The 67,419-nt window shown below is 44.7% G+C and overlaps 2 protein-coding genes across 2 annotated transcripts; one reads left to right on the plus strand and one right to left on the minus strand.

The window, feature by feature from the left end:
* Positions 1 to 12,682: 12,682 nt before the first annotated feature.
* On the plus strand, positions 12,683 to 34,560 carry LOC308676281 (carbonic anhydrase 4-like; the record flags this gene model as incomplete). Its single annotated transcript, XM_081342094.1, has 8 exons — positions 12,683 to 12,874; positions 18,896 to 18,925; positions 19,235 to 19,399; positions 21,673 to 21,821; positions 27,131 to 27,220; positions 29,948 to 30,026; positions 31,572 to 31,735; positions 34,345 to 34,560. Exons 1-8 carry the CDS (start codon positions 12,799 to 12,801, stop codon positions 34,558 to 34,560), a joined length of 969 nt encoding a protein of 322 aa, XP_081198220.1. The 5' UTR covers positions 12,683 to 12,798.
* A 9,698-nt stretch (positions 34,561 to 44,258) lies between these two features.
* Positions 44,259 to 59,878, minus strand: LOC308676282 (carbonic anhydrase 4-like; the record flags this gene model as incomplete). The annotated part of the gene is made up of 8 exons (XM_081342095.1): positions 44,259 to 44,434; positions 44,545 to 44,617; positions 47,518 to 47,607; positions 50,218 to 50,363; positions 53,632 to 53,796; positions 56,009 to 56,038; positions 58,234 to 58,323; positions 59,755 to 59,878. The coding sequence occupies 8 exons, from the start codon at positions 59,876 to 59,878 to the stop codon at positions 44,259 to 44,261; spliced, it is 894 nt and encodes a 297-aa protein (XP_081198221.1).
* Positions 59,879 to 67,419: the final 7,541 nt, after the last annotated feature.

The following is a 67,419-nucleotide window of genomic DNA, read 5'->3' on the forward strand; positions in this document are numbered from 1 at the left end:
ATGGAGTGGGGGCAGTCATAAGCCACATGGATGACCAGGGACAACAGAGGCCAATCGCATACTATTCCAGAACCCTAACCAAAGCTGAACGGAATTATGCACAAATTGACAGAGAAGCATTAGCCATAGTGGCTGGTGTTAAAAAATTCCATGATTACCTTTATGGTAGGGAATTCACGATATACACAGACCATAAACCCCTGCTAGGCTTGTTCACCACAGACAAACAGACACCCCAAATCATGTCCCCTAGGATGCTAAGATGGTCTATTTTCTTGTCAGCATACACATTCTCCATTAAACATAGGCCTGGGAAGGAGATGGGTCATGCTGATGCCCTCAGTAGATTACCTCTAGCAGATACTGGGCCTGACCCAGCAACTGTGGGGCAAATCCTGTCCTTACATGAAATCACTGAATGCCCATTGACAGCTAATGACATTGCAGCAGCCACTAAGAAAGACCACATCCTTAGCAGAATTGCAGCGTGGGTACAAGGTGGTTGGCCTAATAAAAATCCTGACCCCAATTTCACGCCTTACTTCAGGAGGAAGGACGAATTGTCATCACACCAGGGATGCATACTGTGGGGAAATAGGGTTGTTATTCCAGAAGGTCATAGGAACGCAGTTATTGAGGAACTGCATGAAGGGCACCCTGGGATTGTTCGTATGAAAGCTCTGGCCAGGAGTCATTTGTGGTGGCCTGGGTTAGACACGGCAATTGAAGAAAGAATAGCTGGGTGTTATCAGTGTCAGCGGTCTAGGCCTGAACAATCACACAAACCGGTACACAAGTGGGAGGTGGCTAGAAATCCATGGTCCCGCATTCATATTGATTTCGCAGGTCCCTTCCAGGGTCTTACATTCCTGGTAGTTGTGGATAGTTACTCCTGGTGGTTGGAGGTCGTGCCTGTCAAGTCCATGACTTCCGCCAAAACAATACAGGTTTTGAGGGGACTCTTTGCCACCCATGGGTTACCTGACGTAATTGTCTCTGACAATGGGCCCCAATTCACGTCTACTGAATTTCAGGATTTCCTCAAGGCCAATTGGATTAGGCATGCGACGTCGGCACCCTTCCACCCCTCCTCCAACGGATTGGCTGAACGAAACGTCAGAACAACAAAAGACGCATTGAAAAGAATCATCCATGGCAATTGGCACCAGAGACTGGCTCAGTTCCTGTTGGCCCAACATACAACACCCTGCACGGCTACAGGAAAAAGTCCAGCTAAAATGAGGTGGGGCAGACGTTTAACCACCAAATTAGATAGACTACACCCTGACAGACTACCAGCGGAACCGGAACTGGACAGTCCGACCAGGTCTCTCAATATCGGAGACTTAGTATGGGCCAGGAACTATGGACAGGGGGATAAATGGTCACAAGGGGTAGTTATTGACAAAACTGGGCCGTTATCGTACATTATAGAGGGGGAAGGGGATCGGCTGATTAGGAGACACATCGATCAGTTAAGGAAAAGGTCTCCTGAAATCGTGCAGGCCAATAAGAATAGGAATGTTACAACTCACAACAATATGAACAGACTTGACCAGTCAAGAGCAGCACCAGGCGGGGAGGGGGTTGGAATACAAACCAGTGATGGAGAATCATCCCCTCAGAGTAGCGCTACATCAATGCCCGGGCCACTCATAGTATCCCAACAACCCACAAGTGCTGCCTCAATAGATACACCAGTACAAACTGCTGGGCCCGAAGGGGAAACAAATAACAAAGCCGTTAGCACATCTGCTGAAAACACATCTGGCAGATACCCAGCCAGGGTTCATAAGCCTCCTAGTTACTTGAAGGACTATGTCAAATAATAACATTTATCTGGGGGGGAAGGGGTGTTGTGTCAGTAGTTAAAGGGGAGTGGTTTTCCTTAGGCGGGAAAACCTGGCACTGGGATTGGATGTTGCATTCTCGGCGGGAGATTCCTGGCCGGGGATTGGTTATTGTTTAAGTTGTCTTGGCATATAAATATGGGGTTTAACGGCCACCGAGTCAGTTGACCATTGTGAATTCAATAAACGTTCTTTGTGTAAACCTCGCTGTCAACGCTCGTTATTTCGAACATAACATTGAGGCTCCTCTTTAGTCTTCAAAGGCAGTCCCAAGTACAGCATATTACAGCATTCCACCCAAGTGGTGATGAAGGCACAAGTCAGCATTGCAAAATCATCTTCTCCTAAGTAAGGCTGCAATTGTCCAGCATTATTCATGAGTCCAGGAAAATTCCCACTACCACCTCATCAAGAAATACAGCTGGAGATTTTGAGAATTCACAATGAACCAGCAATAATTCTCCCTCAGCCTGTTCTGCCCCACCTAGATCCTCGTAGCCACAAAACACAAAACAGTAGCATTGTACACTCGGGTGTCATCAGCCTATTGATGAGATCTGAAGCCAAAACCTTCAGATGACCTCTCATAGGAGCTTCACATAGATGTTACAGAGGACCAAACTTTACACTGCATTACACTCAGCCGACCTCTTATTTCCACCCAGCTCCAAACACTGATTGGACTTGTCTACTGAGGGAGAAGCAGAACCATTCAACTCAGTGCTCCTATCTTCCAACTCCTGTAGGCAGTCTAGAAGGACATCATGGTTGATGATTGTGAAGACTGCTGAAGTAGATCTAGGAGAGTTGCGACTCTCTATCCCGGGGTAGGCAACCTTGGCTCTTTTATGACTCGTGGACTTCAACTCCCAGAATTCCTGAGCCAACCATCATGGCTGGCTCAGGAATTCTGGGAGTTGAAGTCCACGAGTCATAAAAGAGCCAAGATTGCCTACCCCTGCTCTATCCAGTCCATGATACAAGTCATCAATTAATGTTGTCTCAGTATTGTGCCCGGGTCTGAATCCCAACTAGAAAAGATCCAGGTAATTCCCTTCTTCTAAGGGACTCTGTAGATGAACTCTGACCAGGCTGATACATATCAAACATAGGTGGACTCAGGGGGGACCTTCTGAAGGGGAAGTCCACCCTGGCCCTCTTGTTGGTTATTGACATCAACTCATCATGCAGTAAGGTATTGATTACCTCCTAGATCCAATTGGTCACCATTCTGGACCACCTAAAAAGTCAGGGAGGGGCCAACGATCAAGGTCATGAGTAACCAACCATGAGGGCACCCTACCTACTCCGTAAGCCAGAAACCTATCCCAGATAACAAAGCCTGATGTTGCTGAGTCATCAGAAAGGACTGCACCCATGCAGAATCAATTATTTATTTATTTAGTTATTTATTTAAAAGATTTATATAGCCTTCCATCTTATACGACATAATCCTGGGTGTCTGGCAACCAATAGAAACATAAAAAACAAACGCAGAAATCCCTCAGTGCCCTCAACTGCCCCACATCCATACAATACCTTTGTAGGCTCTGGTCTGACACTACCCCAGTTTTGGAGAAATTTTGGAAAAAAGAAAGGGGAAGGAAAGGGGAAGGGAAGGGGAAGAGGAAGGGAAGGGGAAAGGAAGGGGAAGGGAAGGGAAGGGAAGGGAAGGGAAAGGAAACGAAAGGAAACGAAAGGAAACGAAAGGAAACGAAAGGAAAGGAAAGGAAAGGAAAGGAGGGGAGGGGAGGGGAGGGGAAAGGAAAGGAAAGGAAAGGACCCAAGTTATAAACTCATCATAAAAGGTAAAGGTAAAGGTTCCCTCGCACATGCGTGCTAGTCGTTTCCGACTCTAGGGGCCGGTGCTCATCTCCATTTCAAAGCCGAAGAGCCAGCGCTTGTCCGAGGACATCTCCGTGGTCATGTGGCTGGCATGACTAGATGCCAAAGGCGCACGGAGCGCTGTTACCTTCCCACCGTAGTGGTCCCTATTTTTCTACTTGCATTTTTACGTGCTTTCGAACTGCTAGGTTGGCAGAAGGTGGGATAAGTAACAGGCGCTCACTCTGTTACGCAGCACTTGGGATTCGACCCGCCAAACTGCCGACCTTCTGATCGACAAGCTCAGCGTCCTAACCCACTGAGCCACCGTGTCCCTTATAAACTCATCATAATGCACATCATTTCTTTGCTTTATTAGCCTTAGCATAGAAAGTAGGACACTTCTTAATTGACAGGTGTTTCCTGGACAGCTCCTAGATCCCTTGTCTGCATTTGGCAGCCAATAGTTCAGGAAGTTGGTCTGGACACCCTTCTTATCATGTCCTTCATGCAAATCGGAGGTTACAAGTCTTTGTTTCCTCATCAGGTGAAACTGGGGACTGGCAAGTTGAAGGATGACGAAAGAAATGCCCTCCTCAAGTTGCATTCCATTAAGTAATATGTTCGGCTGATTCTTCTCTCCCTCTCTCCGCCTCAGGCTCTTCGGCTGACTCAACACCGTAAAACCAAAAACAAAATTACGATAAGGGGGGAAAACCTTGGTTCCCAATTTCCTGATAGGACTTCTTCCTGAATTTTGAAAGATGGCTCCTTCCTACCTACTTTGTGGGCACTCCGTTTCCACCTCTTACACCACGTCCCTGAATCACCTCGACTTGGATCAGTTTCTTAGACCTGAACCCCTAGACCAGGGGTAGGCAACCTTGGCTCTTTTATGACTTGTGGACTTCAACTCCCAGAATTCCTGAGCCAGCATGGCTCGGCATGGAAACCTCTCCCTTCCCCTCAGCATGGCTGGCTCAGGAATTCTGGGAGTTGAAGTCCACGAGTCATAAAAGAGCCAAGGTTGCCTACCCCTGTACTTCCTAATTCCACATTAAAGATAGTCCTGGACTTAGAGCCATTCATTTTGGGACTGTTCAAAGTTACCATGGCCCTGGAAAAAGTGACTTATGACCGTTTTTCACACTTACAACCATTGTAGCCTCCTCAGGATCATGTGATCAAAATTTAGGTGCTTGGCAACTGGCATGTACCTACGACAGTTGCAGTGTCTTGGGGGGTCACATAATCACCATTTGGAACCTTCCCAGCTGGTTTCCGACAAGCAAAGTCAATGGGGGGGGAGCCAGATTTGCTTTACAGCTCCATGATTCACTTAACAACTGCAATGATTAGCTTAACAACCATGGCCAAAAAGATTGTAAAATAGAGGGAAACTCACCATGCCCTACCTAGCAATGAAAATTTGGGGCTCCATTGTGCTTGTAAGTGGAGGATTATCTGTACTGCCCTGACTAAAATTTGGCCATTTCATTCTACCAATGCATTTTCCTCCTCTGAGAAGTACAGGTAGTCCCTGATTTACAACCATTTGTTTCATGACCGTTCGAAGTTATAACAGCACTGAAAAAAGTGATTTACAACCAGTCCTTGCACAACCGGCATGTACTTATGATGGTTGTGGCGTCCTGGGGTCTTGAGACGGTCAATTGCAACCTTCTTAATGAGCTTCAGAGAAGGAAAGTCAATGGGGGAAGACACATTGTCTTAACGACTGCATGATTCACTTAACAACTGTGGCAAAAAAAAAAGATTGTAAAATTGCAAGTCATTTAACAAACTGGCTTGCTTAGAAACAGAAATTCTGGTTCCGATTGTGGTTGTAAGTTTATTTATTTTTATTTATTTATTATGGGACTTATATGCCGCCCTATCTCCCAGAGGACTCAGGGCGGCTAACAACAATAAAAAACCAGCAGTACAAAAGTTAAGAAAAAATTAAATAACAGCCCCAAATATTAATTACACAGTTAAAATTAAAACTTTTAAAAACCCATCATCAATCCAGGTCAGCCTGATGGAAAAAGAACGTCTTGAGGTCGCGGTGAAAGGACCGGAGGTCCGGGGCCATCCGAAGCTCAAGGGGGAGTTGATTCCAAAGGGCTGGCGCTCCCACAGAGAAGGCCCTCCCCCTGGGGGTCGCCAGCCGACATTGTCTGGCCGACGGCACCCTGAGGAGGCCCTCTCTGTGGGAGCGCACTGGGCGATGGGAAGTCGTCCCCGGCAGCAGACGGTCCTGCAGATATCCCGGGCCTAAGCCATGTAGGGCTTTAAAGGTAAGTACCAGCACCTTAAATCTCGCCCGGAAGACAACTGGTAGCCAATGCAGCTCACACAGGAGGGGTGTAATATGGGAGTATCGGGATGCTCCCATCACTACCCGCGCGGCCGCATTCTGCACCAGCTGGAGCCTCCGGGTGGTCTTCAAGGGCAGCCCCATGTAGAGAGCATTGCAGTAATCTATCCGAGAGGTAACGAGTGCATGAGTGACCGTACGTAGGGCATCTCGGTCCAGATAGTTGAGAACCACCTATACTTCTTTTGCTGGATCTTGTCTCCAGGTCAACGTGAGAATGCAGCCAAACAGCAGATAGCCAACTTGACCTGATCATAAAAACATAAGCCAAGTGAGATCCTGTTAATACAAGGGAAAAATCAAAGATATAACTACATATTGGGCAAGACCTGGCTCAAAAACAGCAACTGTGTGAGGGGCCTTGGAGTCCTAGTGGACAATCACTTGACTATGAGCCAACAGTGTGCAGCAGCAGCAACCCAAAAAGCTAATATAATCCTGGGTTGTATAAATAGAGGCATAGAATCAAGATTACACAAGATATTAGTACCGCTTTATAAAACCATAGTGCAGGGGTAGGCAACCTTGGGTCTTTTATGAGCTCTACTGGTTCAGGAATTCTGGGAGTTGAAGTCCACGAGTCATAAAAGACCCAAGGTTGCCTACCCCTGCCCTAGTGACACTACACTTGGAATACTGCAACCGATTTTGATCACCATATTACAAAAAAAAAGATGTTGAGAGTTTGGAAAAAAAATCAGAAAAGAGCAACTAAGATGATCAAAGGCTGGAGACTAAAACATATGAAGAACGGCTGCAGGACTTGGGCTTGGCTAGTAGTCTAAAGAAAAGAAGAAATAGGGGAGACATGATAGCAGTATTCCAGTATTTGAAGGGCTGCCACAAAAAAGAGGGGGCCAGGTTGTTCATCAAAGCACCAGAGGGCAGGACAAGAAACAATGGTTGGAAATTGATCAAAGAGAGAAGCAACCTGGAATTTATTTATTTATTTATTTATTCATTCAGGGTGGTGAACAGGGCAATACATGTTAAAAACAATACATGTTAAAAACAAGAATACAAAAGTTAAAAAAGATTAAACAAGATGCCCCAAAACTATATAACAATAAGTTAAGTTAAAATACATAAAAAACAATAAAACCCAAACCCATCACCCATCAGGCCAGGCCGGCTTGTTCGAACAGGTAAGTCTTTAGATCGCGCCGGAAGGAGCGAAGGTCGGGCGCCATCCGGAGCTCAACCGGAAGATGGTTCCATAAATCCGGCGCACCCACAGAGAACGCCCTCCCCCTGGGGGGGCCACCAGTCGACATTCTTTGACCGGTGGCACCCTGAGGAGGCCCTCTCTGTGGGAGCGCACTGGGCGGAGGGAAGTTGATGCCGGCCGCAGGTGCTCCTTAAGGAGAAACTTCCTGACAGTGAGGACAATTAACCCGTGGAATAGCTTGCCTCCAAAAATCGTGGGCGCTCCATCACTGGAGATTTTTTAAAAAGAGGCCATACGGTCACTTGTCTGAGATGGTATAGCTTCTCCTGCTTGAGCAGGGGGCTGGACTAGAGGACCTCCAAGGTCCCTTCCAGCTCTATTCTATTCTGTCTCAGCCTAGAACCATAAGGTGAAGGAAAAACACCAAACCATTTCTGTGTTGCAAGAAAACGTGGATATTCCCATTGTGAGGAGACAAGCTACACTTCTGGGATCTTTGCCTGTCCTGAAGCAATGGAGGAAGAGTCACCATTTGATCATGGACATCGGGGAAGGGGAGGAAAAAGCGTACGATGTAGGTCAAAGCTTGTCTGTCTACCTGCCCTGTCACAACCGGTTCTCCTGAAATTGACTGTGTTTATAGTGAGGACAAAGCCATGTCCAGAAACATAACAGAGTGAACCTGCTCAGTAATGATGTATGCCGATTGGTGTACATTCAAAGTGACAATAAAGTTATCATCATCAACCACCCAAAGTGACTTAGTTCAAAGGCATATTTCTATTTACCGGAAAGGGAAGAGCCGGCAGAGGCAGGATTCCTTCCTCAGAAGGAGTCTATTGGGAAATTATAAAGAGAAAAGTCCGTAGAATTACATTCTCCAACATGGAGCTCTAGGGCCCTTGGTGCTCTCTGAGTTTGGTTGTTTTCTTGCGGATGTTTCATTACCAAACTAGGTAAGATCATCAGTCCTGCCTGTAATATTGACGATGTTACTTCGTTGGGTCATGAAATGTCTGCAAGAAAACAACCAAGCTCAGAGAGCATCAAGGACCCCTCAGTTCAACCCCGAGCTACAAATGTTCTATTCTACTGAAACTGTTTATCTATTATGACCCCTGCTTTGGGTGGGGAATGGCAAACCATGATCATAAAGTGGGGAAGGTTAAAATTAAAATTGTAAGTCTGTAGGACGGGAAATCCTGACCGTATCATTAGACAAGGGAACTTAGGAAAAAGCGACTGGAGGATAATCATATTAACTATATTTAATTTGAATTAAGCTTAAAGATAAGTACACGTAGTCCTTGACTTACAGCCGTTCATTTAGCGACTGTTCAAAATTACAGCAACATTGAAAAAAGTAACTTACCGCTGGCCCTCACACTTGTAACCATTGCAGTGTCTTGTAGTCCAAAATTCGGACACTTAGCAACTGACATATTGTTATGACAATTATAGCGCCCTGGGGTCATGTGATCTCCGCTTGCAGCCGTCCCAGTCTATGGGTGCAGGGGAAGTTGGATTCACTTAACAACCGTATGCTTCACTTAACATCTGGATGATTCACTTAACAGCTATGGCAAAAGGGTTTTAAAATCAGATGTAACTTACTTAACAACCACCTTGCTTAACAACGGTAATTCCGAATCCCAGTTGTGGGCTGTAATTACAGTTGACTGGTTGTAATACGAAATATACGTACAGTGGTTGCTCAGACAGAAACTCCCACCTCTTTTCCTTGATTTCCTGACAGCTCAAACCTCATTCTTGAAGTCTCCAAAAGCTGAAAATAATCCAGTCTGTGAACCCAAATGGATCAGGGAATAATTCCCGGGATTTTTATTCCATCCGGGGAGAAAGTGAGGTGGATTGTAGGGTTATTAGTTATTGTATGCATCTTTATTCCTTTATTTTCCTTACAAGCCAGAATTGCAGATAACATCGAACAAAGCCGTGAAAAGATTTTGTTTTGTTTTTTTACTGATCCAAATACTTTAGGAAACCCCCAAACATCACTGTGCACGATCTAATATTTTTTTGTTTTAAATCATTCTGGGGAACTGGCAACCCAGCATGACTTGACACTATTTTGGGGTTGTTTCTGAAAAGGAAGTAAGGATTTTTAAATATATAACACAGGAAGAATGGTAAATGGACTCCTAGAACCACTGAACAATAGCTGATGAAGAGTTAGCTGGAAAGCCAATGTTGGTTATTTTTGAGACTTCTATGCTCTTAAGAGTAGCCTTCCCCTCAGCAGGACACAGAAAAGTGTGACCACACACTCTAGGTGGTTTTGCACCACATTTCTCTTCGCCAGTTCAGAGGGAAATGCCCAGGCAGCCTTCTAACAAAATAAAGAAAGTTAGAGATCGTAGTTGCTAGTGGAAGTAACCACGTTAGATTAAAACAGGGGAGCGGACAGATTTTGAATTAAAGGAAAATAGTCCACCCCTTTCTACAGTGTTGGTAGCAAGCCCCTATATATCTCTGAAAGGAAAACAGCCTAGAGGTTACATCCAGACCTGGATCCCAAGAAGACCAGGAAAGGGAAGATGAACAGATTATTTCCTTGCTTAGAAAGGCAGCTTCAGCTAAGATGATTTCCTAAGAATTGTGTAACTCTTACTTGCTCACTCATCCCTCCCTTGCATACGCATACTAGCTAGGAGTCTGTAGCCTTTTTGACCTGGTTCTCTTTCCTTTCCTTCGCTGTAATTCACCCTCCTTTGCTGGTAATTCCACCCGCCCCAGTAACAAGCTGGGTGGTGACCTTATTGCATGCCCACACACACGCACACACACACACACACACACACACACACACATACATACAGAAACAGAGGCACACATATAAAAAGAAGCTAGGATGCTTCTACCATCATCTCTGTCTACCTTGTCCATCAGGACAGAAAGAGACATCCACCAGACAGGTGAGCCTTCCAATGGCGGGGTTTCAAATGAGAAAAGATGGGCTAGGAACCTGGATGAGTTGAGCGACTGAGGCTGTGAGAATTATTGCTTTATTTTGTGATAGATCATGGATGACCCCGTTTCCAGTGGGGAAGATTTTGGATTTCTGGCTATTTTTTTTTAGTAGTGCTCAAGGCATTTTGCACACAGGAATGCTCCAACACTGGAGGTTTTTAAGAAGAGTTTGGACAACTATTTGTCTGGAATGGCATAGGGTTTCCTGCCTGAACATGGGGTTGGACTAGAAGACCTCCAAGGTCCCTTCTGACTCTGTTATTCTATGTTTTACTAGGGATCAGTCCAAGGACCCATAGCCTCTATCTTAGAATGAAATAGAGATATAAGAGCCAGTTTGGTGTAGTGGTTAAGGTGCTGACCTACAAACTAGGAGACTGGGAATTCTAGTCCTGCCTTAGACATGAAAACCAACTAGGTGACTTTGAGCCAGTCACTCTCTCTCTCTCTCTCAGTCCAACCCACCTCACAGGGTTGTTGTTATGGGGAAAATAGGAGGAGGAAGGAATATTAGAAATGTTTGCTGCCTTGACTTTATTTATTTATGTCCCACGTCTATTCTTCTTACAAATAACACAAGTAGTAAATAAATAGGATAAAAGTTAAAGAAATAAACATATCAAACCCTCCTTGATGTGTAGAAATAAAGCATGAAAGTAAGTATATAATAAATAAACAAATAAATTGTATCAAATTCTCTTTGGTGTACAGAAATAACAAAGTAACAGAACAGAATAACAGAGTTGGAAGGGACCTTGGAGGTCATCTAGTCCAACCCCCTGCACGAGCAGGAGATGCTATATCATTTCAGATAAATGGCCATCCAATCTCTTTTTAAAAACCTCCAGGGATGGAGCATCCACCACTTCTGAAGGCAAGCCGTTCCACTGATTAATGGTTCTCACCCTTAGGAAATTTCTCCTTAATTCTAGGTTGTTTCTCTCCTTGAGTAGTTTCCATCCATTGGTTCTTGTCTTGCCTTCTGGCGCTTTGGAAAATAGTTTGCCTCATCTTTGTGGCAGCCCCTCAAATACTGGAACACTGCTATCAAATAAGGCATGAAAGCAATCTCATTTTTCCTGTGGCTTATTCTGAACATAAAAATGTTGAGAGCACAAGGATGCCAAACAGAGAAGCTTTGTTTAGCAAATTGGATCCTTGTGAATTTGTCTCATATGTTTGTCATCACATCTTGTGGTAAGGAGGTCGGTAAGTTAATTAGGCCTCAGCACTGTTATCATTCATCCTATCGTAACATTTAGCCTTGCCTTTTTTTATATAAGTGCTCACTCCTAAAGGTTTTCTGATGTTTACAGAAATTTTTCCTCTGTTGCAACAGCTTCTTATCAATGGTCTCATCATCACAGGTTCTTTGTTGTTACATAAGTGTTTGCTTTGTGCTGTGGAAGTCGGTTGTAGCTTCTGGTGCCCATGCAAATGTGTACGAGAAATCATGCGTCTAATCATAGATTATTCTTTCAAAATTTGTCAACCAAACTGCTACGCCCAAAATACCCTGCGTTTACCTGGCCATTCTGGTGTCAGAACTGAACGTTGGGCTATGACAACTGATTATGTGTACATCTTATATTGTTTGTTTTATATTGTTTGTGTACATCCTTTTTGTTTATAGCTGCATCAGCAGCCCATGAAGCCTCTTTCATATTTTAAAGGAAAACCAACAATTGCAACAAAAAAATCCAGCGGCAATCAGTTGCTGTTAATCCTGTTTTCAAAAGATTCTAGCACTCAGCATTGCTAGGGGGAGTAATTTGAAATCATTTTATTTTTAAAGGTTTAAAACAACTGCGGGAAAGAACTCAGCAGATTGTTCAGCCACTAAGTGTACCAAGTATATGTTCACAAACCTGATATAATGTCTAATATATACGATGATTGTTATTATTAATCATACTCTAAGACTGAGACTTGATTTTTCTTTTGCACAAAGTTTCAGATCATGCTTACGTTCTCATAAATGATTTCTAATATATAAAATTCTGCTCCATTGCCACAACCGTGACAGCTCCGTGTTGATGGTCTCATGGAAATAATTATACTACTAGTACTGCTGCTACCATTTGTTTATACTACTATTATTATTACTACTGTAGAAGCGCTACTATAGTACATATCAGAATTTCTCAACCTTGGCTACTTGAAGATGTGTGGGCTTCAATTCTGGGGGGCTGGGGAATTCTGAGATTTGAAATCCACACATCTTCAACCTGACGGGATAAGAAACACTGGTTCATATGCCTCTAGTATTAATTATAAAAATATAATAGCATTTACACTTATATGCTGCCCCCCCCTCGGGGCTTTACAGCACTCTCTGGGCAGTTTACCATGTTTACAATATTGCCCTCAACCATCTGTGTCCTCATTTTACTGACCTTGGAAGGATAGAAGGCCTAAGTCAATCTTGAGCCTGTAAGTATCAAACTCCAAGTTGTGGGTGGAGTTAGCCTGCCATTTTGCATTCTAACCATTGTGCCACCAGGGCTCCTGTTAACTATTGTTTGCCTTATGGATTAACCAATCAGCCTACATGTTTTCCTCATAGCTGGACAAAATCCCATCCCATGGATTCTCTCAAGATACTCACAACCCTCACGGTGGTCTTTTGGCTTCCAGGCGGATGCTACGCCAGTTCTGATGGTAATGCCACCCTAAAGTGCCTTGTTGGGGGGGGGGGGGCAGGCAATGAAAGGCCAGAAACCCCCTTCCAGGGTGCAATGAAAAGCCAGAAACCCCTTCCAGGGTACAACTAAACCCACTTTGGATGGATTTGGCTCACCAGCTTCTGAAAGCTAACAAGATTGAGCCTGGTTTGGACTCAGATGGGAAACGTAGGCTGGGGATGAACTGGGGGAAAACTGGGAAAAGCTAGCGACTAATCAAGGTTAGTTTTATTTATTTATTTTTTTCTATTTATTTTTATTAAATTTTTATACCGCCCTTCTCCCGAAGGACTCAGGGCGGTGAACAGGGCATATCTTAAAACTACAAAAGTACAAAAGTTAAAAAAGAATTAAATTATTGCCCACAATAAAAACAATAAAAAATATATATAAATATTAAAACCCTAAGTGATTCCCCATCAGGCCAGGCCAGCTTGTTCAAATAAATGGGTCTTTAACCCGCGCCGGAAGGAGCGGAGATCCGGTGCCATCCGGAGCTCAACCGGCAGCTGGTTCCACAAAGCCGGAGCGCCCACAGAGAAGGCCCTCCCCCTGGGGGCCACCAGCCGACATTCTCTGACTGGAGGCACCCTGAGGAGGCCCTCTCTGTGGGAACGCACAGGGCGGAGGGGAGTCGACGCCGGCAGCAGGTGGTCCCCGAGGTATTCCGGACCCATGCCATGTAAGGACTTAAAAACCATCACTAAGACCTTGAACCTCACCCGGAAGACAACTGGTAACCAATGCATCTCGCGGAGCAAAGGTGTAACATGGGAGTACCGGGAAACTCCCAAGACAACTCTCGCGGCCGCATTCTGTACCAGTTGGAGCCTCCGAGTGGTCTTCAAGGGAAGCCCCATGTAGAGAGCATTGCAATAGTCAAGACGAGAGGTCACGAGCGCATGAGTGACCGTACACAGGGCATCCCGGTCTAGATAGGGCTGCAACTGCCGCACCAGGCGAACCTGTGCGAAAGCCCCCCTGGTCACGGCTACTACATGATCTTCTAAGGTAAGCCGTGCATCCAGGAGGACTCCCAAGTTGCGAGCCCTATCTACGGGGGGTAAAGACTCACCCCCCATAGAAAGTGATGGAACGTTTTGAATGTCCCGGGATGCCAGAATGTGCAGCCACTCAGTCTTGTCAGGGTTGAGTTGAAGTCTGTTCCTCCCCATCCAGACCCGAACCGCCTCCAGGCAACGGGACATCACAGCGAGGGCATCACTGGGGTGGTTTGGGTCGAAATGAAAAGTTGGGTATCATCAGCATATTGATGATACCCAACTCCAAAACCACGAATGATCTCACCCAGCGGTTTCATGTAGATGTTGAACAGGAGAGGCGAGAGAACCGAACCCTGAGGAACTCCACAAACGAGAGACCTAGGGGCCGATCTCTGCCCCCCTGCCAACACCGACTGCGAACGTCCCAGGAGATAGGAGGAGAACCACCGAAGAACTGTGCCTCCCACTCCCAATCCCCTGAGACGCCGCAGCAGGATACCATGGTTGATGGTATCGAAAGCCGCCGAGAGGTCTAATAGGACCAGGACAGAGGAATATCCCCTATCCCGGGCCCTCCAGAGATCATTCACCAGAGCGACCAATGCCGTCTCCGTGCTGTACCCGGGCCTGAAACCCGATTGGTACGGGTCCAGATAATCCGCTTCATCCAGGACCAGAGGGAGCTGATGCGCCACCACACTCTCAACAACCTTTGCAAGAAAGCGAAGGTTGGAGACTGGACGAAAGTTGTTCAAGACAGCTGGGTCCAAGGCAGGCTTCTTGAGGAGAGGTCTCACCACCGCCTCCTTCAAGACGGTGGGGAAATTACCCTCACTCAAAGAAGCAGATATCACCGCCTGGAACCAGCCTCGTGTCCTCTCCCTGGCTGCATAAACCAGCCAGGAAGGGCACGGATCCAATAAACATGTGGTGGAGCTCAACCTCCCCATAATCCTGTCCACTTCATCAGGGGTCACAGAATCAAACTCCTCCCAGATAACATTGACAAGACCGCCCGTGTCCTGATCGTCCGACTCTGCCCAGCTGGAGTCCAAACTGGTCCGAATCCGAGCGATTTTATCCGACAGATGTTGACCAAACTCCTCGGCACGACCCTGCAAGGGATCCTCCCTCACCTCCTGATTAAGGAGGGAGCGAGTCACCCTAAACAGGGCGGCCGGGCGATTATCTGCGGACGCGATGAGGGCAGAGAAGTAATTGCACCTCGCTGCCCTCATCGCTGCGAGATAAGACCTAATATAGGTTCTTAACCGCAACCGGTCGGATTCGGATCGGCTGGACCTCCAGCAGCTCTCTAGGCCCCGTTTCCGACGCTTCATCTCCCGGAGCTCCGCGGAGAACCATGGAGCTCGATGGGATCTGCACCGGGTCAGGGGCCGCAGGGGTACAACTCGGTCCAGTGCCTCAGTGGCTGCCCTTTCCCAGGCTTCCACTAAGGCATCCGCCGAGCTGTGAGCGACGGAGGCAGGTGGGGATCCCAGCGCTGCCTGGAACCCGAGAGGGTCCATTAAGCGTCTGGGGCGGTACCATCTAGTTGGTTCCGCATCCCCACGGTGGGGGGTGGCAAGACGGAAGACCAGCCGCAGGAGGTGATGATCGGTCCATGACAGGGGCATAATAAATGGAGAGCCCCCACCAAGATCATCCAACCACCGTCCAGATAAAAAAACCAAGTCAAGGGTGTGGCCTCCCTCATGAGTTGGTTCAGAAATTACCTGCGTCAGGTCCATGGCCGTCATGGAAGCCATGAACTCCCGGGCTAACTCAGATGACCCTCCCAGGGATGGCAGATTGAAGTCACCCAAAACTAGAAGTTTGGGGAACTCAATCACCAAACCGGAGAGGACATCGAGTAGCACGGGCAGGGCTGCCGCTGTGTGACTAGGCGAAACGTACACCAGCAGCAAGCCCAACTGCGCCCCCGAACCAAACCTCAAAAAGAGAGACTCACACCCGACTATCTGAGGAACGGTGGTCTCCCGCGGACATAAGGTCTCCCTAATAACAACCGCCACTCCCCCGCCCCTACCTTGAGCCCGAGGCCGGTGTAACGCTCGGAAACCTGGTGGGCAAAGGTCAACCAAAGGGACCCCACCCTCTGGACCCAACCAGGTCTCGGTGATACAAGCCAGGTCCGCATGCTCACCCTCCACCAGATCCCGCACAAGGGGAGCCTTATTAACCACGGACCTGGCATTCAGGTACACCAGCCGGAGCTCAGGAGGCTGCACATCCTCGCTCCCGGCACCTCGGGGAAGAACCAGAGGGTCGGAGCGCCTCACCGCTTGCAAACAGCGGAGACGGCCCTCCCGGTAACGATACGGCCCTCTGTCCATACGCCTGCTGCCATACCCCAGTGTCGTGGGAATCGGTAATCCCACGACCCGCTCCCGAGCCCCAGATGTAACCACAACCCGCTCTCCCCGAACGCCGTCAGACCCAGGCCTGGCCTGCAACACGGTTGTATGGCCACCCCCCACAGCCAGACAACCACTACCCCCCACCCCCCTCCCCAACCCCCTAAAAAATTTGACTAAAAAATTAACCAGGGGCCTCTTATTAAATTTATATCGAGAGCCCCTGGTCTTACCCGGCCATCTCTCAGGGTCCCAATAATTGGGCCCTTCATCGAGACTGGGGATAGAAAAGAAGGCGGGACGCACCCAGGAGAGGGGGGCACCCCTGAGGGCGAGCAAGTCCGTATCAGAATATCGGTGCATATAGTCCGAGCAAGTCCAGAGAGGGCAGTCCAATGGTTAAAAAATCCAACAGGAGGTTCGAAGGTAAGGAGTGGAACATTTGGGCCATCCACCAACCTACTGCCACTCGGTTGGATGCTCCCAGGGGCAGACCACAACCCGTCCTCTCACAACGGGCCGCAAGTCTGCTCCCGGGGATGGTCCGAAATGCACACTCTGGGTGGGGCAGCACCCATAGAGCTCCCACCTCTATGGGGCTGCCGATGTAAAACAAGCCACTCTCCCACTGTTTTGGTGGTGAGGGTGGGGGTTTGTCAAGAAAAATGCATGGAAGTTAGAAGGATTATAGCTGGACTCAAGACATCCCGGCAGGTGCAAAGAATCAGGAGCATGCATTAAGTTGCAGTTCAGAAGATTTCACCCTCAAGCCTGTTCACAAGAATCTGGTCCACTAAAATTCAGCCCTAGGTTGGCACCAGAACGGAATTCAAGAGGGGTTGGACTTAAGCTTGATTTTGAATTGTCCGCAACTGCGCATAGGTGTTGACACCTACCTAGGCTGTGAAAGGGTTGACAGACAAGCTGCACACGTACATCTCCCAAATGTCAGCTGCTGTGGAAATGCACGGCCTGCATGCTGATAGGTAGAACTGACTTCCTGTTGAGAGGAAGGTGGAAGGCAGGCAAATTCCACCGACGTTAAAATTCGCAGGAGTACAGGTAGTCCTCAACTTAGTTCATTTACTGAAGTTCATTTACTGAACAAAAGTGACTAAGGACCGTTTCCCAGACTTAGGATTTTGCAGCATTCCCATGGCCACATGATCAAACTTCAGACGCTTGGCAACTGACTCATATTTATGACGGTTGCTGTCCCAAGGTTTTCCGATCTTCTGACAAGCAAAGTCAAAGGGGAAGGCAGATTCACTTAACAACCATGTTACAGCTTCAGTGATTCACTTAACAACTGAGGCAAGGAATCAGTCAAAACTCACTTAACAAATGTCTCACTTAACAACAGAAATTTCGGACTCAGTTGTGGTCATAAAGTCAGGGGCTACCTGCATAAATGCAACAGTTATGCAGCCATCTCTGAACGACAGATGACTACGTCCCCTTATGTGCCCTGATGCAGAAGTCTAACCAAAGCTTTAGAACAGTGGTGGCGAACCTATGGCACACGTGCCGGAGGTGGCACTCAGAGCCCTCTCTGTTGGCACACGCGCCACCGCCACCAGCAGCAAGTCCATCAGGCCACCCGGAGCAGAAGCCCCACCCAACACAAAGAAGGCGGAGCGGACCACTAGCAAGCTCTAGTAGAGGTGGTAGAGCAGAGGTCACCAACCATTGTCGATTGGTGGACTGGAAGAAAAGGGAGGGGGGAAGCATTTTACATGCGTGCATGCGTGCCCAGGGCCACAAGCACACACGTGCTGCAAATGGGCCGGGGCTAGTTCCTGAGTGATACTCACTAGCCCTGCCCTGTTCTTGTGTGGTGCAGCGCCTTGTATCTGCACCCAGTGGCGTGGCAGCGGCCATTTTTGCGCCTTGCAGCACAGTGGCCCATTTTTGCACCCCCGGTTTTTGCATGCCAGAGGCGGCACTCAGAGATGCCTCCCTGCCCGCCCCCCACGGCTCTACAATGCTGATGCAGCCCTGGCACTTTGCGATAAATAAGTGGGGTTGTGGTTGTGGTTTGGGCACTCGGTCTCAAAAAGGTTTGCCATCACTGCTTTAGAATGTTTTTGAGAACATAAGTGTTGTGAGTTCTTCGCGCAGGAAAGGAGATGAGGCAAGTGAGTTCAGCAAAGCTCATGGTTTATTGCTTGCAGGATCTGAACTGAGAATTGGGCTGCAGCTTGCAGCAACTGATAGCCTGGCCCCTAGGCGGCAGCCAATAGATTTAAAGTAACCCATTGCCGCCTAGGGGCAGCCAATAGCAGCACTGGAGACCTGGAGTCTGGGTTGCTGGAGAGCCGTTAGCTGCTCCAGCTTACCAGGTGGCGTTACAATTGAGCCCAATACATAACAATAAGGACCCTAGCCTAGGCTAATGCCTCATTTAACTCTGCCCTTCAGCTCTGCCTGCTCTTACCCTACACATCCTTCCTGTTAGCTACTCAGAGGTATCTGCAAGTGTGGTCCAAAACAAAGCAAAGCTTTGATTATGGTGGCCATTTTGACTTTTTTGCTATATTTAAAGACACCCTACTTCCAAAAATTATTTTGGGATTGAGGTAGAAGCCTGGCTCACTCTATTTCTTTCTTTTACAGGTTCCTGGTGTTACACGGAGCCACACTGTGGTAAGAAAAACAGAGACACTTTTCCTTTTGACCCCCAGATCACAAGTCATATTGAGTCTCAGCCAGGGATCGTCCAATGCATTTAAATTCCAAAACTCAGCTTTGCAAATGTATCTCATCCCATGGCTTTACCCTGTAGTAAAAAGAAAGAGAAAATCCTGTTCATATAATTTGCTAATTGTGAGCAGGATGCCCAGAAAAGATAGTAGCTTTTAGGAAAACTAGATTCCAGCTGCTTTTTAAAAAATGTATTTCTTTGGCACTTCAAGTCTAATGACTATCCCTTTTTGGGGGGGGATTGTTGGGAAGGTCCTAAAACCTGGATATCCCTTGGTCATTGCAACAGCAAGAGACAGTCACCCATCAACATTATTCAGAGAGACACTTCCCACAATCCCAGTCTGGGTCCTGTGGATCTTGTTGGTTATGACAACCGCAAAAAACTGCTGGAAATCAGAAACACTGGGAAAACAGGTGAGTTAGAATATTGTTTTTTTCAGCAATTTTATTAAGATTAAAGGTAAAGGTTCCCCCGCATATGCGTGCTAGTCGTTTCCAACTCTAGGGGCTGGTGCTCATCTCTGTTTCAAAGCCGAAGAGCCAGCGCTTGTCCGAGGACGTCTCCGTGGTCATGTGGCTGGCATGACTAGACGTCAAAGGCTCAAGGAACGCTGTTACCTTCCCACCGTAGTGGTCCCTATTTTTCTACTTGCATTTTTTACGTACTTTCGAACGGCTAGGTTGGCAGAAGCTGGGACGAGTAACAGGCGCTCACTCTGTTACGCAGCACTCGGGATTCGACCCGCCAAAGTGCCGACCTTCTGATCGACAAGCTCAGCGTCCTAACCCACTGAGCCACCGCGTCCCTTCTTTATTAAGATTATCCTGATATAAAATACAAATGAAAATAAAGAGGGTAGGGAAAGGGGAAAGGGGAAGAAAGGAGAAGTGTAGAGTCAAGGGGAAAATTAAAAAGAAGCATTGATTTTCAATTGTTTTCAGGACAGTAAAATGCAAAATAGAATTACTATATAGTCTCACCTTTTATTTTACCAATATAACAAGCACTAGAGAGCCAGTTTGGTCCAATGGTTAAGACACCAGGCTAGAAACTCTGGGATTATGAGTTCAAATCCCACGTTAGGCATGAAAGCCAGCTGGGTCATCTTGGCCAAGCACTAAAAGATTGTGAGTTCTACTCCTGCCTTAGCCATGAAAGCCAGATGTGTGATTTTGGACCAACCCATCTTACATGGTTGTTGTTATGGGGAAAATAGGAGAAGGAAGACATATTAGGTATGTTCTCTTCCTTAAGTCATTTGTATAAATAAAGGCAATAAAGGATGGAAGTCTCTGAAGTGTGAAAAAAAAATCTAAATTGTTGCCAAGAAAACTGTGTGCAGGGGCCTGAATTTAATTTGAAGGGGTGTTGACTTTACTCAGTGGATTTACTCCTACAGCATTGTGCAAAGGAGCGTTGATTATGAAGGGATGCAACTACTAGCAATACAGCGATTATCTTTTGATGTTTGTTTTTGCACAGTTGTTGTAATTTGCAAGCATATTACTCAAGGCGGGGGAGGAACAGAGCATTTCTCCCATCAGGTTGAGTAATGATGCTCTTTGCCGATGCATTAGAAATTCTCAAGAAAAGGCATATTTCCACAAATGAGACCTCAAACACCAAGTAGAAATAAACGTAAGACTCCAATCTTTGCTTTGAAAGTTAATCCCATTGAACCCAGTATTCCTGGATAAGAAAATGAATGTAAAATGCATGGTCATTTTACTTTCAAATAGGTAAGGATCATAATCCCTCAAACACATTTAAATCATTCTCTGTGTGCAAAATTACATAGCCCCTTTCTGTGACTCAGTGGTCCCTGATGTACTTAGATGCCTATAAGTTCTATAATTCTTGGCTTGGAATTTTGAGAGTTGTGGTTGCAGCCTCTGGTAAATGTAGGATGGGGAAAACAGGCAAATCAGATCAGATGAAAGCCTCAGAAGTTGTACAGTTCTTACAGGTAATCCTTGACTTATGACTGTTCATTTAATGACGGGCTGTAGTTACGATGGCCTTAGGAAAAAATGACTTACAACTTCTCCTTGAAGTGACAACTGTTGCACCATCCCCGCGGATCATGTCATCACAATTTGAGCATTGGCAACTGGCTCACAATTATAACAGTTGTTGTATCTGGTGGTCACATGATTGTGATTTGCGATCTTCCTAGCTACTCTTCCAACAAGAAAAATCAGTTGGGGAAGCTGGATTCTCTTAACACCCCCATGCTTTGCTTAACAACTGCAGCAAAAATGATTGTACGATCAGGGCCAGCCACGCAATGACTTGCTTAATAATGGCTTTGTTTAATGCCTGAAATTCCCATTTCAATCCCATGGACTGAAAAGTCCCATTTGTGGTCATAAATCAGGGACCAATTGTACTTTCAACCACACTGGCTGGCATAATTGATTCTCATCATAGCAGGAGTGGGCAACTTTATTTGACTGGTGGACTTCAACTCCTAGAATTCCTGAGCCAGCATGGCTGGCTCAGGAATTCTGAGAGTTGAAGTCCACCAGTCGTAAAGCTGCCATAGTTGGCCACCCCTAATTTAGCTCAAAGGAAAGCAAATTTGGACTCTTGAAATGCTTTGGACTAAAGTCCCACACTCAAAAGCCTCCAAAGGTTGAAGACCTGATCTAGAACGCTGGATTTTTCATCTCTCTTTCATCGGCAGTTGATGTATCCCTGGACGATGGTCTTCACCTCGCTGGTTTTGGCCTTCCTGCCCGATATACAGCCAAATCCTTTCACTTCCATTGGGGAGACGGTGCCTCACAACCCGGTTCGGAGCATCAGCTTGATGGCAAACAATACACGATGGAGGTGAGCTCAGATATTCCAGCCGATTTACACAATGTTCACTTTTTTTTGTGCCCCAAAAAGAGTCTTCCGGTCCTGCTTTATTATAGCGTAAGCAATTGCTTTAGCTCTGCGGTGGCGAACCTATGGGACGCATGCTACAGGTGGCACGCAGAGCCCTCTCTGTGGGCACGCGTGCCGTCGCCCCAGTCCTAGGCCTTCAGCTGGGTTTTACAAAACTTTTTTGCTTTAGGCCTCCACCGCCATGGCAAAAAAAAAGGTTCAATCAATCAATTTCAACTTCTCGCGTGAAAAAAAAAATCTCGCAAATTTGGAATTGATTGAACATTTTAGTCCCATCCAGTCTGCTGTTACCACCGCAGCCATGCCCACCCAATGGGCCACGCCCACCCAGCACCCGACGATACATAAGTGGATTTTGGGTTGCAGTTTGGGCACTCGGTCTCTAAAAGGATCGCCATCACTGCTTTAGCTGCTGCAGATTACAAGTAGTCCTCAACTTACAAGTTACAACCGTTTATTTAGTGATGGTTTGAAGTTACGGCACTGCAAAAAATGGACTCATGTCCGTTTTTCACACTTACGACCTTTGTAACATCCCCACGGTCCCGTGATCAAAATTTGGACACTTGACATGTATTTATGATGGTAGCGGTGTCCCAGGGTCATTTGATCCCCTTTTGTGACCTTACACCACTTCATTTAGTGGCCGTTCAAAGTTACAACAGCACTGAAAAAAGTGACTTATGACCGTTTTTCATACGACAGTGGCAGCATCCCCAGGGTCACACGATCAGAATTCAGGCACCTGGCAACTGACTCGTATTTATGACGGTTGCAGTGTCTTGGGGTCATGTGATCCCCTTTTGTGACCTTCTGACAAGCAAAGTCTATGGGGAAGCCAGATTCATTTAACAACCACGTTACTAACATAACAACTGCCGTAATTCACTTAATAATTTGGGCAAAAATGATTGTAAAATGGGGCAAAGCTCAACGTCTTGCTTAGCAACAGAGATGTTGGGCTCAGTTGTGGTCGTAAGTTGAGGATTATCTCTAAAAGGATCAATCCTCTGGAAATTTGTCCGAAGCTTGGGAAAGTCAATAGCTTTCAGGGCTGAGTTTGCTGTGCTGCGCTTTCTGAAATCCACTGTCCCTCTTCCAATTAGAGCTTTTCCACAGAATATAGGAATTTGCAATATTTTAGGGACTGAAAACCCTATGGACAGTACCAAAAGGCAAAATGATATGACACTGGAAGATGAGCCCCTCAGGTCGGAAGGCGTCCAATATGCTACTGGGGAAGAGCAGAGGGCTAGTACTAGTAGCGCCAGAAAGAATGAAGCGACTGGGCCAAAGCCGAAAGGACACTCAGCTGTGGATGTGTCTGGTGGTGAAAGGAAAGTCCGATGCTGTAAAGATTTTTTCTCCATAGGAACCTGGAATGTAAGATCCATGAATCAAGGAAAGCTGGACGTGGTCAAACAAGAGATGACAAGACTGAACATCGACATCTTAGGCATCAGTGAACTAAAATGGACAGGAATGGGTGAATTTAATTCAGATGACCATCAGGTATACTACTGCGGGCAAGAATCCCTCAGAAGAAATGGAGTAGCCTTCATAGTCAATAAAAGAGTAGGAAAAGCAATACTGGGATACAATCCTCAAAATGACAGAATGATCTCAGTTCGAATCCAAGGCAAACCATTCAATATCACAGTAGTCCAAGTCTATGCCCCAACCACCAGTGCTGAAGAGGATGAAATTGACCGGTTCTATGAAGCCCTACAGCACCTTATAGAACTAACACCAAAAAACGATGTCCTTATCATCATGGGGGATTGGAATGCTAAAGTAGGAAGCCAAAAGATAACTGGAATAACAGGCAAGTTTGGCCTTGGAGTACAAAATGAAGCAGGGCACAGGCTGATAGAATTTTGTCAAGAGAATACGATGGTCATAGCAAACACTCTTTTCCAACAACCCAAGAGACGGCTCTACACATGGACATCACCAGACGGTCAACACAGAAATCAGATTGACTATATGCTCTGCAGCCAAAGATGGAGAAGCTCTATACAGTCAGTAAAAACAAGACCAGGAGCTGACTGTGGCTCAGACCATGAGCTTCTTGTTGCAAAGTTTAGGCTTAAACTGAAGAAAGTAGGGAAAAGCACTAGGCCACTCAGGTATGAATTAAATCATATCCCTGTCGAATATACAGTAGAGGTGACAAATAGATTTAAGGAATTAGATCTGATAGACAGAGTGCCTGAAGAACTATGGACAGAGGTTCGCGACATTGTACAACAGGTAGCAACCAAAACCATCCCAAAGAAAAAGAAATGCAAGAAAGCAAAATGGCTGTCTGAGGAAGCTTTGCAAATGGCTGAGGAAAGGAGGGAAGCGAAAGGCAAGGGAGAAAAAGAGAAAGATACGCCCAATTGAATGCAGAATTCCAGAGAATAGCTAGAAGAGATAAGAATGCCTTCTTAAATGAACAGTGCAAAGAAATAGAAGAAAACAATAGAATAGGGAGGACCAGAGATCTTTTCAAGAAAATTGGAGAGATGAAGGGAACGTTTAATGCAAAAATGGGCATGATAAAGGACCAAAATGGCAGGGACCTAACAGAGGCAGAAGAGATTAAGAAGAGGTGGCAAAATTACACAGAAGAACTATACAAGAATGAGCTTAACGTCCCTGATAATCACAATGAGGTGGTCACTGACCTCGAGCCAGACATCCTAGAATGTGAAGTGAAGTGGGCCTTAGAAAAGCTGAGCAACAACAAAGCTAGTGGAGGTGACAGTATTCCAGCTGAGCTATTCAAAATCTTAAAAGACAATGCAGTAAAAGTGCTACACTCAATTTGCCAGCAAATTTGGAAAACTCAAGAGTGGCCACAGGATTGGAAAAGATCAGTTTACATTCCAATTCCAAAAAAAGGCAATGCCAAAGAATGTTCAAACTATCGCACCATTGCACTCATTTCTCATGCTAGCAAAGTCATGCTTAAAATCCTACAAGCTAGACTTCAGCAGTATGTGGATCGAGAACTACCAGAAGTACAGGCAGGATTTCGAAGAGGCAGAGGAACTAGAGATCAAATTGCCAACATACGCTGGATCATGGAGAAAGCTAGAGAGTTCCAGAAAAACATCTACTTCTGCTTCATTGACTATGCTAAAGCCTTTGATTGTGTGGATCATAACAAACTGTGGCAAGTTCTTAAAGAGATGGGAGTACCAGACCATCTTATTTGTCTCTTGAGAAACCTATATGCGGGTCAAGAAGCAACAGTGAGAACTGGACACGGAACCACTGATTGGTTCAAAATTGGGAAAGGAGTCCGGCAAGGCTGTATACTGTCGCCCTGCCGATTTAACTTATATGCAGAGCACATCATGAGAAAGGCAGGGCTAGATGAATCAAAAGTTGGAATTAAGATTGCCGGAAGAAATATCAACAACCTAAGATACGCAGATGATACCACTCTAATGGCAGAAAGTGAAGAAGAACTAAAGAGCCTCTTGTTGCAGGTGAAGAAGGAGAGTGCAAAACTTGGGTTGAAACTTAACATTAAGAAAACCAAGATCATGGCATCTAGCCCTCTCAATTCCTGGCAAATAGATGGGGAAGAAATGGAGGTAGTGACAGATTTTATTTTCCTGGGCTCCAAGATCACTGCAGATGGGGACTGTAGCCAAGAAATTAAAAGACGCTTGCTCCTTGGGAGGAAAGCCATGGCAAATCTAGACAGCACACTAAAAAGCAGAGACATCACCCTGTCAACAAAAGTGCGTATAGTCAAGGCTATGGTCTTCCCAGTTGCAATGTATGGCTGTGAAAGTTGGACCATAAGAAAGGCTGAGCGCCAAAGAATTGAGGCCTTTGAACTATGGTGCTGGAGAAGACTCCTGCGAGTCCCTTGGACTGCAAGGCGATCAAACCGGTCAGTCCTAGAGGAGATCAATCCTGACTGCTCTTTAGAAGGCCAGATCCTGAAGCTAAAACTCAAATACTTTGGCCACCTAATGAGAAGGAAGGACTCACTGGAGAAGAGCCTAATGCTGGGAAAGATCGAGGGCAATAGAAGAAGGGGACGACAGAGAATGAGGTGGCTGGATGGAGTCACTGAAGCAGTAGGCGTGAGCTTAAATGGACTCCAGAAGATGGTAGAGGACAGGAAGGCCTGGAGGAATGTTGTCCATAGGGTCGCGATGGGTCGGACACGACTTCGCAGCTAACAACAACAACAGGGACTGAAGCCAGATCTGGAATACAGCCACAGGCACATTTCCCAAATTAAATGGAGTTAGTTGAAAGATTCAGTTAAATGTATAGTTTAAAATCACATTAATTGCACTGCATTGGTGCAGTTCAGTTCCATGAGTTTTATAGTTTCTATTGCATTCAAAATAGCAACTTTACTGGCAGCTTCTGGAACTGTGTTGGGGACTGTATCTTAGATTCCTGAGGGCCACATGGGGCCACAACTTTCACATCTCCAAAGTAAAGCAGTTAGAGCCAATCACAGCTTGGTTGCATATATAGCAATTTTTCACAATGTGCTGTCCCTCGTGTTGAATAGACTTCAAGTGTCCGTGCTTAAGACGCCAAGTTAGAAAATGGGAGATTGTAAATTCTAGTCCTTCTTTAGCCATGGAAAGCCAGCCAGGTAACATTAGGCCAATCACACTGTCTCTCAGCCCAATCTGCCTCACAAATTGTTGTTATGGGGAAAACAGGAGGCAGGAGGGTTAATTGCCAAGAGTTGGTGGGATAAAAATGTAATAATAAATAAATCTTGAGGGGGAATTGTGGGCGTATTAATCCAGGACACCTAGAGCAGAGGTAGGCAACCTCGGCTCTTTTATGACTCATGGACTTCAACTCCCAGAATTCCTGAGGCTCAGGAATTCTGGGAGTTGAAGTCCATGAGTCATAAAAGAGCCGAAGTTGCCTACCCCTGACCTAGAGGGCAAATTGAGAGTCTGTCTGGTCTACTGGTTAAGGCACCAGGCTAGAAAGCAAAAGTCTGTGAGTTCAAGTCCCACCTTAGCCATGAAAGACACCAGTGGTTTTCTCTCAGCCTAACTCATCTCATGGGGTTGTGGTTGTTGTGGTGGTGGGGGGAGGTGTGTTGGATATGTTTGCCGCCTTGAATTATTTGTAAAAATCATAAAGGTGGGATACAAATAAAGAAAGTAAATAAAAATAAGGCTCTGGAGCTTGAACGGTATCTCTGACACTGAGGTTCCAAGGAGAAACACAGATCTCACAAAACCTTTGTGTTCTCTCTTCAGTTGCACATCGTACATACCAAAAACAACATGAAGATGGAGGATGCTGTGAAGGATCCAAAGGGCATCGCAGTGCTGGCATTTTTCATCGAGGTGAGACCCCAATCCAAACCAGATACATTGACCAAATATGCCAATCTATAACAAGTCATGTGGTAAGATAAGGAAAATATTTACACAAATGTACAGAAAGGCTGAAATCACAGAGGAACATTTTTCCCCAACAGAAAAATATACAGTTCGAAAATGCCCTGGCCAGGCCAAATGCCTACAGTTAGTCCTCGACTTATGACTGATTCAAAATTATTATTATTATTATTATTATTATTATTATTATTATTATTATTATTATTATTATTGTTGTTGTTGTTGTTGTTGTTGTTGTTGTTGTTGTTGTTTGTTGTTGTTGTTGTTGTTGTTGTTATTATTATTATTATTATTATTATTATTATTATTCCCATTTATATCCCGCCCTTCTCCGAAGACTCAGGGCGGCTTATAATCTAAGAAGCACAAATCAATGTGCTTAGCAATAGCCTTCATTCTATGTATATACCTGCTTATTAGGGCTTTCGCCCCCCCCCGTGGCATTTTTACAAAGTCAGCTTATTGCCCCCAACAATCTGGGTCCTCATTTTACCTACCTCAGAAGGATGGAAGGCTGAGTCAACCTTGAGCCTGGTGGGACTCGAACCTGCACTAATTGCAGGCAGCTGGTGTTATGACGGACACCCGCCCCCCAAAAGCTGTTTACAACACTGATTTGAACTTCAGATCTCCACCACTATCCTATAGTCATGTGATCACATTCTGAGCATTCATCAACCAGCCTGCATTTATAGCCATCTGCAGTGCCCCTTGATCACATGACCATTATGTATAATCTTTTTGCCAAACATCATTTACTACTTGTTTCCACAAAAACCACCCTATAGCAAACAAAGAGTTCATTTAATAATTGTTGCATTTAATGACTGCCACAAAACGATTTGTAAAATCAGGTCTGGTGATGTAGTAACCTGCTTTATACTACAATTTATGGCCAAAATTACTTGCTTAATTACAGTCATAACTCAAGAACTACCTGTAAAGAAATTCATCCTGTCAGAGAAATGGGTATGAAAATCTTTGTATTTTTCCCATGGATTAATTGAGCCGAAGTGAGGGAAATCAATAGTTTTGCAATTTTGAAGAAGAAACTAAAAGAAAATTTAAAAAAGACAAAAGCAATTAATCTGATTCTCAAGATATGCTTTGATTCCGTGATTCTTTTTTTTCTCTCTGCTCCCAACCGCCACTTGTCCGTGGTGTAAATAAAAGAGACGAGGGAAATTTATTTCCCCTACAAACTATAGATCATTTTCCCAATTGGTGTGAAATATCATCTTAAGGAGCACTTTTAGCATTGATGGGTGGCTGTTGTATACTGTCAACATTTCAGTTACAATAAGTTGCATTTAAAGCTCTTAGATTGGCACTGCAAAACTAAAGACCACTGCTAGGTGGCAGCAAACAGATACCAAAAACTAGCTTTGCCAATCCAGTATTTTTTTACTGTAAATTTCATAATATAGCAGTATGCTATCAGCAATGCCAGTCAAGAATGCCTCCCTGTGTTTATGGTTTTGAATCTAAACCTGCTGAAGGACGGAAGACAGAGGTAGGCAAGCTTGGCTCTTTTGTGACTGGCTCAGGAATTCTGGGAGTTGAAGTCCACGAGACATAGAAGAGCAAGCTTGCCTACCCCTGGGTTAGGGGAAGAGAATATTCAATGTCTAAATTATCACCAAATTCTTGACTGTATGGAGGAGAAACACTGGCAGGGGCAGGGGAGGAGTGAAAAGAGGGGTCAGTCTAGAATCGTGGTGGCGAACCTATGGCACGGGTGCCAAAGGTGGCACGCAGAGCCCTCTCTGTGGGCACATGCACCATTGCCTAGTCCTAGTCCTAGTCCTTCAGCTGGGTTTTATAAAACCTTTTTGCTTTAGGCCTCCACCACCGTGTACAAAAAAAAAGGTTCAATCAATCAATCAATTTCAACTTCTCGCAGGGAAAAAAAGTTCTCGCAAAGTTGGAATTGATTGATTGAACTTTTTAGTCCCACCCAGTCTGCTGTTACCACTGCAGCCACGCCCACCCAATGGGCCACACCCACCCAAATGGCCACGCCCACCCAGCACCTGATGATACATAAGTGAGTTTTGGGTTGCAGTTTGGGCACTCGGTCTCTAAAAGGTTCACCATCACTGGTCTAGAATCTTTTATGTGGCTACAAATGAACTAAGTCTAACTGCCCTTCACTGTCATTAATCCTTATCTAACTCTAACCTAAAAGGGACGCGGTGGCTCAGTGGGTTAGGACGCTGAGCTTTTGTCGATCAGAAGGTCGGCAGTTTGGCGGGTCGAATCCCGAGTGCCGCGTAACAGAGTGAGCACCTGTTGCTCGTCCCAGCTTCTGCCAACCTAGCAGTTCGAAAGCACGTAAAAATGCAAGTAGAAAAAGAGGGACCACTACGGTGGGAAGGTAACAGCGTTCCGTGCGCCTTTGGCGTCTAGTTATGCCGGCCACATGACCACGGAGACGTCCTCGGACAAGCGCTGGCTCTTCGGCTTTGAAATGGAGATGAGCACCAGCCCCTAGAGTTGGAAACGAGTAGCACGCATGTGCGGGGGAACCTTTACCTTTTAACTCTAAGCTGGTGTCAAAAAGATTCTTGTGCATAGGCTTTTAGCAATAAATCAGTTAATTTCAACCTTCATGCCTGACCTGGTCTTTCATGCCTGACATGTCCCCTCCTATTCTTTCCTCCTTTTTTTCAGGGATCTGAGAAGGCTAAGAGCAAAACTGCAGAGGCATGGGAATTGTTTGCCAAGAACCTCAAAAAAGTTTCCAAAAAAGGTAAGTTTGTCGGATTTCTGGAGAGATATTTGGATCTTCTTGTATCTCTTTAAGACTCCATAGTGGTTTCCCATAATGAGCTGGAAAATGGATGCTTCCACTTTGCAACTGGCATCTTCCAATGGGCTGGTTGCTCCAACCATTTCTCCACCTTGTCCTGACATGCCATTCTAATGACTTGCTAATCTTAAAAAAAAATCAAAGTAGATAAAATAAGCAAGCTAGATGACCCAACCTACATAAGCAGGGATTAATACAATCAAGCAGAATACAATACCCTAATCAAGGAACTACCAAGGAGAAAAGGCACACCCCATCAACATTGATAGGGCAAGTATATAAACAGGGAACAAATTCAAATTCACTGATGAGGTTACCAAGTTGGGTAATGAAAGGTCTGCAAACAAACAACCAAGCTCAGAGAGCATCAGGGACAAAATTTAAAGTCCCAGTCATAGAAGAATACTTTGTTTCTCTATCTGCTGATTTAGTACAGTTATCGATCCTGTCTTTCCTCTAAGGCAGGGGTCTCCAAATGCGGCAACTTTTAAGATGTGTAGACTTCAACTCCCGAGAATTCCTCAGCCAGTCATGCTAGCAGAGGAATTCTGGGAGTTGAAGTCCACAAGTCTTAAAAATGCCACATTTGGGCACCCCTGGTCTAGGGACATCAATGATGATATGTATTTCCTGCCCCCTCCATATTATCCTCATAGCAGCCTTGTGAGGATGGATGGGCTACAAACTATTAATGGATAGATAAAAACCTAAATCACGCTTCTAGATTGGGCTCCATCTAGTCCAGCATATTGTTCTCCCAGTGGTTAACCAACTGCAGAAGAAAACCCATCGGTCTCCCAGCAGATGGCCTTCAGAGGCTGTTCTCCTGTCCTGAAGGCTAATAGACATTGGTCTCCATCGCTTCCATGAACTTGACCGACCTTTTTTTAGAGCGCTTGAGGAATTGAGACAGAAGGTGCCTCTGGAGAGCTTGCTCAGGAAATTGGTGGCTAGAAAGAGACGTCAGCGTGAGTCAGCAGGGATGTGCAACATCTCCCAACACGTTTCAGGGCTGGTGGGATTTGATCCCACATCTCTTCAGTCCTAATGCGACGTTTCACAATTACTACTGCAGGGATCTGTACCTCTCTCAGGCTATAGATGCCAACACAGGTGTGATTCGATACATGGAACTCTTCCAATTCCCACATTTGTATCACCACCAGCACCGAATTCAGGCAACCTCAGCAAAACGGCAAGCTGACTTGAGGGGCTTGTGGCTTGTTTGTTTATTTTGAAAGATCTTCCAAATTTCAGGTTGATCACATGAAATTCAAAACTTTATTTTTTTTAAAAAAAGCGTTTTGCATTTTACTGGAATTTGGATAGCGTTAGGAACTATCTTCCACACAGAGACTGTGACAAGGTTCTCAGTTCTAATCAACCTTCCTTTTTTTTTCTTTCACTGTTAGTGTGAAAACAGACTTGAAAATAATTCGGTCGGGCAAGTAAGGCATAACTAATTTTCCTCTGATTCCTGAACAGGGGAAAGCATGCGTCTGGAGAGCTCTTATTCTCTGCTGGATTTGATGGGTTCCACTAACCTGACCCGTTATTACCGCTACCCTGGATCCCTCACCACCCCTGGCTGTGATGAGGCTGTGATATGGACCGTCTTTGCTGACCCAATTGTGGTACCTCCTAAAGTGGTAAGACTACAGCTGCGACAGGGCATGAACAAGCAGATCCACATCTGAAGAGTTCAATTAGCCATTTTATTGCTCAAGCTTATAGCACAAGAATCTTCTCAGACGGTTTGCACCTAAGACTAGACGAGGTTTAATGGCATTCAAGAGTCAGACTTTGCACTGTTATGTCCGCATAGGGATTCCAGACTAATTCCCTGTTTGACGCCTTCCCCTGACTCAACCAATCTCTCTCCAGCAGAAAAATCCATAAATTAATGAAAAAGTATGTGCAAGTATGCAACTTACAACCACAATTCAGCCCAAAATGTCCATTGCTAAGCAAGGCAGTTGTTAAGGACTTTTCGCCCCATTTTACCATCTTTCTTGGCATAGTTGTTAAATGAACTGGTGCAGTTGTTAAGTTAGTAACATGATCGTGAAGTGAATGTGGCTTCCCCATTGACTTTGTTGGTTAGAAGGTTGCAAAAGGTGATCACATGACCCCGGGGCACTGAAACCATAATCATAAATCATAAATACATGCCAGATGCCAAGCCTCCACATTTTGATCACATGGCCAGAGGGGATGCTGCAACAGACATATGTCTGAAACACTGTGCCATTGTAACTTCACACAATCATTAAACAAATTGTTGTAAGTCAGGGACTACTTGTAAATAAAAAATGTGGATCTTTCATCATAGGCTTGTGGGCACCATTTTGACTTTTTTGACCTCCCCAAAGGACCACTCCCCCGCGCCATGTTTTTCCCCTCTGAACTTCTCTCAAAATGGCTATTTGAGTCTTTGCCCTCCTGACTCAGCCAAATACAAATCTGTCATGAAATTGGTCCTTCCTGGGGCTAATCCATTTCCTGTTGCTTTTTTTTTTTTTGGCTTTAAGTCACTGCGCACCTGACTTTTCTCTGACATAATTTTACAAATTTTACATGCCTTATATGGTGTCAGGATACAGTAAGAAACATATTTCGACACGGAGCAACTAAGGTTTACAAGTCCACATTGCTCATGGCCTGGAGATGAAGTAAAAGCAACATGGCTGTATGAGCAGTCAAAGGGTGTTGACAAAGGATGCTGTGGTTGCATGCAAGACGGAAGCAATGTTTGTGGTTTTGACATTAAATTGGACTCTTTGCTCCACCAAAAAATTATAGGTAGTCCTTGACTTATGACCACAACAGAGCTCAAAATTTCCATTGCTAAATGAGGCAGTTGTTCAGTGAATTGTGCCCCATTTTACAACCTTTCTGGCCACAGTTGTTAAGCAAATCACTGCAATTGTTAAGCTAGTAACACAATTGTTAAACAAATCTAGCTTCCTCATTGACTTTGCTTGTCAGAAAGTCGCAAAAGGTGATCACGTGGCCCTGGGACACTGCAACCATCATAAATATGAGCCAGTCACCAGCTTCTGAATTTTGATTATCTGATCATGGGGATGCTGCAATGGCGATAAGTGTGAAAAACAATCATAAGGCAGTTTTTTTAGAGCCTTTGTAACTTCGAACAGCCACTAAATAAATGGCTGTAAGTCAAGGACTACCTCTATAGTAGGCAATTCCATTCAGTTCCATTCACTATTAAAAATAATTGTTTTTGCCAGCTTTTAGGAAGACAGTCTCCAAAACATTCTTTCCTCTCCATCTGTCTGATAGTCTTTTCTGTTTTGCTACAAATTAATTCCCATTGTGCTCAGCCCTGCAGTTGAAGACCGAGCTTCTTTAAAAAAAACCAAGGATGCACATGAAGAGGATATTGTAATGCTTTGTTGGGATGCAAAGTTGTATATTGGCCTTTTGATTTGTCTTGATGCATTTTAGTGATCAGAAACCCTGCACCTTAACAGAATAACAGTTGGAAGGGACCTTGGACGTCTTCTAGTCCCAACCTCAGCTGAAGCAGGAAACCCTATACCTGTGGTGACGAACCTATGGCACGCGTGTCACAGATGGCACGCAGAGCCCTATCTGTGGGCACGCGTGCCGTTGCCCCAGTCCTAGGCCTTCAGCTGGGTTTTATAAAACCTTTTTGCTTTAGGCCTCCTCTGCTGTGTGCAAAAAAAAAAGGTTCAATCAGTCAATCAATTTCAACTTCTCGCAGGAAAAATAAGATCTCGCAAAGTTGGAATTGATTGATTGAACTTTTTAGTCCCACCCAGTCTGCTGTTACCATCGCAGCCACGCCTACCCAATGGACCATGCCTACCCAATGGGCCACACCCACCCAATGGGCCACGCTCACCCGGCACCCGATGACACATAAGTGGGTTTGGGGTTGGAGTTTGGGCACTCGGTCTCTAAAAGGTTTGCCATCACTGCCCTAGACCATTTCAAACAAATGTTTGTCCAATCTCTTCTTTAAACCCCTCAGTGTTGCAGCACCCACAACTTCCAGAGGCAAGTTGTTCCACTGGGTGATTGTTCTGTCAGGAATTTTCTCCTTAGTTCTAGATTGCTTCTCTCCTTGATAACTTTCCACCCATTCCTTCTTGTCCTGCCTTTGGGCGCTTTGGAGAGTAGGTTGAGCTGCTCTTCTGCAGCCCCCCAAATATTGGAACACTGCTATCGTGTCTTTCTTGCTTATCATCTCCACTCCTCTTTCTTTCAATAGGTCAAGAAATTTGCTTCAGAGCTCTCGTCTACGGAGCCTTCAAAGGCAACCCAGTTACCGCTAATCAACAACTTCCGGCCCCTGCAGAAGATTGGAGATCGGAAAGTGGAGGCATCTGATGCTTTGAAGTCTTCAGCTGACTGTTTTGTTTCCCCTCCAACTGTATTCATCTTCTTCCTTTCTATCACCACGTTTCTACAATTCTTCTCCATATAAGGGAGAACGGCAGGAGCGAACCATGTGGGCTTGCAGTTCCCGAGAGGTCACAGCGCGACTACCATTTTTCTGCCCACCACAGGTTCCATTTTTGCCTCCTCTTAACCCTCAAGCAGCTTATTCAGGGGCAGAGGCCCAGAAAAATAAAGTCCAAATTCAGGAGGTGGCTAAGAATCCCATCAGTCAAGGAATTTCGGCTGGCAAGCTCCAGGAGAAGAGCCTTCTGTGCTGTGGTCCCCACCTTCTGGAATATTCTCCCCTTGGAAGTGAGATCTGCCCCCAGACTCTTGGCCTTCCGGAAGAATCTGAAAATTTGGCTCTTGACGCTTGACCTGGGGCCACGACTGGGGCCTGCTATGTTTCGGGGTGGCTGACTGAGTCACCCACCATCTTGGTTTTTTAGCTATTTAATTCTCCTAATTTTAATTGCTTTGTATTGTCTTTTTTTATTGTACTTTTTGTTCTAAGGTAAGTTGCCCAGAATCACTGTATCAGTGAGTTGGCTGGCATATTAAACAAACAAACAGGTAAATAAATAAATAAATAAAAAAAATAGAAATACAGAAAAACTGGAAGGAAGCTAATGTTGCTTGACCCAATCACTGGGATAAGGTGATGTTTGCCACGTTAAAGCCAAAGCTGAAGTGAAGTGCTCCATGTAAAACCAGGTATTATGACATCGAAACCAGTAGATCCATCATTTTGCAAAAAGATGTTCGTTTTTCTAAGATCAGAGAGATAAAATACACGGTAGACAGATGATGAGGGAGAATAAGAGAGAGGGAGGGCGGAGGAGGTAAGAGATTCAGATATGGGTTTTCGGGTGGCTATCGTTTCAGTTTTTTTAAAACAATGAAGATCAGTTTTAGCTCTAGCTGCATTAAAATACTCAGCTAAGAACATTCACAATTTTGGTGACTTTGGCTCCGTCCGTCCCACACGTCATGAGCGCCGCAGAGAAACTGCCATCTTCTCCTTGTTGTAAATGCCACACCTTTGTCTTCTTCCACAGAGCCAAGCCTGGGCGGTACATTCAGCTGATGTTGAGGCAGTTCTGCAAGGCAGCTTAAGCTGCTTATCTCGTTGGCTAATGCCAGCTGGAAATGAATCAACTTTTTGTGATTGCTCCACAGGTTTCAATCATGTGACAGGTTTGGCAATGATGCTGGCCAGGAGTTTGCCTCAGGCCCGTCCCAATTGGAGGCTCTCCTGTTTCTTTATAATGACCAATCCTTGCTGGGATAAGAAGTCCAGACACTCTTTCATTTTTTGGAATGGGGAGGGGGAAAAGGGCTATGTTTGAGAATGGGTGATTTCTATGAACTTTCCCATGATCCTTGATTCCTGCTTGGACCGAACCTCCTCTCAACGAAGCAATGGTTAGCCATAAGCATTGGAAAGATCCGTTAGCCCAGTGTGCCTTGCCCAAATGGTATTTGAGATGGAAATATAAATTAATACAGATAGTCCAGTGTTCCAGTATCTGAGGGGCTGCCACAAGGCAGAGCTGGGTGGGGGGCAAGTTGTTCACCAAAGCACCAAAGGGAAGGACGAGAAACAATGCTTGGAAACTGATCAAAGAGAGAAGCAACCTGGAACTAAGGAGAAACTTCCTGACAGTGAGGACAATCAACCAGTGGAACAGCTTACCCCCAGAAATCGTGGACGCTCCATCACTGGAGATTTTTTAAAAAGAGGCTAGACAGTCACCTGTCTGAGATGGTATAGGTTCTCCTGCTCAAACGGGGCTGGACTAGAAGACCTCCAAGGTCCCTTCCAGCTTCTATTCTATTCTATTCTATTCTATTCTATTCTATTCTATTCTATTCTATTCTATTCTATTCTATTTATTCTTACCACAAAATTTCCATTGATAAGCAAAACACTTGCTAAATGAATTTTGCCCATTTTATGACCATTTTTGCCACAGTTATTAAAGTTAGTACACAGCCGTTAAGAGAATCTGGGTTCCCCATTGACTTTGCTTGTCAGAAGGTCTCAAAAAGCGATCCCATGACCCCGGGACACTGCAAATAAATGCCAGTTGCCAAACATCCAAATTTTGATCACGTGGCCGCAAAGATGCTGCCACAGTCTTTAAGTGTGAAAAACTGTCACAATAAGTCACTTTTTTACAGCGTCACTCTAGCTTCAAACGGTCACTATATGAATGGCCATAGATGGAGGACAATCTGTATTTCTTTGTTTAAGTACACAAGGAGAGGCATCTCACCCAAAGAGAGGGAAAGAGAGCAAATTAGAAAATTAGAGAATCATTTTATTCAATTTCAGACATACAGTGGTATCTTGCTACTCGTCCTTCATTGGTTTCGGGAGTACAAAAAACAATGAGTACCAAACAAATTTTTCCCATAAGGAATAAGGTAGTGAGTCACAAGGAAGCCGACATCAACAAGTTCTAGCTTGTGTGTTGAGTACCAAACAAACGATAAGTACAGGGACAAAAAATGCATTGAGTACTAAATTTGATCAGTTTGAGAGCTGCTGAGTACCGAGGTACGACTGTATTGGGTTGGAATGAGGTTTTTTTTCCTTTGGTTGACATCATCTGACTCATTTATAATATAGCACGCGTGCTCAGACACTTTATATGTGCCATGTAACATTTCATTGCCTCCCATAAAACTTTGAGTATGATCTTGTTAATGCTCATCATATTCAGGAGGTGTGGCTGTTACGTTAGGATGAATTTGCAAGTCACTGGAGTTCAGATTCACATCCGAACTAGATACATCAATCAAAGGAACTCCTAACTACTTGAAAACATTACTCAGAGAGCCCCACCCCTCTTCCTGCTACCATCAGGCTCTTTTCACCTTTCTTTGGGTTAAAAAAGGAAACGAGCAGACTCCTTACGAATTTCACCTGGGTGCAGATAGAAAGTTTGCCCGTCACCCTTTTATCAGGGAAATAGAAGAAAGTAACAGAAAGTTAGATGAATCTGGTTGTTTTTTAAAAAAAGAAAGATGTTCAGCCCTGGAGGAGATGGACATAGAGTTAGAACAATTAACCAGTGGAACAACCTGCCTCCAGAAGTGGTGAATGCTCCAACACTGGAAGTTTTTAAGAAGAGACTGGACAGCCATTTGTCTGAAATGGTATAGGTCAGGGGTCAGCAACCTGAAACAGTGAAAGAGCCACTCAGAACCGGTTCCCTCACAAAAGGAAAAACTGGGAGCCGCAAAAAATGTGTGCGCACGGGCGTACATGCGCACATGCGCAGAACAGGGTTGGACTGAAGAGTGGAGCCAAGGCAAGATATGTACCTACCCTGCATATTTGAATTGATTGGTTGAACTTTTTTAGTCCCACTTTTTTTTTTTTTTGGACTGCACATGGCAGAGGACTGGGAGCCACAGGAGACGGCTGAAAGAGCCGCATGCGGCTCCAGAGCCGCGGGTTGCAGACCTGTGGTATAGGGTTTCCTGCCTGAGCAGGGGGTTGGACTAGATGACCTCCAAGGTCCCTTCCAACATCATCATCATCATCATCATCATCATCATCATCATCATCATTATTATTATTATTATTATTATTATTATTATTATTATTATTATTATTATTATTATTATTATTATTATTATTATTGAAGATGTGACCAGAAGGAAGGATCTGTTCCTGCCGTAATGAAGAACTGAGATGTTTGCCAGCAAGGCAGGGTGGCTCAGTTGGCAGACCACATTGTACCAAGTTTGTGCTGGCAAAGGTAGCAAAACCTGCTTTTGGTCTGGAGCAAGAGAAGTTAGGCAGAAATTGCCTTCACCGGAGGCTGGAGTCGGATGCAGGATATATGCTTGCATGTCACCTCTAGACATGGTTAGTGGAGGACCTTCTCCTTAGGCAAGCAGGATGTATGGATGAGCCCCAACGTGTAGAGAGTAATCAAAATACCTATGATAAAGCCCCCAGCTTGATTCTCCTGTTATTGGACAATAGACAATAACAGTCTTGCAGAACAGCAGACCAAGATCTTTGTTGAATAAAAAGGGAAGGGAATTATCACCCCCATAACTAACTTCCCATCTTGATGGGAACTGGTTTCTTTTTGCTGTAAAGCTGAATTTGTGAACTGCAGAAAATATAACTAAAGCTGAAGCCAATGTAATTTTCTGCTACCAGTTGTTCCTCAGAGGTGTGTGGGGGAGGGAAAAAAACAACCCTTTTTATGTGGAAATTTTAAAGAATGTTACTCTCCTTGGGGATTCACAAAATGAAAACAGCTTTGTCAGGATCTTGTGACTAAAATGTGACCATGCCAAGCCAGATGGTGATTGTCACGTAGGGACAATTTTTACTGTTGTTTTGAAATAATTAAATGCAGGAGAAGGCAGTAATTCAGATCGGGACAGTGATGGGAACAAAGAAATGAGGTTTTCTCCTTCTGAATACCACAATCATAACCCATGGCCCTTCATGCCACAGGCTATTTTTTTTAAACAAAAGAAAACAAAACAATACAGCAACAAGCTTTTAACAAATATACTATTAGTCCTTCATTAATGACCATAGTTGGCACCAGAATTTCCATTGCTAAGCAAATTGGTCGTTAAGGGAGACATGCTTGATATTAGTACAATCTTTTTTGCTATGGTTGTTAAGCAAATCAATGTCAATTGTTAAGTGACTTTGCTTGTCAGACGCCAGCTGGGAAGGTTGCAAGTGGTGATCACGTGACCCCGGGACCTTGTGACCATCAAAAATTCATGCCAGTTATCAAGGGCCTGAATTTTGACCACTGACCCTGGGGATGCTACGACAGTCGTAAGTACGAGGAATGGTCATACGTCCCTTTTTTCAGTGCCACCCTAACTTAGAACCATTGCTAAATGAAGGGCTGTAAGTTGAGGACTTCTCGTAGTGTCCAATTGGGTCCTTAGAAGATGAACGTATTCAGCAATCAGCTCGTCAGGATGGGTCTGTGAATGTATGTAGTTTGTCTGGTTGTGTATAGCTTACGATGAACGTATTTGGGACAACAGCTCAGGGAAGATATCTCAAGACAGACACAGATTTCAATTGATAGTTAGAACCACAGAAAAAACAACTTATTTATTTTATTTATTTAATGGGACTTATATGCCGCCCTATCTCCCGAAGGACTCAGGGCGGCTAACAACAGTAAAATACAAGTAAAAATACAAATATTAAAAATTAAACTATATCTATAGCCCCAACTACAACCAATAAAACCTTAAAACCATATTAAAAACCCCTTATCATCAGTCCAGGTCGGCCTGTTGGAAAAGAAATGTCTTAAGGTCACGATGAAAAGACCGGAGGTCTGGGGTCATCCGGAGCTCCAAGGGAAGCTGATTCCACAGGGCAGGTGCCCGCACAGAGAAGGCCCTCCCTCTGGGGGTCGCCAGCCGACATTGTCTGGCCGACAGCACCCTGAGGAGGCCCTCTCTGTGTGAGCGCACAGGGCGATGGGAAGTTGTTCCTGGCAGCAGACGGTCCTGCAGGTATCCCGGGCCTAAGCCATGTAGGGCTTTATAGGTAAGAACCAGCACCTTAAATCTCACCTGGAGGGCAACTGGTAACCAATGCAGATCATGCAGGAGGGGTGTAATATGGGAGTATCGGGATGCTCCCATCACAACCCACACGGCCGCATTCTGCACCAGCTGAAGTCTTTGGGTGGTCTTCAAGGGCAGCCCCATGTAGAGAGCATTGCAGTAATCAACACGGGAGGTAACGAGCGCATGAGTGACCGTACATAAAGCATCTTGGTCCAGATAGGGGCGCAACTGGCGCACCAGGCGAACCTGGGAAAATGCCCCCCTGGCCACGACTCCTATATGATCTTCTAAACTGAGTCGTGCATCCAGGAGGACACCTAAGTTGCGCGCCCTCTCAACGGGAGGTAACACCTCTCCCCCCATAACCAAAGATGGAACATCCTGGACTACACGAGATGCTGGTACGTAAAGCCACTCGGTCTTGGCCGGGTTGAGTTGGAGCCTGTTCTTCCCCATCCAGATTCGTACCGCTTCCAGGCAACGGGACATCACGTCAAGGGCATCACTGGGTTGGTTCGGGGTAGAGATGAAAAGCTGGGTATCATCAGCATATTGATGATACCTTACCCCGAAATCAGGGATGATCTCACCCAGTGGCTTCATATAACTACTACAAACCTGCCTTCCATTCGGGGCCTGTATACTGCACGAGCCAGAAAGAGGGCTGAGAAAATATCTACAGAACCCTCATATCCTGGACATAAACTGTTAAAAGTTCTCCCCTCAAGACGATGCTACAGGGCATTGCATGCCAGTACAACTAGACACAAAACAGGTTTTCCCCCATGCCATCACTCTGCTAAATAACTACACTGTCAAACTACCTAGTAAGTCTGTATTACTATTATTCTTCTCATCTTTCCTATTACCTATCTCCTTATCGTCTTATGACTATAACTTTGTTGCTTATGTCTTATGATTTATATTAATTGTTTTATTTAGTATCCTAGTATGCTTTACGTTGACTGCTTATGTAGTATACTGTGTGACTATCACTGAGTGTTGTACCTTATGATTTATGATGAATCTATTTTATGATTATTATGATCACAATTTATCACTTGTTGCTTGTATTACGCTGAGGGCTTATGGACCGGAGACAAATTCCTTGTGTGTCCAGTCACACTTGGCCAATAAAGAATTCTAATTCTATTCTATTCTAAAAAGATATGTCCTTTCAGTCGATCATATTTTCTTACTATGATTCAATCTTTTTTAATATCCCCTGAAGCTGTTGGGATGGCTATTGTCTTTAGAGATTGTATATTTATCTCATCTTTTTTTTCCAGCAAGATCAGCATTTTGTACCGTATCTGTTTCCATTCCAACCTCTGTGTCCTCATGATTAACTTTGTGTGGTAAGTTAGGTGTGGATAGTCAGCAACCTGTAATTATCTAATAAACCTTGTGACTGAGTGGTGATTTAAACCTGGTCTTGACCTGAACTTAGGTCAACCTGTTAATTGTGTCGCCATAAGGGTGGCTCGCTGGAATACTGTACAGGAAGTCCTCGTTTAGCAACCACAATCGAGATCAACATTGGAGCCAATAAGCTAAGCGGCCTTTAATTAAAATGGCAAATGTGTTTATGATCTTCTTTCTGCTTTCCTTTGCTTTACATATCTGTGAAGGTTATAAATGAGGAGTCACAAAGTTACATTTTTTATCACCATCCTAACTGTGAAGTTGCTATATGAGACAGTCGCTATATGAGGACTATCTGTATTGTACATATCCCCTAATTTCTAGATTAGAAGGACCTGGAAGACACTCTCAGAAGAATCTTATGGCATCTTACCTTAGATTTGAATTAATGGCCATTTTTGATTAGAAAACACTATATTTTAGATGCCTTTGAAGCCAGAGTAGGTAAAGGTCTACTACATCCTAAACCTCTTTTCAAAAATATTTATTGTTGTATAGTGGGTTCTGGAGAGCAGGAAGGACGCCGAGACGATGAGTACAACATAACAGCTCTTTATTTGGTAGAAGTGACTGTACTGGGGAATAGGGGCTAACTGCACTCTTATATATACCTGGCCAGGTACTCAACCAACCAATCGGATTGAACCTCTGTTTCCCGCCAAAAATGCTTCCCGCCAAAACAGTTACAGTTCAACGCCTCCTGGTGGTGACTCTTATACAAGCTTTAGGTGTTCCAATAAAGCCTAATACATAACATTTATGTTCAGTTCCTACTAAGTCTCATGGTAGAGTCTCGAGATGGAGATAGGCTGACATGGTGCGAGTTCGTATCTACCAAATATATAGAGTAATAAATGCACATTTTCTTGAAAAACCACAACAAACATTTTGTGGATATTACTGCATTCATTTAATGTTGTGCAAAATTAGACTCACAACATTCAAGATGTGAAGACCAGGTCTTCTTCAGGGGGATCTGAAGTCCTCTTCAAAATATTATGCTAAAGCACCTTTTCATGCAATAACTCAGTGTTTTATGTTCCTGGTAGTAATAGACATTTCGACCGTTCAACGGCTGCACAGGGCGGAAATTGTTTTGCATACGCCTTTTCTCCTCAGCGGTGGTAAAATATAGTGAATTTGTCATTATTTTAATCTGGAAAAAAGAGAGGGGGGAAAAACCAATGGCAGGAGAGGAGAAGAAGAAGAAGGGAGAAGACAGCAAAAAGTGAAAAGTTACTTCATCTACCTGGCTCTGGAATTCTGGGAGTTGAAGTCCACAAGTCATAAAAGAGCCAAGGTTCCCCACCCCTGGTACTCTGTGAAGCATTTTGCACTGCACAACCCCATTACTTCCCTGCTACAGATGTACAGAGAGTCCTCAACTTACAGCCTTTTGTTTAGTGACTGAAGTTATAACAGCCCTGAAAAAAGGTTATAAATGTTTTTCACATTTACAACCGTGGCAGCATCCCCCAGGGTCACGTGATCAAAATTCAGCTGCTTGGCAACTGGCTCCCATTTATGACGGTTGCAGTCTCCCAGGGTCATGTGTGATCCCCTTTTTCGACCTTCTGACAAGCAAAGTCAACAGGGAAGCCAGATTCACTTAACAACCATGTTACTAACTCAACAACTGCAGTGAGTCAGTTAACAACTGCGGCAAAATTCACTTAGCAACTGTCTTACTTTTACTTTGCAATGGAAGTTTGAGGCTCTGTTGTGGTTGTAACTCAAGGACTACCTGCATTTCTTCTACCTCCTTCGGTTCCTCAGATCCTTCCTCACCTTGGATTTTGAGTTGTCACTTCCACTTGTGCTAGAGTGTCTAGCAGACACTCTAGCACAAGTGTCTGCTAGACCTGAAAATCTAATTATCTGAGATAGCTGGACAAGCATTTTAGTATCTGAGGTAAAGGAGAACCAGATTCCCCCTTATTTTCATGTACATATTTAACTCGTGAGGAGTTAAATCTGATCTCCAAACTAGCAATAAGAGAGCTGTCATACTTTGCCATACTTAAGGGCAATGTGGATTAGTATTTAAAAGGGCAGACTGGCATATAGTATAAGCCTCCAGATGGTCCTCAACTTATGATCACAATTGGGACTGCAATTCAGGTCATAAGTCACTGCAGTCATAATTCAAGGCACCTACGTGAACAGATCCATTTTTTTGGTCCGTTTTTACAGGGCTGATTTAAACGAATCCCTAGGATCATTAAGCAAATCCATTCTCCCGAAACTGGCAAAAACATCCAAAAATAATGGACATGTGCCCGCGGGATGCTGCAGCCAGTCATAAGTGTGAGCAGTTGCCAAGCGTCTGAAATGCAGTCACGTGACCCTGAGGGTGGTTGTTTTGCAACCATTTTTACCACGCTCGGAAGTGCTTCACAAGCCATAAGCACCTTTCAGAGGCCCTCACAGCTTTGAACAGTCATAAAATAACCTGTTATAAGTTTAAGGCTTATAATGCTTTTAATGCTTCTCTTGCCCCCCCCACCCCCATCATTATCTGCCTCATCAGTATCTGCCACTTCTTTGCCTTCTGACAGGGCCAGCTCTAAATGCAAAAGTAGATCTACAGTATTTGCTTATAGCAACGCTGTCCTAATCTATAGCGGTTTTGCGACCAACTCAGGAATCTGAGCATTTGAGGATCAGCTGACTCTAATAAGGGCCAGTCTATTTCCAGAGAATCCATTCCTGAAAGCTGAGATGAATCAGACCTTATCCACTCACCACACGGTAAGAAACCCAAAGGGGTTCTAGAAACACAATCCAGATCACAACCTCTTCACAGTCTGGAGAAGTGAGAGAACCTCTGTAGCGGATATACGTGCTTAAATCTGCCGTCTTCAATAAGCCACCCATAGAGAATTCCCCATTCAGATCCCAAGTATTACCTGAAAAACCAGAAAAAAGAGACAAGTACAACATCACCTCATTTTTATTTTAGGGAAGTGGGTGGGACTGGGGGGGGGGGGGTTGGGGGAGGGGAGATCCAGAGACTCACCTTTCTCTGGGATTTTTCGGAGAAGATTGCCTACAGTGGTCCATGGGGTGATATAATTAGACTTTTCGGATATCTGTAGCAAATTGAAAGAAAACAGTACAGTATATATTAGTTGGTGGGATGCAGGGAATAGTCGCTTAGCGTGCAAAATAGTCTCTAAATTAAATTACATCTTAAATTAGAGATGCCAGCTTGCAGAGAATAGCATGAATGTGCCTGGCGCAAAAGTGGGTTACAGTTGCATTTATGTCTATATATAGTCTCTGACTTACAACTATTCTTTTAGTGACCAATCAATCAGAATAGAGCTGAAAGGGACCTTGGAGGTCTTCTAGTCCAGGGCTTTTCAACCTTTTCACCCATTGTACCACTTTTAGGATATGGCAACATCCGAGTACCACCAGTCGCCTAGCAAGGTATCAAAAACTTGATGACCAAAAAAAAAAAAGGAAAAAAGTGATGAAGTACAGGTAGTCCTCGACTTACAACAGTTCGCTTGGTGACTGTTCGAAGTTACAATGGCACTGAAAAAAGTGCCCCCCCCAAGCCACAGCCGAGCAAGACACCTGCCTGCCCGCCTGGCAGCGCTCTTCCTCCTGTCCGAGATTTTCATTGTTGTGGGCATTTCTGTTGAGGACTGGCAGCGGGGGTGGGGTGGGGGGGTGTTCGGTTTTTATTCCCCTGTCTGCTGGGTGGTTGCAGCAGGTTTTGGTCACTTCACATGACCCTGGGACACTGTGACCGTCATAAATATGAATCAGTTGCCAAGCATCTGAATGTAAATCACGAGAGATGCTGCAACATTCTAGCTGATCGGCGCTTCTTCTGGGCTGAGCAGAAGCGCCAGGATCAGCGCTGAGCTCCAGGTGGAGCCTGGAGCTGATCCTGGCGCTTCCGCTGAGCCCTGACAGCCCTGCAGCTCCAGCCATCTTTTGCTCAGGCTTGTGCAGTGCTGCCACCGGTTCAGCTCATTCCCCTCCCCCGCTACCACTTTTCTAGGATGGCTGCATACAACCTGCCAGGTGCCAATGTACCACAGGTGGTATCTGTACTACTGGTTGAAAAGCCCTGTTCTAGTCCAACCCCCCACTCAAGCAGGAGACCCTATACCCTATACACCCTATACAGCGACAATGGCACTGAAAAAAGTGACATATGACCGATTCTCACATTTACAACTGTTGCAGAGTGCCCATGGTCATGTCATCAAAATTTGGTTGCTTAGCAACTGGCAAGTATTTATGATGCTTGCACTGTCCCAGGGTCATGTGATTGCCATCTGCAATCTTCCCAGCTGCCTTCTGACAGGCAAAGTCAAAGGGGGAAGCCAGGCTTGTTTAATAACCACATGATTCATTTAACGACGGCAGTGATTTGCTCAGCAACTGTGGCCAAGATCATAAACTGAGGTATGACTCACTTAACCACTGCCTTGCTTAGCGATGGAAATTTTGGGCTCTGTTGTGGTCGTAAGTTGAGGACTACCCGGAGTGTGAAAATGAACTTGGGAAACAGAAGAGAGAGCCACAGATTGGGCAAGCATCATGTAAAAAAAATATCTCAGCCCTTGGGTGGAGAGAGGGCATAGAAAGCTTTTCGAAAAAGACCCTCTCTAGTTTTCCAGAGAGTAAAAAGGGGAGGAGGGGAGCCATGTTTTCAGCCTTGCAAGATTCTGTTAATGTAATCTTGCAATAAATATAGAGGTTGTACTCATTTTTTATTTATTGTTTATTTTATTTAGAACATTTGTATTGCCGCCTACTTGCACACAGAGACTCAGTGTGGCTTACATCAATTAAAAAAACACCCTATAAAAAAAAATGTTGTTAGCTACGAAGTCATGTCTGACCCATCGCGACTCCATGGACAAAGTTCCTCCAGGCCTTCCTGTCCTCTACCATCTTCTGGAGTCCATTTAAGATCACGCCTACTGCTTCAGTGACTCCATCCAGCCACCTCATTCTCTGTCGTCCCCTTCTTCTCTTGCCCTCAATCTTTCCCAGCATTAGGCTCTTCTCCAGTGAGTCCTTCCTTCTCATTAGGTGGCCAAAGGATTTGAGTTTCAGCTTCAGGATCTGGCCTTCTAAAGAGCAGTCAGGGTTGATCTCCTCTAGGACTAACCGGTTTGATCACCTTGCAGTCCAAGGGACTCGCAGGAGTCTTCTCCAGCTCCATAGTTCAAAGGCCTCAATTCTTTGGCGCTCAGCCTTTCTTATGGTCCAACTTTCACTGCCATACATTGCAACTGTGAAGACCATAGCCTTGACTATACACACTTTTGTTAACAGGGTGATGTCTCTGCTTGTTAGTGTGCTGTCTAGATTTGCCATGGCTTTCCTCCTGAGGAGCAAGCGTCTTTTGATTTCTTGGCTACAGTCCCCATTTGCAGTGATCTTGGAGCCCAGGAAAATAAAATCTGTCACTACCTCCATTACTTCCCCATCTGTTTCCTAGGAATTGAGAGAGACAGATGCCATGATCTTGGTTTTCTTAAAATAAAATAACAAGAGGAAAAATAAAATAATAAGCCCCTGCCCCCCACCCCTGGCACAACTCACATTAAACTAGCCATTTGTGTTTCTTCTCCGGACTACCTCAAAGGGTTGACAGACACATGTATTATAATTGTCAACATGTGTCCAAACTAACCAACACAATTCTTTCTATTAGTAGGGAATGTGACATGAGGACAACTAAAGCTGATGTCCTGGTCTATCCAGGGTTTATCTAACCCAAACCAGTTCTATGAAAGCTTTTAACTCATGATGGGCAGTGGACCTCAGTAACTAGGAGTCCATACAAATTAACCCAGAGAATAAATGGTAGGTGTGGTGTATGGAATTCTCTCTGAATGTATCAAATCCCCATCCTATTTGGAAGGTGCCCACCCTAGGCTGCCCGAGGGACAGATACTCTTGGACCAATGCAGTGTTGGATTGGCATTCCTCCTGACCAACCATTTGCACTGCTTACCTCTATTAAAAATGCCAGGACAACCAATCCGTCAGGCTCCTTCTTCGCATCTTCTAAACTCATGTTGTTTTTAGTGTGAACCAGGTGCATCTGGTGCAAGGATGGAGAATGAGCATCAGCACCAACATTTTAAACAGAGCGTTAACAATGCAGGTAGCCCTCGACTCACAACCGTTTGCTTAGCGACCATTAGAAGTCACAATGGCACTGACAAAAGTGACTTGTGACCGTTTTTCACATTTACGACCTTTGCAGTGTTCCCCACGGTCACATTCAGACGCTTGGCAACTGGCTCCTGTTTGTGACGGTTGCAGTGTCCCGGGGTCATGTGATCACATTTTGCAACCTTCTGACAAGCAAAATCAATGGGGAAGCCAGATTGACTTAACAACCCCCTGCTACTAGCTCAACAAATGCAGTGAGTCAATTAACAGCAGTGGCAAGAAAGGTCATAAAATTGGGCAAAACTCACCTAGCAACTGTGTCGCTTAGCAGGGAAAAGGTTGGGCTCAGTTGTGATCATAAACTGAGGACTGTCTGTATAAAACAGTTTTCCTCAACCCGGGCAATTTTAAGACATGTGGATTTTAACTCCCAGAATTCCCCAGCCAATCATTCCATCCTATCCTACACACACACACACACACAGAGAGAGAGAGAGAGAGAGAGAGAGAGAGAGAGAGAGAGAGAGAGAGAGAGAGAGAGAGAGAGAGAGAGAGAGAGAGAGAGAGAGAATCTATAAAGCTCAGTGGTTGGCTACTTTTATTTTATTTTTATTTTTTTAATTCCATTTATATCCCGCCCTTCTCCGAAGACTCAGGGCGGCTTACAAACTTAGCAGTAGCCTTCATTCTATGTATATGCCTGCTTATTAGGGCTTTCACACACACCCCAAGTGGCATTATTACAAAGTCAGCTTAATTGCCCCCAACAATCTGGGTCCTCATTTTACCTACCTCGGAAGGATGGAAGGCTGAGTCAACCTTGAGCCTGGTGGGATGCGAACCTGCACTAATTGCGGGCAGCTGGTGTTACTTAAGGAGGCATTAGCCCACTGCTCCACCAAGGCTCTTGTAGTTCCCACTTGTTCTCTTAAGATAGTTGTGATGAGGAGAGTAGTTGTATTCTCTTTTTAACAAGTAATCTATTCTGAAAAGACTTTGCACCTCCCGTTACTGATTTTTTCATCCTTCCCCTGAGGACTATCAGCAACATACATAATAGCTTATGAAAAAAAGCTGCCAAAGTAGAAGTGCAGAAAGCAAAGTTAAAGATTCTGGTTGCAGAATAGTAAGTTGATCTTAACTGGTCAAGTAATCAGCACTACAGATTGTCCCAAAGGTGCTTCTTCAAGAGGCAACTGGGTTTTCTTCGTTTTTCCTTGAAGATGTTTCGCTTCTCATCCAAGAAGCTTGTTCAGTTCTGACTGAATGGTAGAGAATGGAAGGATTTATATTCCTTGCAGGCATCTGGTCATTAGCACTCTTTCTGGGAGTCATTAAGGCTACTTCCCCACCATTCTGACAGACATGAAGAAGCTGCTTAGATGAAAATCGAAACGTCTTCAAAGAGAAACAAGAACGTCCAGTTGCCTCTGGAAAAAGCGTCTTTGAAACAACCAAGGCTTGGATGACTGAGAATCTCCATAGACATTCAGGTAGCCCTTGACTTACAACCATTTTCTTTGTGACCATTCAAAGTGACAAAGTCACTGAAAAATGTAACTTACAACTGGTCCTCACACCTACAATCATCACCCACACAGTCACCTGATCAAAATTTGGGCACTTGACAACCAGCATGTATTTACAGTATAACAGCTGCAACATCCTGAAGTCCTGTGATCTCCATTTGTGACCTTCCCAATTGGCTTCTGACAAGCAAAGTCAATGCAGGAAGCTGGATTCACTTAAAGACAGAAAGAGTCACTTAACTGCAGCGAACTACTTGAGCCGTGGTGGTGCAATGGTTAGAATGCAGTACTGCAGGGCTACGACTGCTGGCTGGCAGCAGTTCGAATCTCACCAGGCTTCTACCTTTCCAAGGTCAATAAAAGGAGGACCCAGATTGTTGGGGGCAATATGCTGTCACTGCAAACTGTAAAGAACTGTAAGGTAAAATGTTATAGTTCCCCCGCACATGTGTACTAGTCGTTTCCAACTCTAGGGGCCAGTGCTCATCTCCTTTCAAAGCCGAAGAGCCAGCGCTTGTCCGAGGACGTCTCTGTGGTCATGGGGCCGGCATGACTATATGCCAAAGGCGCACGGAACGCTGTTACCTTCCCACCATAGTGGCCCCTATTTTTCTACTTGCATTTTTACGTGCTTTCGAACTGCTAGGTTGGCAGAAGCTGGGATGAGTAACAGGCGCTCACTCTGTTACGCGGCACTCAGGATTCGACCCGCCAAACTGCCGACCTTCTGATCGACAAGCTCAGCGTCCTAACCCACTGAGCCACCGCGTCCCTGTAAAGAACTGTGAAGCGGTATATAAGCCTAAGTGCTATTGCTATCACTTAACGAAAGGTCAAAAAAGGTCATCACATCAGGTGAGATCCACTTAACAATCGCTTTGCTAAGCAACAGAAATTCTGGTCTCAGATTGTGGTCATAACTTGAGAATTACCTGTATTCTCCTACCATCAAGCCAAACATTCATCTCTTAGTAATGTTATTTTTGCCAGCACCCTGAATTGATTACCTCCATGGCACAGCGGTAGCCATTGATTGTGTGCTCTGCGCCACTGGTATTTTGGGTGCCCCAATGCCAGTGGGCGCTGACCAGGAAATACACTGCTGGTAAGCTGGGACTAGAGATTGTTGCATTGGGATGAAAAGTTATCTGAGCTGCAACAGAATGAAAACAAAATTAAGAAAAAATGTCTTGATGGGTCCTTGACTAACAAGCAATTAGGCGTGCTAGTCGTTTTCAACTCTAGGGGCCGGTGCTCATCTCCGTTTCAAAGCCGAAGAGCCAGCGCTTGTCCGAGGACGTCTCCGTGGTCACGTGGCCGGCATGACTAGACGCCAAAGGCGCACGGAACGCTGTTACCTTCCCACCGTAGTGGTCCCTATTTTTCTACTTGCATTTTTACGTGCTTTCGAACTGCTAGGTTGGCAGAAGCTGGGACGAGTAACAGGCGCTCACTCTGTTACGCGGCACTCGGGATTCGACCCGCCAAACTGCCGACCATCTGATCGACAAGCTCAGCGTCCTAACCCACTGAGCCACCGCGTCCCTCACCTCACATTGGAACCATTATTTTAAAAGGCACAACAAAGAATGTTCTTCCTGCATCAACTCAGAAAACTCAGATTGCCCAAGGATCTGCTGATACAGGTCTACAGAGGAATTATTGAGTCTGTCATTGTACCTCAGCAACTGTCTGGTTTGGTACAGCAACCAAACAGGACGGGTACAAACCTGAACGGATAATTAGGGACTGCAGAAAAAACAACTGCAACCAGCTTGCCTTCCACTGAGGATTTGTATACCGCATGAAGTAGAAAGAGGGCTAAGAAAATATCTACAGACCTCTCACATTTTGGACATAAACTGTTTCAACTTCTCCCCTCAGGATGCCACTATAGGGCATTGCATGCCAAAATAATTAGACACAAAGATAGTTTCCCCCACCCCCATGCCATCACTCTGGTAAACACCTAACTCCCACAGCATTGTCTTACACCAGACATGTCATACTTGCGACGTCACGTACGTCGTGCAACGTATCGGGACAGTTTTGCCATTGCTGGCAATGGGGTGGGCGTGGCTTCCACGTGACGCGTCTGGCCCGCGGGCCGGCAGTTTGACACCCCTCTCTTAGACCTAAAGATATTTACCCATACAGTAGGCCAGGGATCTTCAAACCTGGCCCGTTTATGACTTGTGGACTTCAACTCCCAGAATTCCTCAGCCAGGCATGCTGGGTGAAGAATTCTGGGAGTTGGTCCACAAGGCATAAAAGGGTCAAGTTTGAAGACCCATGCAGTAGGCTGTAGTGCTTCTCATCTACTCATCTTTCTCATCTTCTCATCCTTTCTCACCTTCTCATCTTTCCTACAACCTTCTCCCATTGGTATACTATGATTTATCACTTGTTATATCTTATGATTCATGATCTATGACAGGGGTCTTCAAACTTGGCCCTTTTATGACTTGTGGACTTCAACTCCCAGAATTCCTCAGCCAGCCATAAATGAATGAATGAATGAATGAATGAATGAATGAATGAATGAATGAATGTTAACTCTCAAACTTAGCTGTTTTGGATCTCATCTGGAGTCCTTTTTGCAATTCCTACATTTGTAACAGTTAACAAGCAGGTTCTAACCAATGGAGAATTGCAACCTGATACCCATATCAGCACCTAGTTTCACAAGCCTTCCATTACGCACATCCAATTAACTGGATTGCCCCAAGACAGGAGAAATAATATGTCATTCACAAGTGTCAAAGTCTCTCTCTCTCTCTCTCACCCTCCCTGTCACATCTGAGTAGCACCTGCTAACATGACTGCAAGAAATGGAATCCAAATCATGCAGATGAAGAGGTGGAATTATGCAAGATGGGATCCATCAGTGACCTTTGTTTTCTACAGAGCAGAACGGAAGATTGCAATCAGCAAGGGAAAAGAGGATCACTGTCCTAAGAGCTTCTGCTCCTCCTGTCTCCAAACTCGAATCAAAAGGGGTAGGAAGATTTCGGTGCCATCCATAGGATGTCCCTCAGGATGTCCCCCGACTTACTTTTCTTCTCCTTAGAGCAGAAGCAGAATTGGAAGGGACCTTGAGGTCTTCTAGTCCAATCCCCTGCTCAGGCAGGAGACCCTCAACCTTGGTGATGTTAAGATGTGTGGACTTCAGCTCCCAGAATTCCCCAGCCTTTGTTCCAGTTGCCATGATTTAACCTTTTTAACATACTTTTGGCCTGGATGATTGAGTCTTCATTTACACGTTGCATTTCATTTGGGGGAGAAACCCCTACAAGAGTTAGTACATTCCAAAGATTCTCTGACTCTATGGCTAACCAAATTTTTTTTTCTTCTAACTGAAAAAGTTACTTGGATGAGTAACGAAACATCTCGGTTCAATAAACAGTCCAGTTGCCATGATTTAATCTTTTTACATACTTTTGGCCTGGATGATTGCGCTTTCATTTACATATATTTTCCCAGCCAGAAAGTAATGTGTTCTCCAATTCCCATGCTGGCTGGGGAATTCTGGGAATTGAAGTCCACACATCTTAACGTTGCCAAGGTTGACAAATTCTGACTTAGTGAGATCCAATTGAATGTTGTCAAGGTCACCTCAGCAAATGAGACACTTTCAGTGTAATTCTTTCAGGCCACAAATGTGCAGATCGTATCATTCCTTCAGCCCAAATCTGGGCAACATCTGAGACAGTACTCCATATTTTAGGAAGACTGGAATCACAGCCAAATCATGGATTTGAATGAAAGGACAGATGTGGCAGCCTTTCGGGGGAGGGGTACCCAGGGAGAGGGCAGATGTTGGGGCTGATTCTATTCCACCTCATGTGAATCTAGAGTTCACGTGACAATAAGGAGGCACTACATGACTATTTCCCCAAAACAAAAATTAGGGTCTGCGTGGAATTGAATCAGGCTGCATGATTTATTGAATTTGTAGCATAATTGAATTTGTAGCATAGATCTCAGTGAATGAACTGCAGATTATTGCTGCCTACCTAAAACTTTTTTTATTATGCCTTCATGAATCACATCACATCTCATAACACAACTATCAAGCCTGGTGGAAAGGAGACCACACAGTAAGCTTAGCCTAAATAGAAGCAATTATTCCAATTGAAAAACCAAGCTGGATTCTCGAGCTTTACAGGATCATGTAGCCATTGCAACCCAGCTGAATTGCTATTACTAGGAATATACCACTGGGATGCAGCACAAAGTTTTTCAACCTTGGCAACTACCAGAGTGCCACAGCCAGGAGGGCCACTGCTGAGAATTTTGGGAGTTGAAGTCCACCAATCTGGAAATTACCAAGGCTGGGAACCCTTGGTGTCAAAAATATTCCTCCAGGTGGAGGAACTTCTTATACATTTAGCAATGGATGGTAATCCATGAATACGTACCCTGATACCCTGTATTCTTCATTTGTTTGATGAATTTACGATTTTCATAGCCGGTGAAACGTATAGGTCCAAGCCTAGAATCATAAATTGCTTCATTGGTGTCAATGTTGATGGGAGATTGTCTCGTGCCACCACAGGAGCCAATAGTTCCCCAAGTGCTAGGTCCTAGCAGAAAAAGAATAAAAAGATGATCATATTAGATAATAATATAATAATGTAGCCCTTCCATATTTTTTTTGGTCTTTTCTTTTTTCCTTTTTGCAATTAGAACATTTTTCTAGAATTTGGCAAACAGGTATGTGTATGCACGCATGTATTTACCCAGTCAGTTTCCAGGTAAAATTCAAGGTGTCGGCTATCAATTTTAATGGCCTACATGGCTTGGGGTCAGGTTATTTGAAGGACCACTGCTCTCTTATTAAACCTACCCGGCCCACCAGGCCAGGAAGACAAGGCAGGTTGTGGGTCCCATCGATAAGGCATTGTCATCTGGTGGGACCACAAAAAGGGCCTTCACAGTGGTGACTCCTTCTTTGTGGAGCATCATTCCCACTGAGGTACGGTTGGCCCTCAACCTCTGCTTTTCTCAAAGACCCTAAAAACATAGTTTTGTCAGTGGGCCTGGGGACCACAAATGGAAATGGAGCTGTTGAAATGGCTGATTTGTTTGTGTTGTTTCTGCCATGGTGAGTGGGGTGGGGGTGATTTATGGGTATTCATTATGTGGTGGAGTTTTAAAATTTTGTAAACCAGAGTTCCCCAACATTTCCAGCTTTCCGGACCGGCCTGGTGGGGAGGGGATAGTTTGCAAAAACAGCCAACAAACACGGGCAGCATTATTTGCATGAGGGGAGTGCATGGGCACCTGCTGCTCATGTAAACAGAGCACGCACACATGTGCTCGCCCACTGCTCCCACATGTGAGGATGTGTGCAAGCGTTCTCTGGCTGTTTCCATGGCCCAGTTGCAAAACCCTCACGGCCCACTAGTAGGCCGTGGCCCACAGGTTGCAGACCCCGCTTGTAAACCTCCAAGAGTCACCGATCTATGAGTTGGGCAGCTATGCAGGTAGTCCTCGACTTATGACCAAAATGTTTGTTGTTAAGCAACACAGTTATTAAGTGAGTTTGCCCCATTTTACGACCTTTCTTGCCACAGTTGTTAAGTAAATTGCTGCAGTTGTTAAGTTAATAACAAGGTTGTTAAGTGAATCTGGATTCCTCCCTGACTCTGTTTCTCAGAAAGTCACAAAAGGGGATCACATGACCCCAGGGACACTGCAACTGTCATAAATATGAGACAGTTGCCAAGCATCCAAATTTTGATTGACTTACAGCAGTTCAGTTAGTGACCATTCAAAGTTACAACAGCACTGAAAAAGGGACTTATGACCATTTTTCACACTCAACAACTGTTGCAGGGTCCCTATGGTCATGTGATCAAAATTCAGACATTTGGCAACTGAATCATACTTTTGACAGATGCAGTGTCCAGGGTCATGTGATCACCTTTTGTGACCTTTTGGCAAGGAAAGTCAATGGGGAAATCACGTTCACTTAACAACCTTACAACTAACAGTTAACTTAAAAACTGTGGCAAAAAGTCATAAAATAGGGCAAAACTCTTAGCAGCAGAAATTTTGGGATATATATACATACACACACACACACACACACACACACACACACACACACACACACAAATGACCTGAAAGAAAAAACATTTAGAAATTCTTCCTCATGTTTCAGCATATTTTAACCTCAAGATTGCTAAGGTTATATTGGCAGATACCACACTTGTGATTGCTACATATGGAATTACAGAGATTTTCAAACTTAAAACAGTGTGAGGGTGGGTGGGTATGTTCATTTCTTCAAACTCCTTGTTACCTTTTCCTTCCCATGTTAATATTTTTTAAAAGATCTGTTGTTTTAATTATCACTACCTTTATACCATTAGGCATATAACATATTGCTATTGCTAACGTATGCTAACGCTAGCCTTTAACAAAAACTGTGATGTAGACTTCTTCAAGGTGTCATCAGTTGAGGAAATAAACAGTAAATTAATTATAATAACAGCCAATATTAAACTCAAGGTGGTCACTGATTCAATTAAAAAAATCCCTAGATCGGGATGACCAACCTTGGCAACTTTAAGACCGGTGGATTTCAATTCCCAGAATTCCCCAGCCAGCTGGGGAATTCTGGGAGTTGAAGTCCACCGGCCTTAAAGTTGCCAAGATTGGACATCCCTGCCCTAAATGGATTGCTGAATTTAGGTGTGCCTAAATCACATTGGCTCTCCAACAACAAGGCTTGTGGTTACCACAATGAGAAGGTTTCTGGAATCAGGGGGGGGGGGAACCATGGCTTACCACACTCTGGTTTGTCATAACACCAGTGATCTGCAAGAAAGAAAAAGAAAAGGGAAATTTAATGGCTTTTAAAGAAAACATTGAAAGGAACAAATGCCCAGAGCATCCCAAGGTATTTCTTCCATTCAAGGGTGTTCGCAGGAGCGTCCATAAAAGCAAGATGGCAACCCAGCCAGGTGATGAAAGCCCCGCCCCCTTTTTATGTGTGGGTGTCATGTGTATGATTATGGACACCATCTTGACTTTTTTGACCCCCTCCTGCAGACACTCCTGCTTCCATTCAATACCGGCTAGACTACTGCAATGCTCTCTACATGGGGCTGCCCCTGAGAACCACTCGGAGGCTTCAGCTGGTGCAGAATGCAGCCGCGCGAGTTGTGATGGGAGTCTCCCGATACTCCCATGTAACACCTCTTCTCCGCGAGCTGCACTGGCTTCCGGTTGCCCTCCGGGTAAGATTCAAGGTGCTGGTGATGACCTATAAAGCCCTAAATGGCATGGGCCCGGATTATCTAAGGGAACACCTGCTGCCAGCGTCAATTTCCCATCGTCCTGTGCGCTCCCACAGGGAGGGCCTCCTCAGGGTACCGGACGGTCAAGGATTGCCGACGGGCGATCCCCAGGGGGAGGGCGTTCTCTGTGGGCGCGCCTGCCCTATGGAATCAACTGCCAACAGAACTCTGGACTGCCCCCGACCTTAGTTCATTTCGCCGGGACCTAAAAACCTGGCTCTTTGAGCTATCTGGTCTGGACTGAGGGGTTTAATGTTTTTCAATTGTGATTTAATTTTTGCGGCTAGACTTAATTTAATTTAATTTTAATTTTATATTGGATTGTTTTTAAATTTTGACTTGTAAACCGCCCTGAGTCCTTTGGGAATAGGGCGGTATATAAACCAAATAAATAAATAAATAAATAAATAAATAAATAAATAAATAAATAAATAAATAAATAAATAAATACCTAAACCAGGGTTAGGCAACCTCGGCTCTTTTATTTTTTATTTTTATTTTAATCTTATTTATATCCCGCCCTTCTCCGAAGACTCAGGGCGGCTTACAATTTAAGCACAAACCAATGTGCTTAGCAATAGCCTTCATTCTATGTATATGCCTGCTTATTAGGGCTTTCGCCCCCCCCAAGCGGCATTATTACACAGTCAGCTTATTGCCCCCAACAATCTGGGTCCTCATTTTACCTACCTCGGAAGGATGGAAGGCTGAGTCAACCTTCAGCCTGGTGGGACTCGAACCTGCACTAATTGCAGGCAGCTGGTGTTACTTAAGGAGGCATTAGCCCACTGCTCCACCAAGGCTCTTTTATGACTCATGGACTTCAACTCCCAGAATTCCTGAGCCAGCATTGCTCAGCTTGGAAACTCTCCCTTTCCCCTCAGCATGGCTGGCTCAGGAATTCTGGGAGTTGAAGTCCATGAGTCATAAAAGAGCCGAGGTTGCCTAACCCTGACCTAAACCATATTTCTGGCATGCAAAGGGGTTTTTCTAATTCTGTTCCTCACCAGCTTTCCCAACCCTTCACATATAAGAACTGAAGATATGGAGAAAACTCCTTTCCTCAAGATAAAACACAGATGTTCAAAATGAATCCACCACAACCCACCCACCACCCACCCACAAAGAAGCATTGTCTTTGTTTAAATTTTCATTTCGTGGATCACCATAAAAAGAGAGAATTCAATATTGCTACCCGTTCCCGAGGACAGGACTGACTCCTTCAAAGTACAGGCAGTCCTAGACTTACAACCATTCATTTAGTGACCATTTGAAATTACAGAGGCACTAAAAAAAAGAAACGACTAATGACTGTTTTTCACACTGAAATTTATGACGGTTGCAACCTTCTGACAAGCAGAGTCAATGGGGAAGCCAGATTCCCTTTACAACCGTGTTACTAACTGAACAACTGCAGTGATTCACTTAACAATTGTTGCAAGAAATAGGGCAAAACTCACTTAAGACCTGTCTTGCTTAGCAACAGAAATGTTGGGCTCAGTTGTGGTCGTACATTGAGGACCACCTTTCGTCTAGCTTTGGCAAATGTAAGCTCTTAATATACAACTAGGAGCAACTGACACCAAATTGCAGATGACAGAGTCCAGATAATTTTCTAATTTTTAATCAGTTAAGGAGGGTGTCTCCCACTGAAAACTGAAATTGCAAATCCACATTCTAGGAAGGTCACATGGTAGAAAACCCGAGACTTACTATCACAAGCAACGTAGGAATTTTCCAGGATCAGGAAAAACAGGATGCATGCTGATAATTTCAGTGGAAAACCAACACTTCCCATTGTACCTGCATAGAGGAAGCACATCGTTAACAGACTACAGAGCCCATCTCTTTCTCCCACACGTAGTTTGTACAGACTTGAGTAGGGGTTTGGACTAAAAGATCTCTGAGGTCCCGTCCAGTCCTAAGATTTTATGTTCTGTGTTCTACAGGTTACTGAAGCAGGTCAACTGAGGAGGCTGGCCTTCTGGGATCTAGCAACTCCTGAGTTTCTCCCTACTACTTACCAGCCCAAACAATATCTTGCATGCTAACTATGCTAAACATTAATTAATTCCCTTTCAAAGGAGGTAGAGTAGACTTGTTCAACGTGTCACTCTCCTAACATCTTCAGTTCTAATTTGCCTAAAGGTTAAGATCCAACAATGGCAGTCCTCGACTTAAGACCACAACTGGCCCCCAAATTTCCGTTGCTGAACAAGACGGCTAAGTGAGTTTCGCTCAGGTTTTGCGACCTTCCTTGCCGCCGTTGTTGAGTGAATCCGTGCAGTTGTTAAGTCAATCTGGCTAGTGACCGTGTTGCTAGTTTAACCACTGCAGCGACTCACTTACCAACGGGAGAAAAAATGGTTGCAAAATTGGGCCAAACTCGCTTAAACACCGTCTTGCTTAGCAACATTGGGGGTGTGTAAGATGAGGGCTGCCTGCACTGGATTTTAACCTTCGGGCAAATTGCCTTCTGACTTTGCTTGTCAGAAGGTCGCAAAAGGGGGATCACATAACCCTGGGACACTGAAACTGTCACAAATAGGAGTCAGTTGCCAAGTGTCCGAATTTGATCACGTGACCCTGGGGATGCCGCAGTGGGAGGGAAAAACTGTCATAAGTCACTTTTTTCAGTGCTGTCGTAACTTCGAACAGTCACTAAATGAACGATTGTAAGCCGAGGACTACCTGTACTACAAGACCACAGGTTGGGAAACATTGCTATGTACGTGTTATGTATCTCATTAGCAGGATAGATCTGAGCATGTTGAATCCCTAAGGTTAATGAAACTGCAGAAGCTGCATTTGGCAAGTGGAAAGAGTGAATAAAGCCGTCTAAGAGCTGACGCTGGCAATGGTGCTGCCAGGATGCATAATAAATCTTGATGGGTGGGGAAGAGCCTTCCCAAACAGAAGGTGTGAATGCCTGCAGAAACATGGCCTATTTTAAACCATCAATGGAGGGGGGGTGTCATGTGACCTCCTGCAGGCATGCAGTGGGCTGTACTGGAAAGTTTAGTTTCCGGAAGCTTCCATATATATATATATATATATATGACATTATAATGAATGCAGCGCCTTAAAAACACTGACATTTTGAGATGTCCTTTCAAATGGAGAGTTCTAGACCAGGGGTCCCCAATCCCTGGGCCACGGGCCACTACCAGGCCGTGACCTGTTCAAAACCGGGCTGCGGCAGAACTGGGCAAGCGTATGTGCACAAAGCTCCACTTGCACGAGCGGAGGGCACTTGATCTCGCGCATAAAACTCCATTCGCATGAATGGAGCTTTGTGGACGAGCACAGGGGCCCTCTGCGCAAGTGGCCTCTGCTCGCTGAGTGAAGCTTCATGCATGAGCGCAAAGTGTCCGTCACTTGCACGAGCGGAGCTTTGTGTGCGAGCTCAAGCAGCCTCTGCTCGTGTGCATGACTGGATGGTGCGCACACACACCGCTTGCACAAATGGAGCCTTGCACGAGTGCGTATGAACCTGCCATTCATTGGGCTGCCAAGCTGGAAAGGTTGGGGACCGCTGCTCTAGACTGCCGCTTGTTTAGCTTACTCCTAATTCTGACTTTGCTCAGGGGTAAATAGTAAAGATTATAATGTACAGAACCGGATTTACCCAATGGAGATAAAACCTCCTAAGACTGCTAATCTTATAAGAAGCTTGGAAGATACCACAGGCTCCCCAGATCGACCTCCTGCACAAGGGCAGTGCTACATATTGATTGACTGATTATAAATTTGATTTATAACCTGGCTTTCAGACAGGAGCTCAACACTGTGGCAGTGATGCTCCTTCCACCTGTTTTCCTACATAACCACAACCTGGTTAGGTCAAGAGAGAGGGACTGGCCTCCAGTCACTCACTGAGCTTCTGTGGCTGAGAAGGAACTAGAATCTACATCCCCATATTCCTGATCCAGCAGTTCACCACTACCTCACTTTCGGTTTCGGGCTGACAAAGAGTGGCTGGGGTCAGGGGTAGGCAACCTTGGCTCTTTTATGACTCGTGGACTTCAACTCCCAGAATTCCTGAGCCAGCATGGTTCAGAAGGGAAACCTCTCCATTTCTCCTCAGCGTGGCTGGCTCAGGAATTCTGGGAGTTGAAGTCCACGAGTCATAAAAGAGCCAAGGTTGCCTACCCCTGGGCTAGGCTAACCCAAAGTCATGTAGTGAGTTGTCAAGGCTGAGACTAAACCAAAATCGGGGTCTCTCTGCTCCTAATCCAATATCTGAACCCCTACACTACACATCTGCTTCAGAAAATCAGCGGGAATCTGCCAATCTCTATGACTCCTGACCTAGCTTGCAACAAGGATGTTCTGTGAAGTCCTTGAAAACAAGGCAGACAGAGAATAGTTGGAAATGTGTGGGACTTCACATCCAAGCTGAAAAAAACGTGTGGCTTCCCTTGGGTTCAAACTCTACCACTGGTAGGATTTCTCCGTGTTTTGCTTACCTGCTCTGCTTGGCTCTTTCTGGCGTTGAAGTTTTGGGGAACTGCTTCTTTTCGGGAGTGTCTGTTGGACTTCGGAAACACGGCTTTTATTATAGGCTTGCTCCTCCCAGAAGGAAGCAGTGGGTAGGCAGGAAAATTGGACACACCTTCAAAGACAAGAGGCGTTGGGCCATGCACACAGGGACTTGTCTATTGCTGACTTGTTTACCTATTTTTCATACCAGGAGGAACTCATCTGCATAGCCAACCAATTAAGTAGAATTAGTTGGCTGATAGATCATCGGGCTTTGTAAGTAGAAGGCCAGTGGCCCGATCTTGAATTACGTTTGATTAAACAAATAACAGAGTTGAAAGGGCCTACGGAGGGCTTCTAGTCCAACCTCCCTGTTCAACTGCTTTGTCTTCGCCCATCTAAAGACCCTGAACACAGGCAGCCCTCGACTTACAACAATTCCTTCAGTGACCGTTCAAAGTTACAAGGGCACTGAAAAATGTGACTTGTGACCGTTTTTCACACTTACGACCATTGTAGCATCCCCATGATCACGTGATCCAAATTCAGACGCCTGGCAACTGGTTCATACTTATGACAGCTGCTGTGTCCCAGGATCATGTGTGTCATTTTTTTTTGCAACCTTCTGGCAAGCAAAGTCAACGGGGAAGCCAGATCCACTTGCCAGTTGGGTTACTAACTTATCAACTGCAGTGATTCACTTAACAACTGTGGCAAGAAAGGTTGTAAAATGGAGCAAAACTCACTAACAAATGTCTCACTTAACAACAGAAATTTGGGGTTCAGTTGTGGTCATAAGTCGAGGATTACCTGTAACAGTTGGAAGGGACTTCACCCTTCTAAGGACCCTAAATACAGGTAGTTCTCAACTTAAGACTTAAGGACAGCCAAGAAGATCATAGGAAGCTGTCTCCCTGGTATTCAGGATGCTGCTTAGAAGCGCTTATATGTGCTTAGAGCTCAAAGAATTGTTAGAGACCCCACACATCCACTTTACGGTCTGTTTCTGTTGCTCCCCTCTGGGAGGAGGTTTCGAAGTATTTATAGCAGGACTACCCTATTCTGTAATAGCTTTGTTCCCTATGCCATCCGTCTGGTAAACTCGCAAGATTCGTTTTTCTCGCCATGCACATGTATACATAACCTGAACTAGACTGTGTTATCTCTCTGTATCATATAATATATGTGGGTATATGCATAATTCTGTATTTATTTATTTTTGTCATATTTATGTAGTGTATATCGGAGGTGGTGACCTTTGAGAGCTGAATGCAATGAAATTTCATTTTAATATATGCCGATTAGTGTACATTCAAAGTGACAATAAAGTTATTATTCTATTCTATTCTGTTCTGTTCTGTTCTGTTCTGTTCTATTCAATTACAACAGTTCATTTAGTGACCATTCAAAGTTACAGCGGCAATGCAAAAAGTGACTGATGACCATTTTTCACACTTATGACCGTTGCAGTATCTCTGCAGTCATGTGATTTACATTTGGATGTTTGACAACTGGTTCATATTTATGACGATTGCAGTGACCCAGGGTCATGCGATCACCTTTTGCGACCTTCTGACAAGCAAAGTCAATGAGGAAGCCAGATTCACCTAACATCCGCGTTACTAATTTAACAACTGCAGGGATTCACTTAACAAAGGTGGCAAGGAAAGTCATAAAATGGAGCAAATGTTGCTGAACAAATTTCTCAGCTAGCAATGTAAGTTCTGGGCTCAGTTGTGGTTGTTAAGTCGAGGCCAGCAGGGAATGCTGGAAGCTGTGGAACTGACACATTTGCAGAGTTTCTGCTTGGACAATTCCAGTATTTGCTGATCAAGGAACTAAGGAGAGGGTGTAAATATCTCCTGTCATTCCTTTTTCTTCCCTGATCCTTATTTCTACTTAAAAGCCAGGGGTAGGGGTGCTATTCTGGTTTTATTTTTCTTTGATAATAATAATAATAATAAAGTTGGAAGGGACCTTGAAGGTCATCTAGTCCAACCCCCTGCTCAGGCAGGAAACCCTATACCATTTCGGACAAATGGCTGTCCAGTCTCTTCTTAAAAACTTCCAGTGTTGGAGCATTCACAGCTTCTGTAGGCAGGTTGTTCCACTGGTTAATTATTCTAACTGTCCGAAAATTTCTCCTTAGTTCTAGGTTGCTTCTCTCCTTGACTAGTTTCCATCCGTTGCTTCTTGTCCTGCCTTCAGGCGCTTTGGAGAATAGCTTGCCTCCCTCTTCTTTGGGGCAGCCCCTGAGATATTGGAAGACTGCTGTCATGTCACCCCTTGCCCTTCTCTTCATTAAACTAAAGGTAAAGGTAAAGGTTCCCCCGCACATGCATGCTAGTCGTTTCCGAGTCTAGGGGCCGGTACTCATCTCCGTTTCAAAGCCGAAGAGCCAGCGCTTGTCCGAGGACGTCTCCGTGGTCATGTGGCCGGCATGACTAGACGCCAAACGCGCACGGAACGCTGTTACCTTCCCACCAGAGTGGTCCCTATTTTTCTACTTGCCTTTTTACGTGCTTTTGAACTGCTAGGTTGGCAGAAGCTGGGACGAGTAACAGGCGCTCACTCTGCTACGTGGCACTCGGGATTCGACCCGCCAAACTGCCGACCTTCTGATTGACAAGCTCAGCGTCCTAACCCGCTGAGCCACCGCGTCCCTTCTTCATTAAACTAGACATACCCAATTCCAGCAGCCGTTCCTTATATGTTTTAGCCTCCAGTTCCCAATCATATTTGATAAAGATAAAGGTGTCCCCTTTCCAGTCATGTCCAACTCTAGCGGGCTGTGCTCATCTCTGTTTTTTTTAAACAAGGGAGCCAACATTGTCTGAAGACGTTACCATGCTCATGGGGCCGGCATGGTTATTCACCGAGGCACACAGAACACTGTTACTTTCCCACCAAAGTGGTACCTATTTATCTATTCACATTTGCATGCTTTCAAATTGCTTAGGAGGGCAGGAGCTGAGGCAAGTAATGGGGGCTCACCCCATCAAGCAGTGCTCAAGTCTCAAACCCAGACTGTTAGCTTTCCAGCTGACAAGCTCAGTGTCACACTGGGCCATCGTGCCCCTTCTTTTCTTTGATATTCAGGAATTGGACACTCGTGATCAGTGGAACAGGTTCTTAGGCCAGTGTTGCTCTACCTTGGCACCTTGAAGATGAGCGGACTTCAACTCCCAGAATTCCCCAGCCTTTTCCCCAGGTTAAGCGGTTACAGAAAGCAGAAAGGTGGCCAGACAGGCTGATCAGATTTCCAAGAAAGCATTTGAGGGACAAAATCCAAATGCTCCTCTTCTTCCGATTAAAGGCAGTCCTCAACTTAAAACCGGTCACTTAGCAATTGTTCAAAGTTATGACAGACCTTGAAAAAGGAACTTAAGGCCCGGATTTGAAGTTCCAATATTTGCTGCCTTCATGACTGCATTTTTGGCTCTCAGCAACCAGCCCGCATTTACGGGTTTTTGCAATGCCCCGTGGTTATGTGGCAGCAATTTCCATTTTTCCTAGAAAAGTGTACACTTTTTTCTGGTTTCCTAGTTTACTTCAGTTTCTGGCCAAAAATGCTCCAAAATGATTAATGGGTTCAGTTAATGACTGTGGCATTTGCTTAACGACCACAGTGTTCGCTTTAAAACTGCCATGTTCACTTAGCGACTGCCACAAAAAAAGGTCATAACATCAGGCACATGATGACCTGCTTTATGACTTACAAAGGAAATAGCAAGCTCAACTACGGTAATAATTTGAGGACTATGTATATTTAATAAGAGTGCAGTCCAGGGAAGTTTGCACAGCCAAATATTGCTTATAATATAACTATAATTGTATAGATGATTGGGGGACTGGAGGCTAAAACATATAGGGAACGGTTGCTGGAATTGGGTATGTGTAGTTTAACAAAGAGAAGGGTGAGGGGTGACATGATAGCAGTGTTCCAATATCTCAGGGGCTGCCACAGAGAAGAGGGAGTCAAGCTATTCTCCAAAGCACCTGAAAGCAGGACAAGAAGCAACGGATGGAAACTAGTCAAGGTGAGAATCAACCTAGAACTAAGGAGAAATTTCCTGATAGAACAATTAACCAGTGGAACAGCCTGCCTCCAGAAGTGGTGAATGCTCCAACACTGGAAGTTTTTAAGAAGAGACTGGCCAGCCATTTGTCTGAAATGGTATAGGGTTTCCTGCCTGAGCAGGGGGTTGGACTAGATGACCTCCAAGGTCCCTTCCAACTTCTTCTTCTTCTTCTTCTTCTTCTTCTTCTTCTTCTTCTTCTTCTTCTTATTATTATTATTATTATTATTATTATTATTATTATTATTATTATTATTATTTTCTGGCATAATTCCTTGAATTTCCTATCCGTTCAACCCCTGTTAATTGAGGGCCTAGTTTGGGACTTTCTGGATTCCCCAAAAATTTAAAGCGCTTCACTAAATTTCAGGTGCAGCCTCCTTCCCTTGCTTTTTTGAGCATTTGAGAATCAACAGAAATTCTAATATTGTTTATTTAAATAAAGAATGGAACAGAGAAACCTCAGGGCATCCACCACAAAGCGTAGTGACTACTACTCTTCTTTAATTTCTTGGAATTTATGAGAAGAAACCTGCAACTCCTGCCTTTGTTTCTCACACAACAATCATGGGTGGGAGAGCAGCTTGCTTCTGATGTGAAATGGTGGTGAAGTGCTTGGCAAACAGCCAGACCTATGATCAATGATAATTACAGGGACTAATTTTTAGTGCTAAGATGTAGATGCTGGAACTAGTTTTATGTGCCTCAATTCACTCTGGCATCTTACAAAGAAGGTGCCCTCTCTGCAATGTCTTTCCACATATTCCACGGAAAGCAAACTTCCAGGTTACTTAACACAGCCTCTTCCGAAATCGAATCATATTACTCATCAGTCTCTAAATTAAAGCGATTAAACTGAAGCTATGTTCTCACTTGCACTGAACCGGGAAATGTTATTTTTTTTCTGTCAAGTATCCATGATGTGGCCATCAGCTTGTTCCTATCCAGGAAGGAGATAAGCTGAAAGCTGCCCTTCGATCAAAGTGGTGTACAGGTCGTCCTGAAATGGCAACAGTTCACTTAGTGACTGTTTGAAGTTACGACAACATTGAAAAAGAAGATTGTTCTTCACACTTATGACTGTGGCAGCACCCCCATGGTCACATGATCAGTGTCCCCATGTGAGAACCTATCGCAACCTTCTGACAAAACAAAGTCAGTGGGGAAGCCAGGTTCAGCGAACAACCATGTTACAAGCTTAACAATTGCAGTGACCCGCTTAACAAATCTGGCAAGAAAGATCGTAAAAGGAGGCAAAGCTCACGTAACAACCGTCTCGCTTAGCAACAGAAATTTTGGTCTCAACGGTGGTCAGAAATTGAGGAGTACCTGTGCTCCCCCTTAAACCAGCAGCATCCAAAGGCAGTTGTGAAAAATGTGAAAAATACATTATGCGGTACCAGCTATTATACCAGAGTTATGTCAAGGGATTAGTAATAGGTTAGGGTTTGAAGGAGCATTCCCTGATACCCCCAATTCCCAGTTAGCCTTGATTTCCACCTTTTTGCTGTCGTCTTCCTAAACTGGAGCACACTTATTTATTTATCATGTATTTATTACATTATTGCATTTATTGGCTGCCCACCTTACCACAGGACAACTCTGGGCAGCCTACAATGTTAAAAAAGATACAAAAACGGAGGAGCAATACAAAGATACAAATATTATTTATTTAAAGCCTTTACAGGGAGTCCTTGACTTACGACCAGCAGTTTAATGACCACTTGAGAGTTGCCGCTGCCTTGAAAAGGGTGCCTCATGACTCATAAAACATTTCCAGATGTCATAAAATATCACAGCCCAGCCATATTCACCGTGACCACATTTCAGGCACTTGGCATCCGGCTCACAATTACCACAATTACCTGTGGTCGCATGCTCACGGTTTGCAACTTCTTTTGCTGCTTTCTGGCAAAAATGCCCATTCGGAAGAACAGGGTCCGACTTACACATCCATGTGATTTGCTTATCCATCACCATAAAAACGGTTGTAAAACTGGATCCAGTCACGTGGATGCATCAAATATACACCGCCCTGAGTCCTTCGGGAGAAGGGTGGTATATAAATCAAATAAATATAAATATAAATATAAATTTGTGACCATCATAACTTACATTTGAAATTCTGTCCCAATTGCCATCATAGGTGGACTGCAATATATATACGTGTGTGTGTGTGTGTGTGTGTGTGTGTCTGTGTGTAGTCTTTGATTTACAATAGTTCATTTAGTGACCATTCGAAGTCGTAATGGCACTGAAAAAGGGCTTATGACCGTTTTTCACACTTGCAACCATTCACAGCATCCCTGTGGTCACATGATCAAAATTCAGCCACTTG

Source organism: Vipera berus, assembly GCF_964194415.1.
Source record: "Vipera berus genome assembly, chromosome: W".
NCBI classification, from domain to species: domain Eukaryota; kingdom Metazoa; phylum Chordata; class Lepidosauria; order Squamata; family Viperidae; genus Vipera; species Vipera berus.